Genomic DNA, 72,089 nt, shown 5'->3' on the forward strand with positions numbered 1-72,089 from the left:
GGGAAAAGTAGAGTTAGAGTGAGTTGTTTATGCACATGAGTTGTATGATGAAATGCTCAGAGAATCATAAGTAAGGGTAGAAAGCCTTAATTGTGTGTACATGTCATAGTTACTTTCAAATGCATTAATGAGTATGAGTCTTTATGTGCATTAACTATGCTTTCTTATGCACCAGAAAAGGAGTAGAGAAAGAGGAGAGACTTTTGAGTTTAGACTACTCTAAGAGTAAAGAGAAGGAGAGAATGAGTACTATAGAGTAAAAGCCGAGGTAGTGCTTATTAAGAGAATAGAGTAGGTTGTGCGATGGGGAACCAGTGAGGGTAGAGTATTCCCGCATGTACGCCGCATAGAGAGAGTGGCAAGAGTATCAGAAAGAGAAGTGGTGTAGCCCGTAGAGTACATGTGGATGAGGGCTATACCCGAGTTTACCAGAGAGATTCTATGCACTCACCTGGCCAAAGGTTCCAAATCCATGCATAACCAAGCGATCGGCTAGAATGAGTAGAAGTCACAGGGAGTGGGAGTGAGTCCCAGCGTGCCTCCGGTCAGATGGGGCCGTGACTTACTAGAAAGAGAGTTAGTATAAAAGAGTTATGAGAAAGAGGAAATAGAGAGTTGCATAAGAAAAGAGTCAATAAATGGTGGGAAAGAATTAGAGGGAGAGTTACGGGGATAATTGAGTAGATGGGTTTACTTACTGAGCATTGTTTTGTGCTCATCCAGTTGTTCCTATGTTTTTTAGGTTCTAGATGAGGACACAGTCGGATGGACATCGGCACACGAAGAGAAATGGCTACACTGTCACACCTATTTTGATAGTTTTCAAGTGCAAATCCTGTATATATTTGTATAAAGAATACATATTTTTAATAAAAGAAAATTCTGGGCCCAACTTTTTATGTTATTTTTACATGTACTTTTACTATGCATGTTTTTAAAAGAATGGAGTCGTTACACAAAACCTAAGGGCCTAAAGCTAGTGGGGTTCAAATGGCTATCTAAACTGAAGAAGGGCATCAACCGATCTGATCTTCCAAGATGCAAATGGCTGGTGGAGTCAAGTAGCCATTCTGAACAGGCAGCCACAACTGAGGAACTGAAACCTGCTGTTGAACATCTACCAATATACTACAACATTATAGACATATAGCTATGAAAATTAGTTACAGAAAGGAAAACTGTAGCAAATACATATTTACAGCTACAAAAGTCAATATTTATAGCTAATTGAAATAATATTAGTGATAAATTTCCTCCCTTGAAGCTAATATTAATCTATTATTTTAACTTAATAAAATCGTGACAATAACTAATCATTTAATTACAATGTATTAGCTATGGTAAAATATTATAGCTAATTAATGTATTTAGCCATAAATATTTTATTTACATGACATATAGTATCATTATTAGCTACGAGTTTAACTACATAGCTATTATTTGTGAATTAGCTATAAAATATTGAAATTTGTAGCTAATTAAAGTATTTAGCCATACAAAATTTATTTTCATGGTAGTAACAATATTATAGTATCATTATTAGTTACTAGTTTAAATATATAGCTAATATGTATGTATTAGCTATAAATTATTTGAATTTGTAGCAAAATAAAGAATGTGAAAATTAATTTGCTACAATCCTTATAGTATGCAGCTATAGATATTCTAATTCATCCCATGAGTAATTATATTTTTATTACTTATGAATTAAATAGTTATAGTTAAACTTAGTGTTAATCACACAGCTAAGGTCAATAGTAAATTGTAACCTTTAACTAATAGTTAACTTAAAAGAATTCTTCCCGACTTATCAAGCTTAGTTTCAATACAATTTAAATAGGTCAAGCAAAATGTTAGACTTTCTTCCACAATGTACCCTTCTGTAATAGAATCTTTGAGTCGATTTTTATTACGAACATAACGCTTCAATTTTCCTAAGAACCTATACAAATGTTTTATCAACTAATTAATAACTTATTATAACCACACATTCATTAAAAAAAAAAAAAAAAAAGTAGATCTATGAAATAATGAAAACAAAATATTGCTATCCGTTTGGCTATCTGTTTGAGTGTTTGATGCTCAGCCTGCTCCATGTGCTCATCTGCTACACATTCCACGTCAGTAATCAATAAGTTGGAGATCAATTTGCAAGTTCATTCTATGAACAAGAAATAAATAATTCATTACGAAGCTTAGCAATGGTAGGATTTAAGTTGCTCTCGGCTCCTTGTGATTTAATAAATTGTTTAATAAATCATTCTCAAGGTATCAATTGCAATTGATTCAATCCACTTGTGATTTAATTCACAATATCTTGTTGTATTGTTTATAATAAGAATATAAGTTTTCTTATAAAAATTGAACTTAGTGAATCACATAAGACTATGATTGGCTTGTGTAACAACTCCACTATGTAAAGATTATTTATCTTATTCATCATTTATAATTCAAATTATTTATCTTAAATATGCAGAATTTAATTTTCTTCCTCATAATTTATGTAATTTATCTTTTAAATGTGAATAATTTAATAAATAATTTATATACATTACTAATTATAAGATTAATTAATAAGATAATTTGTTTAATCATAGTTATGGTGGACCTTATTATTATTTAATTAGCTTAAGCCCACAGACCTTTTTATTATTTAATTAGGTTAAGTCTATTGTTGTAATTTCAATTAAAAATCATATTTATATTTCAAATAGGAAAAAAATTATATTTTTTTCCCCAAAAATATAAAATTGACGATACTTTTTTTATCCCTCCTTAATTTTCATGTTGCACCTTTTTTTATAGGTTTTTTTTTATTTCAAAGCTTTTAATTTACCATAAGCATAAGGGTGTAAAAAACAAGGAGCAATACTAAAACCTTTGGAATAATTCCCAGACAAGATTTAGTCTTCAAAGGCAAGTTTTTTTATTTCCTTTCAATTAGGTTTCAGTCCTTTGATCCAAATTACCATAAATTAGGTTTTATTCCATCGAGCTTCTTGACACCCAAATTTGTAATTAAATTACAAATGCACCACTTAAAATCTAATTAAATTTCTCTTTGTCATCATAAACCTCACAACCATCTTTCTGTTAAATCCCTACAAATGTAGCTACTTCCACACCTTATATTCACATTCGAATTCTCACCCATCTCCATTTAAAGACAAGAAACTCATAAAAGAACCCAATTTCGTCGATTGTATAGGTATGCATTTCTTTCCAAATCTAAAAATTTCTTTTTTTTTTTTTTTTCCTCTCTCTTTAGTTGCTTCTTAGTTATGAATTCTTCATGGGTTTATGTTGACTTTGCTAGATATTTAGAAATTGGAAGCTGGCTGATTAAATTGCTTTAATTTTTGGAAGTTTGCAGAGAACTTGTTATATGTTTGATGAAATGTCTCTAAGAGAAGAGTTTTGATGGTTATGATTTAGAAGTTATTAGTTTGAATCTTTAATACATATTTTGGGTGTTTATTTATCTTTTTAGTGTTAAAACGATGTCAAGAGAATGAAATTCCTTCTATAATTGAACCAACAGATTATGGGATTTCGATGACTTTTAACAAGTCAAAGTTAATAATGTACTTTTATTTTTTTGGCTGTGGAAATATATAGTTTTGGATAGAAAAGTAAGGAGCTGTAGAACTGGTTGATATATTGACTGAAGGAGTATTGAATTTCTTAGTGCTAGAACAAATTAGAAAGAGTTATTTTAAATTACTAAGATTATTTTGTTTTCGAGTAGTTTCTGATTCTTTGGTTATAATTCTTGCTCTCGGTGATTTGAGTAAATTTGTGATGAACAATTTGGTTCTTGAATTATGAGAGGAACCTCTGTCAATTTAAAACAAACCCAGCCACAAAACAGTCCAAAATGCAAAATATTGCAACCCCATTCTAGAATTAAAATTGTATTGTATTGATTTAATAGAAATGAGATTTTAACGGAACAAAATAGAAACAGCAACAAGCTAAAGAATAGATAATTCCCAACAGTTCGAGGAGCTGGGGACCTCCCTTAATGACCCTTTGAAAATATGCCTATCCTTCCCTAAACTCCCCACCCTTTATATACTAATCCCTTAACTAAAATATTCCTCCCACTAACAACTTGATTCCCTAACACATGAATATTTCCCAACCAACTCCCACAAGCACACATGCCTACTCACACATCTAGCACCCTACCGCCCTTATACCCTTTATGCCTTTTATATTGAAAGACTTTACTAATGGGAGGTCTCATCATTACCCTCCCCTTGAAGAACCACCTTGTCCTAAAGGTGGGAAGATGGGAAATTTTCACCTGACACCACATCGCTCCTCCACTCCTTTATCACCCTCTTCTTCCTTATTCAATTCTTCCTTATCTTCTGTCATTCGCCAGAAAGGGGTTGTTCGCAGTTGAGAGAGGTTGGAATCGATCTTTTGAAGCACTGCCGATCTTGTACTCCGGTGACCAGAAGTTGGCACCAGGCTCGACTGCCTCTCCTCCCATGGCCGGTGCTCCGACGAGGGGTTGACGGAGTGTCGCTGTTGATTGAGAAAGGGATACGTTCTGGGGCTGTCGAATAAGCAATTGTGTTGTATTTGAGCCCTAGATCCCATTTCTCCTAATCCAATTACCCTCCCCGACCCATTCCTAACTGATCCGAGTCCACTTCCAGGTCCATTTTCAAATTGCTCAAGCCCACACTCAATTGCATTTGTTATTACCTGTTTACCCTGCCCAACTAAATTAATTCCTCTATTAAACCCATCCAGCCCTACTAGTTTTACAACTCCATTAAGCCTACTCTTCATTTCTTCTAAAGCCCGATTCTTTTCTTCTATTTTCTGGGCTAACTCAATAAGCTATAGCAATGAATTGGGCTGACCCAATCTCACCTCAGCCTTAATATCTTGTCTGAGCCCATTGATAAAAGCAGCCCACTATATTTCTTCTCTTTCTTCACACAAAGGTGCTTCAAATCTCCAGCGATATTCCTCCGCTGTGTCAATCTACTGGATTTCCATCAAAGCTTCATAAGCCACTCCCTCTTGTGACCTACTAATCGATGAAGAAAAGCAAGCTTAAAAGTTGGCAACGTTGTTACTGGAGCTCTGATTTCCATCCACGGGAACAAATTTATTGCATCTCCCTCCATACACCACCACCGTGTTCATCCTTTTGTTCTCAGCCACCCGATACACCTTAAAATACCTTTCTATCTGAATAACCAAACGTACAAATCCTTCCCTATGAATATTGGCATTTCAATTCCCCGGCCACTGAACTCTGGTCGATTTTGTTTAGTAACTATGGGTTTGCCATTCTAGTTCACATTGGGTTCACTGTTCTCTTCCCCTTGGTTTCGATTTTGATTCATTGGTATTTCCATTGACCCATTCCTCTTAACTCTCCTGGTTTCCTCCTCATCTTTGCGCCTCATCCAGGCTAGCATTTCCCTTAAGCACTCTCTGATCATTCCCAAATCTTCCTTCATTGATCTATCTCTTTTTCTACATTTCCCATTCTGGTCTCCATTTCCATTTTTACCATTCCCCAACCTTGGTTTTGATACCACTGATGGGAACCTCTGTCAATTTAAAACAAACCTAGCCACAAAACAATCCAAAATGCAAAATATTGCAACCCCAGTCTAGAATTAAAACTGTATTTCATTGACTGAATAGAAATGAGATTTTAACGGAACAAAATATAAACAACAACAAGCCGAAGAATAGATAATTCCTAGCAGTTTGAGAAGCTGGGGACCTCTCTTAATGACCCTTTGAAAATATGCCTATCCTTCCCTAAACTCCCCTCCTTTTATATACTAATCCCTTAACTAAAATATTCCTCCCACTAACAACTTGATTCCCCAACATGTGAATATTTCCCAACCAACTCCCACAAGCACATATGCCCACTCACACATCTAGCACCCTACCGCCCTTATGCCCTTTATGCCCTTTATATTGATAGACTTTACTAATGGGAGATCTCATCATTACCCTCCCCTTGAAGAACTACCTTGTCCTCAAGGTGGGAAGATGGAAAATTTTCACCCGACATCACATCGCTCCTCCACTCCTTTATCACCCTCTTTTTCCTTACTCAATTATTCCTCATCTTCTGTCATTCGCCTGAAAGGGGTTGTTCGCAGTTGAGAGAGGTTGGAATCAATCTTTCGAAGCACTATCGAGCTTGTACTCCAGTGACCAAAAGTCAGCGCCGGGCTCGACTGCCTCTCCTCCCATGGCCGACGCTCCGACAAAGGGTTGATGAAGTGTCACTGTTGATTGAGAAAGGGATAAATTCTAGGGCTGTCGAATGAGCGATTGTGTTGTATTTGAGCCCTAGATCCAATTTCTCCTAATCCAATTACCCTCCCGGACCCATTCCTAGCTAACCCGAGTCTACTTCCAGGTCCATTTTCAAATTGCTCAAGCCCACACTCAATTGTATTTGTTATTCCCTGTTTACCCCGCCCAACTAAATTAATTCCTCTATTAAACCCATTCAGCCCTACTAGTTTTGCAACTCCATTAAGCCTACTCTTCATTTCTTCTAAAGCCCGATTCTTTTCTTCCATTTTCTGGGCTAACTCAATAAGCTATAGCAATGAATTGGGCTGACCCAATCTAACCTCAGCCTTAATATCTTGTTTGAGCCCATTGATAAAAGCAGCCCACAATATTTCTTCTCTTTCTTCACACGAAGGGGCTTCAAATCTCCAGCGATATTCCTCCGCTGTGTCAATCTACCGGATTTCCATCAAAGCTTCATAAGCCATTCCCTCTTGTGACCTACTAAATCGATGAAGAAAAGCAAGCTTAAAAGTTGGCCACGTTGTTACTGGAGCTCTGATTTCCATCCATGGGAACAAATTTATTGCATCTCCCTCCATACACACCACCACCATGTTCATCCTTTTGTTCTCAGCCACCCGATACACCTTAAAATACCTTTCTATCCTGAATAACCAAACGTACGAATCCTTCCCTATGAATATTGGCATTTCAATTCCCCGGCCACTGAACTCTAGTTGATTTTGTTTAGTAACTATGGGTTTGCCATTCTAGTTCACGTTAGGTTCACTATTCTCTTCCCCTTGGTTTCGATTTTGATTCATTGGTATTTCCGTTGACCTATCCCTCTTAACTCTTTTGGTTTCCTCCTCATCTTTACGCCTCATCTAGGCTAGCATTTCTCTTAAGCACTCTCTGATCATTCCCAAATCTTCCCTCATTGATCCATATCTTGTTCCACATTTCCCATTCTGGTCTCCATTTTCATTTTTACCATTCCCCAACCTTGGCTCTGATACCATTGATGGGAACTTCTGTCAATTTAAAACAAACCCAGCCACAAAACAATCCAAAATGCAAAATATTGCAACCCCATTCTAGAATTAAAATTGTATTGTATTGATTGAATAGAAATGAGATTTTAACGGAACAAAGTAGAAACAACAACAAGCCAAAGAATAGATAATTCCTAGTAGTTTGAGGAGCTGGGGACCTCCCTTAATGACCCTTTGAAAATATGCCTATCCTTCCCTAAACTCCCCTCCCTTTATATACTAATCCCTTAACTAAAATATTCCTCCCACTAACAACTTGATTCCCCAACACGTGAATATTTCCCAACCAACTCCCACAAGCACACATGCCCACTCACACACCCGGCACCCTACTGCCCTTATGCCCTTTATATTGATAGACTTTACAAGTGGGAGGTCTTATCAAATTATATTAAAAAAATACAGAATTTTGTGTGATTACTGTTTTTCAAGACCACTGTATCCTATTGATTATAGAAGAATCTTTGAATTTCATGTAGAAGTAGGTTTTGTATAGGAGGGTTGCCCATATTAATTAAATCTTTCTTTGGTTTATGGGAAAATTGAGAGAAAATAAAAATAAATGAATGGTGAAGTTTTATATCTTCTGCAATTGTCTTGTATAGAGAACAAGTTTTTATAGTGGATGAAACATGTTGCATGATTTACTGAGCTGAATATTTTCCAAATAAAAAGAGCTATGTGTTTTTTGGTAGAAATTTTAGCTGAAATCATTACTGATAGACTAAATGTTCAAGAGTATTCACTTCATAATTTTGTAAGATCAATTGCTTTAGAGTTCTTCAGCGAAAGACTTCTTGTGTTTATGTTGTTCTTTTATTCTCTTTCTTATTTGCAATTCTTTAAATGTAGTTGGTAGACAAAGATCCAAGCAGGGCAGTTTCAATGTTCTGGGCTGCTATAAATGCTGGGGATTGAGTTGATAGTGTTCTGAAAGACATGGCAGTTGTGATGAAACAGTTGAATTGATCAGATGAGGGAATTGAAGTGATCAAATCTTTTCATCATCTCTACCCTTATGATTCTCAGGAGTCTCTTGACAATGTTCTTATCGAACTTTGCAAAGTAAACTATCATTCTCTTCCCCTAATTTCTTTACATTTTACTAGCACTTTTCTTTCGTTTTCTGATTTAAGTAGTTGCTGCTGGAAGTATAATACTAGTATGGAGGTTGGGTAAATCTTAGTGCTTTTGAATTGAGGAATATGTGTGTCATGTTTGATAAGATTGTTTCCTTCCTTAATCTTCCATTTACATCAATTATTATTTGTAATTTATCGGAAAAGTATAATTCAGATTTAGGAAGAGGTTAAGGGATCTTCATAACACTTACCACTTTTTATCTGCTCCAAAGAGGATCTCGGTGAGACAGAAAAAAGTTAATTGATGTGTTTTGTATCCTTTTACATCTAACCAAGATGATTTGAATCCATAAGCAAGTGTTTATTATTCAATATGAGATTAGAATGAAAGTAGATGAAGAACTACTGAATGGTTTCTTAAAGCATATGTGAGTAATATTTTGATGTCTTCACTACACTTCAAAAGATCCATGCTTTATATGAAGAAACTGAACTATGCTTGAAGTAATCTAGTATCTCACTATAGGTTTGGATTTTAGGAAATTGTAAAGGCAAGGCATTAGTTTCTTTTTCCTAACTGTGAAAGAGCAGTGCGCCTATTTAATGAGTATTGAAAATTTAGTTGGAATAGTGGAAAGATTAAGTTTGCAGTTGCCCACGAAGCTTTATGGGGTATTATGGAACTAAGAAGCATGAATTTACTTCTTGTGACTTGTGGCTGAATCAAGCAATATCAATGAGGCCATGATAAATCTCACTATTCTTGATTAACCTCTTATGCAACTACTTCTAAAAAAAAAAAAAAAAAAAATCTTGTTAAGATTCAATATTTTATTTTTTTGTTTTTTTGTTTTGGAAAAGGTTTGGGAAAATTGCATAAGCGATAGAAATGCTACAATGCAAATTGAAAAAGATAGAAGAAGGTATAGCTTTTGGATATGACGAAGGGAGTTTGAAATGCACGTCAGCTAGACCAACAACAACTTCATAGTTTTCTCCACTTTCTGTGTTCACAATAATTGGAGGAAACATATGTTTCTTGAAAACGAAAGTGGAAGGTCTGGTTTTGCTGGTACAATGAAGGAACATTAGGCTAGTTCATGATGATATGAAACAAGTTCATGATGATATGTATCTTTGCTGGTATGAAACAAGTACAAACAACTAGGAAGGAAGCAATTGAAAGGGTGGAAGAGGCAAAGAGGGAAGCAAATGAGAAATTAGAAGTAAAAAGGCAAATGAAGGAGATGAATAGACAATGTGAAGAGAAGTTCATGATGATGCTTACAACTTAAGGTCAACAATCTTCAACAAATAACCAAACCCCTTTTGATGAAATTGTAAGTTATTTTGAAAATTGCATATATACATTTTTCTTTTACATTAATAATAAAGTGATATGCAATGATTACATTAGTCTATATGATTAATCTTATTATTATTATTATTATTCATATTTGATATTGCAGGTTGGTGGAAATTCTTAAATGGGCAGGAAAGGTTGCTATGACATTGAAGCATTCATATTTTGTAAAAAAAATTAGTTGATAACATTTTAAATTACTAGGATGAAGGATTGTATGAGTAGACAATTATTTGAATGACTTTATTAATGTTTTATTTTTTATGTTAGAATTTTTCTTAAGACGTCATATTATCTATTTAATATAAAAATATTGCTATAAATTTGTTACAACTAGTTTTAATTGAAGTAATAAATTATAAATTCTTGATATAAATCATTTGTTCCATTGCAAAAAATTAAAATATTTAGTTACAAATTAAAAGTATTCATAGCAAGTAATTTCAATACTTAGCTATTAACATATTATGTCCATATCAATATCTTTTCATATATAGATATGACTTTTGTATGTCCGTAACAAATAAATTAATATTTAGCTACCAATTTAGTATATATGTGGCAAATAATCTTTTTATTTAGTTACGAATTTAGTGATCACGTAGCTAAAATGTCAATATATTTGCCATGAATATTATTTTTGTAGCAGGAATTTTCAAGTTTTAGTTATAAATTTATATTTGTGTAGCTAAAATGCAAACATAGCTATACAACCTATTCGCTATGGCTATAAAGGCAAAGCTTTTGCTACAAACTTATTATTGTTATGGCAAAAACATTTAAGTTTTTAGTTACATATTAATCTCATCCATAGCAAAAAATATAAACTATTAGCTACATAAGCAAAAAGTTGCATGGCTAACTTTTAGCTGCGCCACTTATAGCTACGATAAACTACAAAACATTGTATTTGTAGCTAAACCATTTAGCTACGCAAATTCATAATTTTTGCTACAATGAACGTCATTGCTAGAAATGCATAATGTTGTAGTATAATTGACAGTGAACATGATGATGAAGGTGAGCCTATAGAGAATGGTGAGAAGGCCCAACAAGATGATTTTGCACAATACTTGTTAGCAAGAGACAGAGTCAGAAGGGAAATTAGACCTCTTACAAGGTTCAGCTATGCTGATCTAATCTACACAACATTGCTTGTTGGTGTATAGATTTAGAGGTCTGAACTTAAATCTTATGAAGAAGCCATTAACACCAAGGATAGCAAGAAGTGCCTTGCTGCCATGAAGAAGGAGATGGAGTCTCGAAGGCTGAACAAGACCTAGACCTTAGTCTCAAAACCCAAGGACCAGAAGTTGGTAGAGTGCAAATGGCTGTATAAATTGAAGAAGGGTATCAACCACTTTGATCCTTCAAGATGCAAATGGCTGGTGGATTCAACTAGCCATTCTGAACAGGCAACCACAACTGAGGAACCTAAACTTGTAGTTGAACATCCACCAATTGACAGTGAGCATGATGATGAAGATGAGCTTATAGAGAATGTTAAGGAAGCCCAACAAAATGATCTTGCACAATACCAGCTGGCAAGAGACAGTGTCAGGAGGGAAATCAGACCTCCTACAAGGTTTAGCTATGCTAACCTAATCTACACAACATTGCTTGCTGGTAGAGGTTTGAACTTGCCTCTTATGAAGAAGCCATTAACTCCAAGGATAATAAGAAGTGCCTTGCCACCATGAAGAAGGAGATGGAGTCCTTAAGGCTGAACAAGACCTAGACCTTAGTCCCAAAACCTAAGGACCATAAGCTGGTGGAGTGCAAATGGATGTATAAACTGAAGGAAGGCGTCAACCAATCTGATCCTCCATGATACAAAGCCAGGTTAGTGGCCTAGGGCTACACACAAAAGGTAGTTGATTTTAACAAAATTTTCTCACTTATAGTTAAATTCAAAACTATAATATTGACGTTGTCAATTGTTGCACATCATGATCAAGAATTAGAGCAGTTGGGTGTTAAGACTGCATTTTTGCATGGTGAATTAGAAGAACATATTTTTATGAGTCAACCCACTGGTTTTAAGGATAAAAATTTGCCTAATCATGTATGTTTATTGCATAAGTCATTGTATGGACTTAAACAGTCTCCTAGGTAGTGGTATAAAAGGTTTGACTCATTTATTGTAGGTATAGGCTTCACTAGGAGTGAGTATGACACTGTTTCTATTTTGCATGTATTAATAACATACCTATATATTTGCTTCTGTATGTAGATGATATGTTATTGATAAGTAAGTCTAAGTCTCAAATTGATGATTTAAAAGGAAAATTGAGTGTTGAATTTGACATGAAGGACTTAGGCTATGCAAAGAAAATATTAGGAATGCTAATTGATAGAAATAGAAGGGCTAATAGCTTAAAACTCCACCAACTTCCTTACTTACAAAAATTGACCTCTAAAATTTGAATGGCTGACTCTAAGTGTGTTACCATGCCCCTAACAAGCCATTTTGTCCTTAATAAAGTACAAAGTCCTAAAACAAAAACTGAAATGCTAAAAATGGAAAATATTCCATACTCTAATGCCATAGGTTTTGTGATGTACGCCATGATAAGTACAAGACCTGATTTGTTATATTCGATATCATTGTTACGTAGATTTATGTCAAATCTAGGATGTGGACATTGAAAATTATTAAAATGATTGCTTAGGTATATTAAAAGCACTGTGCATGTTGGATTACATTTTTGCAAGAGAAACACATCACTTGATTTAGTTGGGTATGTAGACTCTGATTTTGCAGGAGATAGATGTAATGTCTTCTCTCTCTAGCTAGTGTACTCGTAAAATAAGCGGTAACACTCATATAGATAGGGAAAAAAAATCTATATTTGTAAATGAGTATACAAAAATTGGGCCCATTTCTAGTTTTCTTTTTATATACAAAAACTATGCATTAGCAAATATAAGTGCTCAAAATAAACTTGACAGTGTTGCCAAACCCTTTCGTTCATAACGTTCTCTCCGACCACACCTTACCTCTTACCTGCAAAAACATTGAAAACAACGGGGTGAGCACTAATTGCTCAGCAAGTAAATCCGCTAAGCTACTCCTCTCTTTCCGTTGTTTAGATTCTAAATTTCTTTCCTTACAAACATTTCTCTCTTCTCCTCTATTCTTTTCTATTCTTTCTCTTTGTTCTTTCTCTATTCTAGTTTCTCACTTAATAACATGTAAGCACCACTAGAGAAACTAATTCTGAATAATATAAATGACATGATGCATGTGCATAAATGCATACAAGAATTCATTTTCTTTTCTGTCTTCTGTTTTTTGTTTCTCTTTTTTCTTTCTTTTATGTGTTCTATGCTTTCTTTCTGTAGTCTATTCTTTTTGTTTCTTTTCTTTTCTGTCTATTCTTTTTTTTCTATTCTTTCTTTTCTTTCTTTCTATTCTTTCTTTGCCGATCAGACTCGGTTGAGGCATGGATTCGGAACCCTAGCCATGTGAATGGGTACAATCCCCATGTACATGCACTTTTAAAGGATTATACAATTCTTCTTTCTGATTCTGAGGCCACTCACTGAAGGCAACGTGCATGTAGGTAAATTCTGTTGGGTACAGTTCTCATCCACATGCACTTCTAACATACTGTATACTTTCTTCTTTCTGATTCTGAAGCCACTCACTGAAGGCATTGTGCATGTGGGGCTATTCTCTTCTGTCACTCATAGGTTCCCCATCGGGACAACCTGTTCTTTTCTTATTTGAGAGCATTCTTTAATAGCTTTTCTTTCTTTCTCTTTATTCTTTAAGTTCTCTTACATATGTATATGTATGCATGTAGATGGCTCATGCTTGTTATTCTTTCTAAATGCAAATGTTTAAATGCAAGAATGCCATGTAGCATAAAAATAAGTCTTTCTCTATCATCTAAAAACTCATATCATAATCACAAGCGAATAAACTCATGCATACACTTCTCTTGGACATTTCATCAAACATATTGCATGCACACTCAACTCTAATTTGGCTACACTTTTACTTCTTTCTCAAGCCACCAATATTTGGAGTAAAACTCCCTTAAAGCAATACTAAACCTGGCCAGGAAAATACACTCCAAAAATTCCACTCCAAAAATTCCACTCAAACTCTTTCTAAATTCAACCAAACTTCCATCAATGACCATACAACCAATTCCACTTCTTATGGCTCAATCCTACTCATCAATAAACATCAATCTCATCAACAATTCTCAAAATCATAAGCACATACATACATGTAAAAAGTCTCTACTCAATTGATTTCTCAAATCATAACTTAAATTGGATTTTCTTACCTTCAAAGTGAGCAACTCAACACTCTAATCTTCCCTTGACACAACTTTCTTTCTCTTACACCCTATAATCAACAACCATAAGAATTCAACAATTAACAAAAATTAAAACTCATATCTTGGTGCAAGAGTCTTACCTTGAGGCTTAGGATTGAAAATCTACCCAACTTAGACAAAAATCTATGAAATTCCCTTGAAAATTGATTGAAAGAAATTGAGAGAATTTTGGGTAGAAGATGGCGTGAAAGGCAAAAAAGAATGGTTAGGGTTTTCTCTTAAACTCTTAGGGTGCGTTTAGTTTAGGGAATGTTATATTATTGAGGAATGTTGTATTACTGGAAAGATAGATTACTAGGGAATCTTTAGAGAAATGTGTTTGGTGGGTTGGAATAAATTGATGGGTATGTTATAATAATATGTTTGGTTGGGAGGATAAATGAGTGGGTATGTTATGTAGATTACTAAATTGCCCTTATTTTTAAATAATAATATAATAATAATAATATAATTATTTTATTCTATTATTTTTTAAATTATTTCTTTTAACCCCCCTATATTTGAAATTTTACTAAAACACCCCAACCATATACAACTTTAATTTGTAGCAAAATCACCCCCACTCACCCCAAGCCACCATCGGTAGCCACCACCACCATCAGAAGCCGTCGTAATGGCATACGACCAGCTGGATCTGGCCGGTCGTACGCCGATAAGGCCTAATCCTGCCAGATTTGGCTGTGAATATGGTCGTTTCATGGCTAGATCTGACCGTTAATATGGCCATTTCACGGCCAAAGATGTGGCCGTGAAAAGACCAGATCTTTGGCCATGAAACGACGACCATTTCACGGCCAAAGATCTAGCCTTTTCACGGCCAGATCTATGGCGTTTCACGGTCACATCTTTGGCCATGAAACAGCTAGATCTGGTCGTTTCCGGCCATGGATCACAAATCCATGGTCGGAAACGTCCTTATCGGCACACGACTAGCAAGATCTTTCCTGTCTTGTGCCGATATGATGACTTTTGCCAGCGGCTAGCGGTGGTGGCTAGCGGCCGGTGGTGGTCTTGGATGGTTGGGGGTATTTTGTTAACTTTTAAACTTTTTGTGGCGGGGTGTGTTAGCTAAATTCTCAAATGTAAGGGATCTGGGTAATTGTTATTTGGTAGACATATGAGGGAAAATATGTCTGAAATGATAAAATATTAAGGCCAAAATAGGGTCAAAATTAAGATTACCTCAGTAATCTTATATTAACACCCCTTGGGAGTGTAATCTGATTACCCCCAATATTACCAGCTGTAAACACTATTTACAATAAAAGATTACGTAATATTTTGTTACTTGACAACCAAATGAGGGAATCTTGAAAATTAAACAAAGATTACAGGATTAATCTTATATCACCCTGAACCAAACGCTACCTTAATATAACAAAATATTCTTATAGCTTCCCATTCTACCCTTGCACTTTCTATGAAATTCCATCTATATCCCTTATTCAATTACCAAAATGTCCTCATTCCATTACATTCTCCATGAAATTCTATCTCTTTTCACTACCCACACTTTCAACTAATTATGGGTGGAATGACCATTTTGCCCTTGAGCAAGATTTTCCCCAAAATCACTAAAATTTCCAGGGAGTTCTTCGCCGGGGCGAAGAACTTTCTTCACCCTAATGAAGCTGCTTATTTCTGCCATGAATTTGGGTAGAACGTACAATGCTGTGGTGGCAAAAGTTCTTTGCCACGGTGAAGTCTACAAAACTTTTCTCAACTAATTTTCATGCATTCAACTTGAAATAAAAGCATAAAGACTTTAAGACGTGAATAAAATTTCATATCTCACTATGGGTGTTACAATAGAGATTCAAGAAAGTCTACAACAGCCTATGTAATACCTAAGATGTCAAAGGTATGTTCCTAACTCAAAATAGTCCTTTAGATGTTAATTTTATGTTAAAAAAGCATAAAATCTAACTAAGGGCAAAATAGTCGATTCATTTGGAACGGTATGAATCAAGTATCCATAGAAAGGCTTAGGGGCAAAATGGTTATTTTACCTATGGAGAAGTATTGAAAAAGTCAAGGATGAGTAGGCTTAATTGCATTTAATGGCATTAATTAAGTAATAATTATGTCTAGTGTGAAATGACCAAAATGCCCTTCTATGAAGAATTAAGGACTTATGAGTTATACAATTAAAATAATTGGGCCAATTGCATAATTTTGGAAAATAAATGAAATATTTTCCTATAAATGAGATGAAATTCGTTCAAGCCAAAGGAGAGAGCCTTTCTTCAACATTTCTTCCATTTTCTCTCAAATCTTCCATGAAACAAGCTTTCTTTCTCTAGGTTTTCAAGGAGTTTTGCATAATTTTTCAAGGAGAACAAGATAGGAGCCTTGGATCTTCAATTTGAAGGGTTTAAGGTAAGGATTAAAAACTTTAGTTTTGATGTGATTTGAAGATTTGAGGTAGATGTTGAGGTATAATGTTATATATGTAGGATTAAGGTGTAAAAGAAGTCAAAGGCAAAGGATTTGTTGGAGGAAGTCTTTAAAAAGGTAAGGAAGAACCTCCCATGACTTTAGGGTTTATGCTAGGGTTTGTAGATTTTTATGAAACCTTAAATTAAAGCTTTAAGGCATAGAATTAGTTGATGGCAAGTGTAGTTGAACTCATTTATTCTACTTATTGCCTTGAATTCATTATACATGAAGTTATTGCTATTTATGTTTTATGAGTTGTTATGTTTGATTGAAAAAAATGAAGTGTGGATACCAATTGTGGCAAAAATTGTAGTATTGGTGGCCACATGGTGTTGAATGATTGCTATTAGAAGTGTTGATGTGTTGTTTGCATTAGCTTACAATGTTATAGCAATAATGGATGATTATGGGAATGAGATTTTATACTTCCTTTAAGATGTTAAAGACTATTAAGGAGAGGTTTATTTGATCCATAAGTTGACCTATTGGTTAATTGTCAATAGGAATTGATGTGGCATAGTTTAATATGAAAAAATTCGGATTTGGTAAGTTTAAGTGTTATGTTAAACATGCTTCAGTATTTTAACCATAACTTGAGTTATAAAAATTGAAATGAGATGATTCTTAAAGCGTTAGAAAGTTAAGACACAGCCCTATAACTTTTATGTTTATGCCAAGAGCCAATTCGAGAAATGGATGAAAAATGGCCTAAAGTATAAACTGGTTATTAAAGTTTAAGATTTAACATGACCAATTCTTAAGATTATGAATTGATTATTAATGTATTATTGTAATTATGCCATGTACTAATGTTTACCCATTAGTTAGATGATCTTTGAAAGATATACATGCTCATGATATCAATGCATGATTAATGTTATGAAATGGAATGAAGATGCAATGTAATACATGTTTTAAGATGATGTATGTAAGCAAGAGGTAATGTAAAGGGATTGATAATCCATAGATGAATTAAAAGTATTAAGCTCACCAAAATATATATTTACATGCCATAAGATATTAGAGATGCAAATAGACATGATAGAGATGCATATAGACATGATGGAAAACGCGTAAGCATATCCTCGTATACGGGTTAAGGAAAGATGAATATATGCTTTAGATGCTAAATAACGTGTAAGCACGCCTCCCGATGATATGAGCTCTAGATGAATTTGAGGCTAGATGATATGAAGTGCTTAAGATGCTAAGAAAAGTCCGATCGGCTACACGTTAAATGTTTCATATGCATTTAGTTGCACTCCATGAGTTATGATGTTATTTACATTATGAGATGATTTATACTCATGTTAGATGATATGTAGATGTTATATCATGACATGTAATGTGCATGTACTATGTTTACATACTTATTTGTACATTTATGCATTGATCTTTATATAGCCATGGGATAAAATGATGAAAGACATATGAAATAGAAAGGAAAAAAAAAAGGGGGGGGGGGGGGGGGGGGGGGAATATCCCCATATGTAAAAGATAAGTGATATGTTAACAAATATGTTTAAATGAAGGTCAAATAGCACATTTAGAATGAAATGGATCATTCCTTATTGAGCGATTAACGCTCACCCTTTCATTGTTGATTGCTTTACAGGTAGACCAAAAGTGAAAGATGCTAGAGACAACGGGGCTACACGTGAGGGGAGATGATTTATTGTCATCTTGATGTTTTTATCTTGATGTAAATAATGTAAAAGATAAATGTTTGTGAAATACCTTTGGAAGCTTCCACCCTATAAATATGTTTTGATTGTGTAATTTTCGGATAAATTCTTAAAGTTTGTATATTATAAGTTTGGATCCTGCGTGACATTTTATATGTATGTTTTGGATATTATTATTATTATCCTTACACAGATTTTTCTAAATACAACTTGTTCTCCAGACATGTATTCTCGAGATTCTCATTGAGGGATATTCAGAGGATACTTGACTGGAGGGGGGTTTACAACCTATTATTTCACTTTGGGAGGCAATTGTGTCAGCTGGAAATCCCAATTACCACCACTAGTGGCACTGTCCAAAACTGAAGTAAAGTATGTGGTAGTGACTAATGCATTCAAGGAAGCCATATGGCTTCAAGGGATCTTAAGGGAAGCTAAGTTGTCGAATAGCCTTGTGACTGTCTATTCTAATAGTCAAAGTTCCATCCACTTGGGAAAAAATCCTGTATACCATAAGAGGGCTAAACATGTAAATGTGAGGTATCATTTTGTAAGGGATCTGATCTCAAGAGAGGATTTGAACCTGATGAAGATACATACTGAAGATAACCTAACAGACATGGGAACCAATGTGATGATACTTGCAAAGTTCAAGTACTGCTTGAACTTATTGCATGTAAGGTAATCCATTAGAGATAAGAAGGAATATGTTAGATACTTGCTACACTGAAGAGGATACTGCCAAGAGGGATGACTATAGGCTTCAAGGTGGAGATTATTAAATATGTGAAGCCTACGGTGCCTTTTGCCCTTCAAGTGACACATAGCCATTTTGTGATAGCTCTTGTAATCCTGGCCACTTGATGAATGAATGATGCAATGGCCATCTTCACCCCAGCTAGTCAATGCTATAAAAGAAGGCAAATCCCCAATTTTTGCTCTCTCTCAAACTTCTCTACAATAGCGATAGAATCTCTCTGCTAGGGTTTTCATTCTAGCTTAATCTCCTCTATAAATCTAGGCATAAATCTTGTTGAAGATTGGGTTTCCTTCAAGGGTAGAGTAGGTGTTCTCTAGGATTTTAGATTTATAGTGTAAAGGGGCTTTGAGTGAGTTAGCGAGTGAGATTGATACTGTGAGTGTAAATTAAGATTGTAATCTGTAATCTTGATGTGTTAATACTAGTGCAATGAGTCTCTATATTCTCGAGCTCAACGTGGGTGTAGCTTGTTCAATCTTGAATAAATGAATCACGGTAAAATTATGTTATTCTTTGTTCTTTGTTTTCAGTTTGTGTTTACTTGATTAGTTGTAAGATTTTTTAATTAGGCTCAAATTTATAACAATTACAATAGTAAAATTGCCAGTTGAGTTGAAAAGTTACTTCACATGGGTGGCACATAAATTAAGATCTCAACTTTGTATGTGTAGGTTAGATTATTGTAACTTAGAATTTTTACTTAATATGAGATCTTTTAACTTTGGGTGGCTTGATGGTAAAAGAGCAAAGGGGTCCAATATGGGTTCCTAAGTTTGAGTCCCCACATGTCCTAATAGAGGTGGCCACTGAGGGGATTTATTCGGTCGTCAACTGTGGGGCCCTAAATGATTAGTTGAGGTGCACTTAAACTAGTCTAGACACCTTCGGTTAATCAAAACAAAAAACAAAAAATATTCCCTTCACGACCATTGGGTTTAACAAAGCAAAAGTTATAAAATTATTGTACAAAATGAAAGGATGGATGCAAATAAAAAACTAACTCAATAAACATGGGTAATTATACAAAGAGACTCTATATAATCAAATTTTATTAAAAAAAAAAAATTATTTATTTAGTTTGTATATATAACTTTATGTCATATATACATTCTTTTTCTTTTCAACATCTGAGATTTAGGCTGTGTTGATAGGTATGTGTAACAGATTTGTCTTGGTCTACTAAGAGATGTTAACGGCGACAGTGAAAGGTCTTGCTGAGAGCCCTTTTTTTTTTTTTTTTTTTTTTTTTTTTTTTTTTTTTTTTGGCGTGTCTATTAGGGAAAAAAAGTGCCCTTTATTTAAATTTTAGAAGACTTGATAAAGTCAAAGTCTTCCCAGTGGATAGACCTAATTGTCTGAAGACTTGAAATTTCGTAAGCATTAAAATTTAGATATTCAAATAAATTTTAATGCTTTACCTGATTCATATGTATGTCTAATAAATTAAGTCTTTGTCACATATAAATATACTTTTAAAACCATCAATCTGGTAATAGTCTGTGAACGAAATTAAATGAGGAGGAAAACAAAACAAATATAAAATAGATACCCAAGACAATAACAAAACATATATGGAGTTCGAGATCAATTTCAAGTTCGTTGACTCAAAAAGTAATTAGAATAAAAAACTTAAACATGATTATGCTTTGCTTACCTCAATTTCGGAAATAAAAAAACAAAATTAAATCCCGTTGATTTTAAAGAATAGGAAAAGATAATAAAAACATAGACTTAAGTCCTAGGATAATTAAATGCACATGGATCCGACTTGACTTGAGGACCATAAAATATTCTTTGATCTCTTTGGTTTCAGTCTAGTAAAGTCAAGGACATTCATTTCAAATATTATTATTTCGGTCCTTTAACTTAGTACATCATTAGTTAACTGCTAATTGACTGGAAAATTATACTAAAAATGACAAAAATCATTTAAAAAGAAATGAAAAAGACATTATATAAACAACACTGGTATATAACGTGTTTGTTTAATAACTTGAAGGAAAAATAATGGCTTTTGAGGGAGTTTCCTGTAATATCAGCCTAGTAAGGTAATAAAAATCGTATGGGGTGACATGAAATGTAAAACCAGTAAAAATGAATATTAAAGAAATAGCATATCATTGAACATTTATGGGATTTAGGCTTTACAGTTATAAGTCATTATCAAGATATTGTTAATTTATCCCTTACCTACCTTGAATGCTGGGGCTCAAAACTCGTCCCCCTGCACCTGAACCATAACTTCATCATTAGAGGTAATTCAACAGTACCAATGGTCCGGATATTACATATGTAGTAGCCATTTATTGAATTTTTAGAAGACTTGATAAATTATAGAAGTTTTCCCTGTAAATAGACCTACTTGTCTGAAGACCTAAATATAAGTGGTCCAAGTGGATTTATGAGCATTAAAATTTGGGACATACTACGATACGCTTAAAGTGAAAAACAGAAGCCGTTTGATTTTTAATAAAATTACCTAATGGTGAAATATTATTTCAATTAAAATTTTAATAAAAACTTGCAACCGACTGAACAAGTTTAAGAAAAGACAAATTCTTTCCAACATTTGCATCATATTGGGATACGGATCATAAAGATGTGGATTTGGGAGTAGAATTCAAATAGTGAAGTTGTTGAACTAACCTAATAAAGATTGTACATTTATTTATATTAATAATTATTTAATTAAATTAAGCATAATCAATAATTATTGTAATTTTATTATAAATATATTTTATGAATAAGATAATATGTCAATTTTGGTTATTATATTTGTATCAATGTAATCGAATTTGCCACACATACATAACATTTAAAAAGCACAAAAAGTTTAAAAGTTTGTAAAGTACAATAAATTTCTTTAAAATTAAAATTTTCCAATAAAGCCATAAATGATTAACTTGAGGGTGCGTTTGGTTCAGAGAATATTGTAGTATTAAGAATGTTATATTAATGGAAAAATAGATTATCTTGAATATTACTAAAAATATTTAAAGAAATGTGTTTGGTTGGTTGGGATAAACTGGTGGATACGTTATATTAATATGTTTGGTGAGAATATTATTTAAATTACTAAATTTCCTTTTTATTAAATATTATTATTTAGATTATTAATATAACCCCCTACATTTAAAAACTTAGCGAAAAAAAAAAAACACATAATAAAAGTTTGAAAAATCAACAAATGCACCCCAACCAACCCAGCCATTCCGCCAGTTGGCAGTCGACAACCCAATGGCACACGATTGGCCAAAAATGACCTTCATGTGTCGATCTGGCCAGTTTCAGTCAGATATAATCTGATCATTTTCGACTAGATCAATGGCCAAATCCATCAATCTGGCGCGACCATATGCCATTTTCGGCCATCAATATGGCTAGAGACGGCCATAACGATGACTTTCGGCGACTTCTGGAGACGGTCGGAGGTGGTGGCTGGGTGGTAGTGGTAGTCTACAATTTGTTTTAAATATAAGGGCATTATTGTCTAAAAACTTAATTAAACAGGGATAAAATTGTAATGATAGATTAGTGTAAACTTTCTTTAAAATAAAGGCATTATTGTCCTAAAATTTTATTAATAAGTGATAAAATTGTAACAAAAATAATATTACCAGGTAATCTTAAAATACTGAAGTAATCAGATTATCTTTTATATTACCAATGGTAATTACTATTGATTTAAAAGATTACTTGAATCTTATATTATTTGACAATCAAACATAGTAATCAAATAATATAAGATGACATTACCTCAGTAATCCAACATTACCTCCAACCAAACACACCCTGAAAGTTACAGTATCCAAATTGGATCAAGTTAATTGATTTTCAAAAACTATATATTTAACTTCAATCAATGGTCCAAATAACATATTGTATATATATACTAAATTTAGGAATCAATAATAAAACAAATAGAATTATTAATGTACTTATACTAAGCCTGTGACTCAATGTGCTAGAGTTGAAAGTTGTTAGTTTTAAAAACCCGTGAAAATGTGAAACCAAAAACATATAACTTGAAATCTAAATTATTTGATGCCAAAAAAAAAAAAAAAAAAAAAAAAAAAAATCTTTTTAAAGTTATAACATCACAATTGAAATCTTTTACATTTATTTATACATATATTATTGTAGAAAGCTAGACCAATATACATGAAACTCATAATGTATAACTTAAAACTAGAGAACTTGAAAATTAGAACATTGTGTTTGATGCTTACAATAATACACATAAAACCTATAAATAGTATAAATAATATTTAAGACTTAAAACAATATATGTGAAAACCATAACATTAGAACTGAAATTTATAAGATTTTAACGTCAATATCATTATATTTGAAACTTTTAATATTAAAATTTTATACTTTCAATATTTTGAGATGTCCTAATTAAATTTAAAATTATATATTTTTTATTTTTTAAAATTTTTATTAATTAAAAATATTAAAAATATTTTTTATTTAAATTCTTGGGACAACCGGTTACAATAACTGGCTGTCCCAAGTCATAATTTACTCATAACCTTACACAAAAACAACTTTTAATATTAGTAATATTTATAATGTATTCTTTTTATAGTGTTTTAGATGGAAATTTTTGTTATTTTAATATAAATTTTAAGCCGATTAACAGTCAGCTGACTATATTCTAAGCCAAAGGACCAAAATGCTACTATTTAAAATAAATGTCCTGGATGGTTCCGAGAACCAAAGTAATTTCTCTCAACGGTTTTGCGTACCATAATTTTAATTAAATAATGCATTCCAGGTTGGTGTTTAGTTCACCTGCAGATTCTCACAATATAATATTACTAGTCAACACGGCCTTCAGCTTGCTCTCCAAGGAGAACGGCTTCAATTTTCTCGCGATTTACAATATATAAATGCTGTTCTCTCAAACATATGATCCAAATTCAATCCCTGTCAAACATTCACAAAATTTAGCCCTTCAGAAAAGCTCAAAAAGATGCAGCTCAGATTTAATTCAATCTTCTTTTTTATTCATTTTCTTGTGTTCTTCCACTTCTTATGTTCATCTTTTACTGTTTCTGCTAAAGAAAGAGAGTCTAAAATAAATCTGCCATCTTCTCTTAAACGCGTCAAAAAATGCTCGTGGCTGTCAGGTTCTGGTCTCCACGCCTTTGAGTTTTATGATCCGCAAGACGAAGGCGATGTTGTTGGGGTTTTAGTTGCTAGAATTCCAGAGAAAACTGTTGGAAAGAACGCCGCCTTGCTGTTGAATAATGAAGGCAGAGTTATTTTGAAATCATGCGAAGGCTTTGATAATGATGGAGAAAACAATTTCAAGTCAATTTTCAGTTTGTTTCCTTTTTCTATAAAGAAAAATGATCATGACTCGAAGTTTTGTGTTTTCTCAGTTTGTTTGTTCTTCTCTTGGACTGCTTATTTTCTTCTCTTCTTTATCTTGTTTAATAAATTAACTCTTTAGGATCGGAATTTCTTCATTCTTTATCTCTCTCCTTTTTTTATTTTTTTATTTTGGGTTTCGAATATTTAATCATACAATTTCTTTCATTTATAAAAAGCTGGCATTTTGGATAATACCCCATAATATCATGCTGGTAAGATGACGAAAATCGTATATGGTAACATGGAATTTAAAGCTGGTCACATTGAATATTTTTTTTTTATATGTAATACAATTAATACACTATCGGATATAAATCATTAACTAAGACCTGTATTAGTTTGTGCTCTCACAATATGTAAGGTTTGAAGGTTTGAATACCCTCACAGACATTGTTTTAAAACTCGACCTATTGTGTGTCTCGGCAAGATGATCAGGTCACGGGTCGGTTGGTCCAACCAGTTAGACCGGTGACGTCAGCAATAAAAACATTTTTAAAAAATTATAATTAGTTCATGAAATTTTAATTTAATTTAAAAATGCACAAAAATATCACAATAAGCCCCTAAAGTTTTGAAATAATGCTAAAACACATCTAAAATAAAAAATTAGTCCCTAAAAATTTGAAATTTTGCAAAAACCCTTGGAACCTAAACCTGTTCAGAGAGGCTATCGGGTCCTGGTCTAATTTGTCAGTCTGGTCCAGGTTTAAAACAATGCTCACAAGTACCTACAAAATCAAAGACCGTTGTTTGTCGCATTTCAAATATTGAAACTTTTAGTACAATATTTTAATTAAAATCAGTAGTATATTCTAATTAAATAAAACTATTAGCATATAAAGTCAATTTTCTTTTTTGGGAAGAAAGCCTACAATTTAAATTAACAATTTTTTTCCTTAAAATCATAACCAAAAAAAAAAAAAAAAAAAAAAAGATAAATTAAATATCATATAATTCTATATTCTATACTATTATATTATTTAACTATTTAGTCTTAATTTTTTAAAGTTCTTTAACTTTATATGTAATTGTATATTATAAAATGAAATATTTTACATGTAATATAAGGGTTGATGACATTAATTCCTCTAAGGTATGATAAAATAAAAAAATCTTTATGACGTTTCAAGAATAACAAATATTCCTTTATCGTTAAGTTTTCGGTGTTCATTATTATTTATGCAATATTGTAAAATTTAGGTACTGTTGTTCAATTTTGTTTACTCAGAGCAGCAATAATATATGTACTATTCAATCAATTGTTTGGTGTCTCATTGCATATTGTTGAATGATCATAATATTATGAAGCATTTCATTCAACTATTCCATAGTTTAATACGTATAATAATAAAGAAATTTCACTAATTAAAAAAAAAAATTAATAAACGAAATCTTGACAATGTGAAAACTGTCAACAATTTAGTTAAAATTCTAAAAAAAAATTTGACAATTCGGCTAAATCATTGACAGTTGTTGAACTGTCAAGAATTTGGTTCAAATTCTGCTAAATCCTTGATGGTTATCGAACTATCAAGGATATGTCAAAAGATCCTTGATAGTTCAAAAACTGTCATGACCCTCTCTTGACAGGGGTTTTGAACTGTCATTGTACCCCTTTCTTGACAGAGAATACCCGTCAAGAAAGGCATTTTTCCTCGTAGTGATCTTATTTTCCATTATAGTGACGTTTATGGGCTAAAAACATAAATATAAAAACAAACAGGACTTAGTACTACGATGCGAAATAGGATTAGGAGGCAGTGGGATATCTATAGTCCCTTCCAGCATTAATAAAACTTTCTTCATTGAAGGACGAAGGGATGGCTCATCAATGATACACCAAAGTGCAATTTTCATCATCCTCTCTAATTGTTTTAGATCAACATTTTCATCACCTATTATTTGAATCAACTCCCCAGCATCAAAACACTTGTAAGCCCAATCTTCAAGAATAGCTTGATCCTTCGGAAGATTTTGGTCCATACTTCTTCGACGATGTATGATTTGCAAGAACACAATTCCAAAACTGCAAACATCTGCTTTCACTGTCATAGGAATATTTTGATGCCATTCTAGTTCAACATATCCCCTCATTCCCCTTATTGTTGTATAAGTTTTAGTTTGGTCTAGTTTCATTAGCTTGGCTAATCCAAAATCAAAAGTTTTTGCATGCATTTTCTTACCCATGAGTATATTATGAGGTTTTATGTCACAATGGATGATCTAAGTTTCGCACTTATCATGTAGACAAAGAATGCTTCTTGCTATATCGTGAGCAATGCCCATTCTTTCAACCCAGTTAGGTTGTTTTTCTAGAGTGAAGAGAAGATCAACAAGAGAACCATTGCTCATATACTCATATACCAACACATTTTTGGGTCCATAAGAGGAATATCCAAGTAGACGAACTAGATTCCTATGATGGGTTCTCCCAATTGCCTTAATCTCAATCAGGAATTCCCTTTCTTCTTCAGCGAACCCCTTCTTTAATTTCTTGACAACTACTAGTTTTTGGTAATTCGTCATTGTCCCTTTATAAACTATACACGAAGATCCTCTATCAATCTCTTCCTTGAAACCTTCAGTCATTTTTTCAATCTTTGCAAAACTAAATGATGTGGGGCAATATCCTCGCAAAAGCAATAGTCAAAATTCTCCTATATGACTAGCAATGATATATGTAGATAACAAAACCGAATATTGAGAAAATAACAAATATAAAAACAACAAATAAAAAACAGACAATTATTATCATATCCACCAGGAGTTGTTTCTTGCTTTCTTTGAGCTCAACAGTTCCGCTATCAGTGAAGGATGCAGTAACTTCTACCTTGACAAGAACGATATTTGATGAATCACCATTGGGATCTTTTCTTGCAAATCTCAAAGGAAGCCTTTGCATTATGCAGTCTCCATTTGTAGTACTAAATTGTGCTACATAACAATTACTATCCTCCAAACATGCTTATTTACAGTCTTCTTTGGATACTAGTAGAACTTTATATGAAACATCTTCAAAGATATAATTATCCAATTCCTAAATGGTGTAGTTCACAGCTCTATACAGGTTTGAGAAATTTCTTTGACAGCCTATATATTGATTTTCTTGGTCAACATATGCAAATCCTTCAAGACATATACAGCCAAATTTCTAGTTTTGATTTATAATACAATAGCTATTAAGGCCACACAGACCCTTAGGCACACATTATCTTCCGAAGATTCCCACACAACTAACCTTGAACCATTTTGTCTTAAATTGTAATTCGAATATCCCATCCCAATCAATTTTCACCAAATAGATTGTTTCTTTATTAGTTGGATATCCACTCTTTATTATATTTTTTACGTGGAGGCCTCTGGAACTAGCCATGTAAAGATGGTCATTGACATCAAGTTTTTCTTCATAATCCAATTAGTTTATATCTAACACCCAACTATTTGACGCCCAATATGTTGGGTAAGGAACGTTTAGCGGAAGTGCCCAATTGCCTGAATTTTAAAACTTCCTCCCAGTTGTGCCATTATGATCGAGGTAATAACGATTTAATGCAAATAACACATGCATGTATATATGTATCAAAGACATGAAATACAAAACAAGAGTAAGAAAAGGTTACCGACTCCTTTGCTATTTTCTTTCTCCTTGTTGAACCCTCACTGAGTACCCCAAGTGTGGTACCTCTAGATCGATACAAACAGGATCTCTTGTCGATGAGAATTAACCCACTATAATGAAATCAAGAACAACTTCTTCCTCGGGAAGGCAGAGAATATCGGTGGCCAGGGTTTTCTTATAATTTTTCTCTTCTTATCAATAATGAACCCTAAGGCTCCTTTAAATAGCCACCAAAATTGGATTAGTAGACAATCCCTAGAATATCCTATTCTAGTTTAAGTTATTCTCTGATGGATTAACTAATAACTAAACCAAGGCCCATTTGAGTGCTAGCCCAATTTAAGTCAAAGTTTAATTATTAAATCCATTTATAAAGCCTCCTTATTTGGACTTAATTTTTAATTAATTAATTTAACTAATTAATCAACATTTAATTAATTTATCCAATTACAAAAATACACTTTTAACCAATTCTATAATTAGTCAATTAGGACTTTTGGGAACTTTAATATCCTCATTAACTCTTTAATAAGAAAATCCTTGATTCCCATCAAGCTTAGAAATCCATAATGTGTGTAACCTTTCTAGGTTCATCTATCTATTGGTAGTAAGGTAGATATCAACTCTTGATATCTATCTTCCTTACAAATCATGAGTGACACCTAGCAGTATATCATGGTTCCTAATCAATGAATGAAGTGGGATCATATGAACCTATAATATTGAGTGTTTTAGTCATGTCACCTCATTCCCTCCGATTTCGTCTTCTAATCAAGTGCAGACCATGGTATAGTCAAATCCTTAACTTGATCACATAATTCAGATTATCTTAAAATGTAGAATTGTGTTTTTATGAAACCATTCATAAAACACAAATGTTTTATCCAAAGACTTCCTTCACATTAGTTGATCCCTTGGAACACTTAAACTCGTAATATCCGAGCCATCATATTCCTTATTGAAAGCGCATATGACTCCGTACATGGTTAACTCATGACCAACAAGCACTACACACTATATATAAACAATCTAGTGATAACATACTGAAGAACCACGAGCTCCCATGCATAAGACATGATCGCATCTCAGGTCTAGGGATAAAGTGACATTAACGCACATAACGATGATTATTGACTAAAGATATTATATGCATGTGATCAATCGTCTAGCAGTCACATTCAATGCTTCATTCTCTAATTAAACACCTAATTACTCGTGCCCTTATGATATGAGTCTCATCACCCACCCATCAACATCTCAGTTAATCAATGGCGGCACACAGTAATGCCGATCTTGTGATAATATTGCCTCGATTATTATCACATCTGATCAGGAACATACTTAAAAGCGAGTCACATGAAAGAATCCTGATACTCATATTCTCAAACTCTTTGAAAATAGAATTCTTTCCAAAACAAGCTCGAAGACATACGCAACTTAATTAAATATAGATGACACAAAGCAACGTAGAATAATCGTCATTTTATTAATGATAAAACATTACAAAATTTATATATAAATGTTTCCTTAAACCTTACACCCATCATTGGTTTTAGGGCACATACACTAACAAACTCCTACTTGCACTAAAACCAATTGCTATGGTATCCAATACCCATCTTCTCAAGATGGCGATCTAATTGTAACTGTGTCATAGGCTTTGTGAGTGGGTCAGCTACATTGTCTGCTAATGGTGTCTTTTGCATGATGATTTAACCATCTCAAACGTACTCTTTGATTATATGATATTTTCACTGAATATGCTTAGCTCTCTGGTGAGACCTTGGTTCCTTGGCTTGTGTTATAGCCCCATTGTTGTACAAAGGTGATGTGCTCTTAATTGATGGAACCACACCAAGTTCTATTATGAACTTCTCTATCCATATCCCTTCCTTTGCGGCCTTTGAAGTACAAATATACTTAGCTTCTGTAGTGGAATCTATAGTTGTAGCTTGTTTGGAGCTTTTCCAACTAGCTGCTCCTCTATTACAAAGAAAAATAAATCCCGATGTAGATTTTCTATCATTAACGTTTGATTTGAAATTTGAGTATATATACCCATCAATTTTCAATTCAAAACTAAGGTATGTCAAAATTAAATCCTTAGTTCTTCTCAAGTACTTAAGGATATTTTTGACTGCTACCCAATGTTCTTCTCCAAGGTCAAACTGATATCCGCTTGTAATGCTTATAGCATAAGCTATATCAGGCCTTGTACATGGCATGGAATACATAAGACTACCAATTACTGATACATATGGTATTCTGCTCATGCATTCTCTATTCTCAAGTTTCTTGGGGCTCATTGATCTAGATAAATGAATCTTATGAAAAAGGGTAGACAACCTCTCTTAGAATCTTCCAAATCTTTCATGGAGAATTTATTTGATAACCAAACTTTGACTGATGCCATTAAACCAATGTCATTTCCAAGTGGTAGTATGTCATCAACATATAATACTAGGAATATGATTGCGCTCCGACAAACCTTTTAATAAACACATGGTTCATCCATGTTTTTGATAAAATCAAACTCTTTGATTGCCTCATCAAAATGAATGTTCCAACTTCTGGAGGCTTGATTGAGTCCATAGATGGACCTTTGTAGCTTACATACCTTGTCACTTTCGTCACTAGATATAAAACCTTGTGGTTGTCCATATAGCTATCTTCAATAAGATATCCATTAAGAAACGCGATTTTAACATCCATTTGCTAAATCTCATAACTGCCAAATGTAGCTATTGCCAATAAAATCCTAATTGATTTTAACATGGCTACTAGAGAAAAAATTTTCCTTATAGTCAATTCCTTGCTTCAGAATATAACCTTTTGCCAATGGTCTAGCCTTGTAGGTTTCTACTTGGCTATCCTTACCAATCTTTCTCTTGTAAACCCATTTACACCAATAGGAACAATTCCTTCAGGTGGGTCGACTAGAGACCAGACTTTGTTGGAATGTATTGAATCAATCTTTGATTTCATGGCTTCAAGCCATTTTCTAGAATCGATCTCTAACATCACTTCCTCATAAGTTCTAGGATCATCACCATGATCAACCTCCCCAATCAATAAACATTCCCAATCCTTTTGATTAAGCAAGTTGTATCTCTCTGGAGGACGAGACACTCTAGTAGACTTATGAAGAGTTTGTGTTTCGAAAGGTTGAGTTGGTTCTTCTTGAGGTTGGCCGTTTTCTTGCTCAGAAGATTCTTTTTCTAGCTCTATTTTCCTTCATACACCTCCTTCTTGAATGAACTCTTCTACAAGAAAAATTGCATGTCTATTGATCAAAACTCTATGATCAAAGGGAAAATAAAAGAAATATCCCATGGAATCTTTTGGATACCCTATAAAACGACCTTTCTCAGATCTTGTTTCCAATTTTTCTGTTAAGATTTTCTTAACGAATACAGGACAACCCCAAATCCTTAGATAGTTAAGGTTAGGTCATTTGCCATGCCATATCTCGTATGGTATTTTGGAAACATATTTGGTTGGAATCCTATTTAGGACATATAAATTGGTTTGGACTACATACCCTCACATTGACAATGGTAAGTCTGTATAACTTATCATTGATCGTACCATGTCTAACAAGGTACAATTTCTTCTCTCAAATACACATTATATTGTGGCGTATATAGAGGTGTCAATTGTGATATAATACCATAACTTTTGAGATAGTCTTGGAAGTCAGTACTTAGGTATTCTTCTCTATGATCTGATCGTAGAACTTTAATACCTTTTCCTGTTTTTTTTTTCTACTTTAGCTTTGAATTCTTTGAACTTTTCAAAAGATTCAGACTGTACTTCATCAGGTACAAATAACCATATCTCGAATAATCATCAATAAAAGTTATGGAGTATTGAAAACCTCCCCTTGCCATTATACTAAATGGCCCACATACATCAGAGTGGATTACTTCTAACAAATCTTTGGCCCTTTGACATTGTCCAACAAAGGGTGATTTGGTAATTTTGCCTAAAAGACAAGATTCACAAGTTGCGTAGGGCTGTGAGCCCAATGATGCTATTAAGCCATCATTTCCCAATTTTGTAATTCTTTTGTCCCCTTATAACCTAATATTAGGTGCCAAAGATGCTTAGAACTAATGTTACCTCTTAACCATACCAGTTTTCCCCTTAACTGGTTTTGAACTGGTTTTAATTTAATATTTTTATAATAAACCTGATTTTTTTATTTTTTATTTTAATTTAATATTTTTATAATAAGCCAGTTTCTATATTCTCCTAAACCGTAACCGAACTGAAAATTAGGTTTTTTATTTTATTTGAACCGAAATCGAACAAGTTTTTCGAATAACTGAACATTTGGTTTCGTTATTGGTTCGATTCGGTTTCTGCATTTTTCTTAGTAGCCCTAAGCATATGTAGACTAATATGGATTACAATTTCACTTATGTAATATTAGGTGTCTTATAAATTTGTGTTAATAATAATAATAATAATGATGATGATGATAAAATAAAATAAAATAATAATAATAATAATAATAATAATAATAATAATAATAATAATAATAATAATAAAAAAATTGAATGTATTTAATGTCATTTTTATATTTCTTTTCCTATAACTAATTTGTGCAAAATTGACTATCATTGAGTATTACACCTACTTTCTTCGTATGAATAAAAAATTATTTTTAATAATTATTGGATTTAAATATAGTATTCACCCTTCTATTCATTTCTTGCCACATCACTTTGTATAGATATCTTTTTAAAATTTCTTTGTACCACTATCATTATTGATTAAAAAAAAAAAGGTAAAATTACAAGTCAAAGTAACGCCCACTTCGAATGATAGCACTATTAATCCAGCCACAAGGCCGAAACAACACTACAAGCCGAATAAGCAGGTAATGACCACATAGCCCCAAACTTCAATAGACCACAGAAAAGCCCAACAACTAAACTACAAAGGCCAGATAACTAAACACAAACGCCACCCCATACAAACTTTAGTTTGCTCAAATGAAGAAACATCCATATGCAATGTAGTTAACTAATTAATGAATTGATTAATTTTTAAGACAACAATGTTGAACAACAAGCTACTTATTAGTGGCCAAGTGGTTCGATAGGGGATGTTGAGTATATTACTCAAGAGTCTTGAGTTTGAGTCCCTCCTCCATTGCTAATAGGAGTAGCCACTAGAGCTCTTATCTGGTCAATAGTTTCAGGGTCCTAGGGGATTAGTTTGAGGTGTGCGTAGGCTAGATCGGACATCCCAACATTAAAAAAAAAAAAAATATAATGTAATACCCAAGATGTCAAGGTATGTTCCCAACTCAAAATAGCCTTTAGATGTTTATTTTATGTTAAAAAGCATAAAATCTAAGGGCAAAATTCATTTAAAACAGTATGATCAATTATCCATAAAAGGGTATTAGGGCAAAATAGTCATTTGGCTATAGATAAACATTGAAAAAGTCAAGGATAAGTAGGCTTAATTGCATTTAATGTCTTAATTAAGTAATAATTATGTTTAGTGCCAATGACCAAAATGTCCTTATATGAAGAATTAAGGACTTAGAGTTAACATTAAAATAATTGGGCCAGTAGCATAATTGGAAAATTAATGAAATACTTTCCTATAATGAGAGGAAATTCTTTCAAGCCAAGAGAAGACATCATTTCTCCACCTTTCTTCCATTTTCTCTCAAATCCTACATGAAACAAGCTTTCTCTCTCTAAGTTTCAAAGGAGTTTTGCATAATTTTTCAAGGAGAACAAGATAGAGCCTTGGATCTTCAAATTGAAGGGTTTAGGTAAGGATTAAAACCCAGTTGTAATGTGATTTGAGATTTGAGGTAGATGTTAGGTATAATGTTATATATGTAGGATTAAAGTGTAAAAGAGATAAAGGCAAAGGTTGGTGGAGATTTTTTAAAAAGGTAAGAAGAACCTCCCATGACTTTAGGGATTATGCTACGGTTTGTAGATTTTAATGAAACCTTAAATTAAGGCTTTAAGACATAGAATTAGTTTATGGTAAGTATATTTGACCCATAATTTATTTATTGCCTTGAATTCATTATGCATGAAGTTTTGTCATTTATGTTTATGAGTTGTTATGTTTAATTAAGAAAATGAAGTATTAATGTTGATTGCGGCAAAACTTTAGTAGTGGAGGCCGCATGGTGTTGAATGATTGCTATTAGAAGTGTTGATGTTGAAAGAGAGTTGAAAGAAGGAAGAAATCCCTACAAGAAAAATGACGTTCTGCAACCATTTTTTTAGCAACTAACCAGAATTAGTTACAAAAAGGCTGCATTTACCAACTGAATTGCCATTAGTCGGACAAGAGCAACTCAATTTTGGGGTCCACATGTTCCAACTTTTGGCGCTAAAGTTAATGTTCTGCAACTATTTTTGTTAGTTGCAGAACAAGTTGCTTTAGTGACTATAATTTAGTTACAATTTTTGGTTGACCATTTTTCCCTCCATAATTTGACAATTTGCATCTAAAATATTTTATTTTGCATCTACATTATTGGTTACAAAAAACCTTTTTTGCAACTATTCTTTAGTTGCTAAATTAGTTGCAATTAATTGAAATGTATTTAACTATTATGATTAGTTCCAGAAAATTAAATTACCAAAATATCCCATATTTGGACAATAATACAAGGGCCCTGAGGCATTTTTAGCACAAATGTTTGGGTTAGTTGCAAAAAGTTATATACAGCAACTAAATTCGGTTTAGTTGCCAATTTAAGTTGAAAAATTCATCTTCCCCCCAAATTATTTGTTCCTGCCAGACTTGCAACTATAACTAATTTTTTGCTGACTAAAAATTTAGTTACAATGATTTGTTTGCAAAATATAATTATTTTAAAAATTAAACAACTAATTACTAGTCATTCTTTTCAAGTTATTTACAAAAAACCCTAACCTATATAAGCAACCTTTCCCCAAATTCCCAATCTCTCCACGCACGCAAATCCCTACCCTATCCCCAAATTCCCAATCTCTAACCTTACCTACCTTTCTCTTCTCCACGCAAATCCCTCCCTGTTTCCCCAAATTCCGAATTTCTTCTCCACGCAAATCCCTGGCGTTACCCCAATAGAAGAAGTTTCGTTGCTGCTCATTTGATGGATTGATGCACCACTCAGACTTGGTATATATTGTGTTGGAAACTGTTATCTGATTTCAGCTCTACTGGGTTCTAAATATTTGTACATTCTGTGTGCAAAATACAAACTCCCTTTGTAGCTTATTTAATTTCTTCTATGAATACCCCATTTATTTTACATCTAAAGTCATTGTGGCCATGCTTTTCTTTTTCTTGGATCATTCTGTTTTTGCTTATAATCTGGATGTAATGTTTGTTGATATCAATTAGAGAATTACTTCATTCTGGTTCAAGCCCACACGCAGGTTGTCTTATGAAATTGGTTATTGAAGCTGTTTTTTAAAGTGACTTTCTTTGATACCATGTCTTTTTGGACAATGTAATAATCTGGATAAAACCAAACGAAAGAGGACGTGTGGAACCTGCTTAGGTATGTATCAGTAATCAAGCACTCTGTATAGCTATCAAATTGGAGGTTCCGGACCAAATACTAACCACATGAACCAACGTATCATCCATTATATTTTGGTACATAGATAAACAGTAATGTAACAAAATATCACAGATAAAACAACTGATCCAGTGATTCTGAAACTACAGGGTGCTATGCCAATGCCATTCATTAAACTAATCCAACAAGCTCTACTTTTGTATAAGAACATCAAATAAATGCTACATAAATAGAAACAAACACCCAGTTGAGGAGTTTAAGGGTGAAAATACATACACTCTGGAAGTAAATAAATGCAGCAAACTTTATCAACCTAAGTAAATAACCTCAATAGCAAAGTCGTTTTGATTATAAGCAGACTTCAGAATATAGTAGCATGCCCGTAGAACATCTAGGTGCTTTCCAATATAGAGTAGGTTGCTATTTCGGATGTAATGTTCTGTTGATATCAATATAGAGAATACTTCATTCTGGTTCTGGATTTGATGTGGTTATTGGACAGATTCTTGCTGTTTTGAGTAATTTGCAGGTCAGGTTTATCATAATGTGAATGTGATGGAACCTGACCTCTGTCTTTGTTACTGTTAGTTTTTTTTATTGTTTTACCCTTAATCTAACTAGATAGGCCACGACAACATATTCAAAATATTCTAATTTAGTTCTCCCTTCAATGGTGATTATTTTAAATTAACATAATTTGCAGGTCAGGTTCCTTTGACTTTAATTTTAGCCATTGCTTTCTGATTCATTTAATTTAGAGTGTGGTATTTATTTTCATATAAGGAAAATGACATATCTTTGATAATTATAAAATTATAACCCAATTATTTTGTTGTAAAGGTATTTAAGAATCTTAAAGTTCTTGAAGACCGAGGCTAAGAAGAGTGTGGGCACCACTGCTACTAAAACCATAAAACAAAGGTATAGTAAGTAATGTAATTAATTAATTTATTGATCGTTTATACCCATTTATATTATCACTAGTACATATTCTTTGTGTGGATGATGTGGTTTATTTGGGTTGAGTATTGTCTTTGTGATAGAACAATTTATGAACTGAATTTAGTTTTTGTTTGCGAACCTAGAAGGTCACAATGGATAGAAGATGGATTTGGTTGTCTATAGGTGTGGCGATGAATATATTCAGAATTGACTCTTTCATAGACATTGCAAAACAACATTTGGTACTGAGGGTAAGACCCGTTGCCCATTAGATCTTGTTTGAATACAAGATCACATGATATATACCCCATTCAGCTACATTTGTATAGAACTGGGTTTTCAAGAGTTATGATGTATGGACTTTTCACGGGGAACACTTGAATGTTGGAACCATATTGATGTCGTGTCTGGCGACGAAGTCGACAATGAATATGAAGATGATGATGACATCATGGACATGCTTAATGATGCTCGTGGTCCGATAAACTGCATTGGATGGGATTCATCAAATGTAGGTGGTAGTACAACCCATAATTTTTGGACTGTAACTACGAGAAATTTGATGACATGTTTGCATATGCTCAACAAGAATGTATCCAGGGTGCACCAACATGTCAATCCTAGAGTTCATAGTTAAATTATTGCATATAAAACCATTACTCACAATGGAATCATGTGACTTGATAATCAGTTGATAAAAAGTGTTTTGCCTAAAGGATCCAATCTCCCCGAATCCTACTACGAGCTAGAAAAATTATGCAACAATTAGGCTTAGGCTATGAATCAATACATGCATGTAGGTTTGATTGTGCATTATTTGAAAGGAGCATGCAAATGCTGATAAATGTCTTGTATGTGATGAACCTAGATATAAGATTAATGATGGAAAGGGCAAAAAATTGCACATAAGGTTTGCGTTACTTCCCACTGAAACCTAGACTCCAACGACTCTTCATGTTAAGGCACACAGCTGAAGATATGGTGTGGCATAAGGAAAAACGATTAATACAGACGATGTGTTGAGGCATCCTGCTGTTCTGAATCTTGAAAGAATTGACAAATATACCCTCATTTGCACAAGATGCCCGAAATGTCCGGATGGGTATTGCAATTGATGGTTTTAATCCTTTTGGGAGTCATCTTATCATTGGCCAGTGGTACTGTCCCGTACAATTGCCTCTACGAGAGTGTATGAAAGACCCTTACTGTATGATGTCATTGCTCATTCCAAGGCCTAAAGCCCCTGGAAGAGATATTGATGATTTTGCGTCCATTGATTGAAGAATTAAAAGAGTTATGGGTTGATGTGTAGAGACTTATGATACAGCTCGGGGAGAACATTTTCGTTTACACGCCGCTGTGATGTGGTCAATTAATGATTTTCCCGCCTTAGGCAATTTGTCTGGATGGAGAACCAAGCTATAAGGCTTGTCCTGTATGTAATGAGAATACTTCATCCCATTGTTGCGAAGTAAAATATGCTACATGGGACATCGGTGATTCTTGTCTCCAGATCATCGTGAGGCGAAGCAAGCAATTTGATGGAAAAGAGAACTTAGATCTCCGCCAAACTATATTCAGGGGATGAATTCATACACAATCTCATGTGATGATGTGCTTTTCGGGAAAAATTTATTATCATTGATAGAGGTAAAAAAGAAACAGAGTCCTGGTGCATCAAATTGGACAAAGAAAAGTATATTCTTTGAGTTGGAATCTGGTGTAATAAAATCAGACATACCTTGATGTGATTGCACATTGAAAAAACATATGTGACAACATCATTGGTACATTATTGAACATGGAAGGGAAATCAAAAGATACTGATAAAGCTAGACTGGATTTGGCTGATATGAACATACGCGCAGAGTTACATTTGCAACCTCAGGGTGATAGATATTTGAAACCACAAGCTGTTATACTCTTACATTAGATAGAGAAGCCAATTTTGCCAGTTCCTGAAATCAGTGAAGTTTCCAGACGGTTATGCAAGTATATCTCCCAATGTGTCAATGTGAAAGATGGCAAGGTTCATGGGTTAAAAATTCATGATTGTCATGTCCTGCTACAACAACTGCTGCCGTTGGAATACGTCCATTTTGCGTCAAGACGTTTGTACTGCACTTGTTGATTTGTCCTACTTTTTCCAACATAGTGTCTAGGACTTGTCTGTAAATGTCTAAATAATGGAACAATATAGTCCTAATTCTTTGTAGCTTGAAATGGTTTTCCCTCCTGCATTTTTTGATATTAGGTTCATTTGGCTGTACACCTTCCATTGGAAGCTAAATTGGTGGTCCAGTTGATATCGGTGGATGTATCCAATTGAAAGGTTTTTGGGAAAATTGAAAAAATATGTTAGAAACAAAGTAGACCGGAGGCTCTATTGCGGAGGTTATTTGGCGAATAAGCACTAACTTTTTGTTCAATGTCTGGGGGAATTGAAACTATTTATCGAGTAGAGAAATGATGACAGTTTGCATGGACAACCAGAAGGAGTATTATCAGTTTTCTACAAGGCTCGTCCATGGGGTTTCAGAAGTTAATCGACTTCCACAGATGTTGCAAAAGGCTCATTGGTACGTCTTGAACAATTGAAGAACTGCAACCTTTTCTAGAGTGAGTCCCTTTTAGTTTAGTTGAAACCTTTGACAAACAAATGTTTTAAACTGTATATAACTTGAGCATTATAACCATAATGTCTCTTTTCTTTATGTAACAAATAGAAACACTTAAAAGAGTTGGAGGCCCTAAATTGTGATAACATATTCAAAACCCACAGACAGTTATTCCTAATGGTGGCAGATCGGGTAAGTATGCCTTAATCGTTTATAAAACATACAAACAAGGTTTAATATTTTAGGTTATGCAAATGATTTGGATTGATTGTTTTGTGTAGATGAACACCTTGCTGTTGACAGGTGCAATGATACAACTAAGGAACTGTACTTATCTTGTGGTCTTGATTTCGTGTTAAATGTTATAACAATTGTATTGTCAATGGAGTGTGTTTCCATAACAATGATCATCAATTGTCGAGTTACACAAAATTGTGAGTGATGGGCCAGGGGAGCATGATGGTGATCCAATTGATTTTGTGTGAATTAGTGTTGTGTTGAGCTAAATAGTGATGGGTTGCGGGTTATGTTATTCAAGTGAATTGGTTTGACACTGATGCAAAAAAAAAAGGATACAAAAAGATTATCATCTCACTTGTATTAATGTTGGGAAATTGTGGTATGAAAATGAGCCTTTATATGCCATTCAAGCTCAACAAGTATTCTATTTTGATGATTACAAACTCGGGACTAATTGGAAAGTGGTTCGAAAAGCTCAACATAGAAACCTATGGGATACCGAGAGTGGATAACACAAATGAAGAAGAGGAGGATATTGTTCTTGTTCAGGAAGATGAGTTTGACAGGGAACATTTCATTAGACATGATATGATCCTGACTTGGTTGATGCAACAATTACACATGTTGGAGCTAAAGTGGTGGGAGATGATCCAATGCTGATGTTGAAGAGAAGATGATACATTATTGATTATTGTACTGATAATGATATATTTATGAGTGATTCTGATAACAACTTCTGATGTAGTCATGTATGATTATATGTACTCTTACTATTTTCTGAATGTGTAAATATAGTTAATGATCTAATGTCGTGAGATTAATTGTATAAATTGACATATATCTACTGGTACAGTTTCTCTTATGTTGATTTTGCAGATTCTAAGATGGCTCCTGGTAGAAGAAGGACCATAGCTAGACGTGCAAATGTTGTTCAAGAGAATCATAGTCTTGACCCCCGAAATGCTACACTCACTGGTAAGTTATTATTGGTCCATATAAGCATACTGAAATATATACTTGGATTTTAGATATCGAGTACAATGTTGTTTAAAATTAAGAATACATTTTCCTTTACCACAGTAAACCGTCCTTGTGTAACATAGTTATGTTGATGCATATTTGATTTTGTAGAGAATATAGTGGCGAAGAACGTGAGAGGGAAGACTAGAGGAGTTGGATGTGAAAGACCCTACAAACAGCGCAGTCAAAGTTCAGTGTAGACTTTCAGAAAGAAGATGGAGTACCTAATGGAGTAAATGCATCAAGGTGAGTACTGAGGTAGGAATAGTTGCAAGGAACATGCCCCGTAAGAGTGCTTACTTGGAAGAAAGTTCCGTACGATGTCGAAAACAAATGATGCTCGGATCACGGTAATGTAGTTTATATCATTATCCATATTGTCATACTTCCTTACGAATAATATATATACCCATATGTTTAATGCATGTACATTATTGAGAATTTAGACACAGTTTGACATTGATGTCACAGAGCCCCATGTACGAATGGCTGAGCACATTGTGTAAGAGATTCAACATCTTCCGGAGTGCCCTACACAAGAAATTCAAAGCATATGCTACTAGGAGAAGCATTCAGAATAGACCAGAAGAATTAAAGATCCGATGATTGGATAATCTTTGTGACCTTTTTTCGAGTGAAAGTTTCAGGTAAGGTCAACATGGCTTTTAATGCTGTTATATATGTATTGTATTTTAATTTCCTGATTTTGTGGTGTTAGGCACGGTCAAAAACTTACTCTGAGAACCGGTCGAAGATGAGGTGTACCCACGAGTTCAAAACTTTATCCAGCACAAAAGGAGAAGGTATTTAATTGATTCACCTATACAAATATACAACATTATTGTCCTGTTTACTAAATTTTATTTCAATTTATGGTCAATGACGATAGAATTGTTAAGGCGCAACAAGTTGGGGAATCTGTTGGTCCTATACAATTTTTCATGACACTCGTTGGAGCGCGGAGAAAGGTGGATTAATGAACAAGCAAAGCTATATGTAAGTTGATCATTTTTTGTAACTGTTCATATTGCCATCTGATTTGTTTTTATTTGAGTCTCATTGCATTTCTCTGTCACTTTTGATCACCGTATTTGTTGCTTTGCTTATGCATTTGTTTGATATTGCATTTAGTTTTCCTGAGTGTTACCAACTTTTAACTTTGTGGCTGTGTGGCTAGTGGAAAACTTGTATCATGGTTTATAACTTTGCTGTGGTTGCTAGTAGGAAACTTGTATCATGGCTAGTAGGAAAAACTTGATCCACTTTTAGTATGATTTTCTGTGTTCTACTCCCCGAGAAACATAGATACATGGGGAGTTTTATGAAGTAGCTGCAAAAAATTAAAAAGTAAAAATTATGAAGTAATTTTCAGATCTTCTGCACAATAAAAATGAGATGCCTCCAAAGAATCTAATATCCTTTATAGAGCATAATTTGATTAAGTTGTCTCTCAATTTACATGCTACAGCTAAAACCAGATCCATACAATATAACATCTCTTTGTTTCTCATCTCAATTGCATGTAGGCAGTTGACATACATAGAATTTACATATTAATATTATAATGTGTGTTAGGCTAGCATTTTGAATCAGAACTTTGAAATGAAGAATCCATCACTTATTTTGTAATAGAGAACGGAGAATAGTGGAAGCATAGATAAATAAAACTGTTGACACCATCAGTTTCCATCAATTTGATATATTTTTGCTGGATGATGGTAACATAATTGACACATACATTACAAAACACCTTTTGACACCTAAACTTTTTACCACAGGTACTCTTTTATTATAACAATATAATTTCATTTGTAGGACTCCAATTATGCCTGATAGAACTGAATAGACTTGACCTCAATTAGTAAAAAAAGAATCCTATAACATTCCATAGAACTGTTAATTCTTTCCCAACCACAAACAAATTTTCAGATAGCCATTCCAACTTTCAACACAATTACCAGGTTGCATGTCATAGAAGTGCACGGCTGAAACAATCATAACTGTTGCTTAATGTGTATAAGAAAACTTTATGTCAGAAATCTTTTAGTATTAGATTGAAATGTTTGAGATACTGCTCTCACTCCATTGACTTATTTTTCTTGCTGTAGTATTCTTTTATGTGCTATTTAGTTTGTTGGTTGACTTATTGATTATGCATTCAATTGAGGTAGGAAAAAATGATAGAGCTGCAAGAGGAAACACAAGCAGGGGAAAGTGAAAAACAGAAGCTGAGATATGTGAGGAAGTTCTGGGTAAAGCTTTCGGATTTAACAAGAATTTTGCATTTTCATAGATTGAGCATCAATCCACTGCAGAGAAGCTGAGTTAAGGTGCATTGTGCAACAACAAGAAAATAAGATTAAACAGTTGGAGGACCAGCTAATCTTATTTGATCAACAAAAAGAGAAAATAAAAAGCCTGAACACCACAATTCATCCTGTTAGAGATGATGAAGCAGCTAACTATAGCCCTTGACTAGAGAAATCTGATAAAGCTCCAACCGACAACACTTGCCTTCTTGAAGTGATGATGACTCGTCCTCATCAGCTACAGCTATTTCAAATACCGGAATGGTGACACTTGACATGCTAACGGTATTGAAGGTTTTTTTTGTTTTGTATGGACAAAAGATATTTTGACATGGGGGTAGAACCATCTTTTTAGGATTGTTTGCATATATGTTAGATGGTGTACATGGGTGGGCATTTTTTGTTAGTTATGCACAGATAGATAGGTAGAGAAAGGAAAATATGGGTGCATGCTGTTCTTTTGGGTATGCACATGTGATAGTGCATTTTGGATTTTTATTGCTCATCATGCATAAAAATCCATGTATGGACTATATATATATGTATGAAAATTGATTTTTGAGTTAGTGATCAGATTTTTATATTGTTCTATTATTTTGTTCATGTTGAATATATAATGTGGTCAATACGAAATGCTGAAAAAAACACATTCTGCAACTAATTTTTAGTAGCAAAAAATATTAGTATAAATTGATTCCATATTCAGCGTCTAAAAATAGTCCGATAACATTTTGGATTTCACATTCAGCGTCTAAAATGATAACAATTACCACTAATTTTGTCACTAAAAGATACATTCAGCCACTAATAAAATAGTCACAAAAACTTATTGGATTTCACATTCAGCGCCTAAAATGATAACATTAACCACTAAATTTTTGTCACTAAGATACATTGACACTAATAAAATAGTCACAAAAACTTATTGGATTATAGTCATTCAGCGTCTAAAATGACTATAATTAACTCCTAATTTTAGTCACCAAAAGATATTTCGGCCACTAATAAAATAGTCGCGAAAACCTATTGGATTCCACATTCGCATCTAAAATTACTATATTACCAACTAAATTTTAGTCACCAAAGATACATTCGGCCACTAATATAATAGTTGCAAAAACCGTTTGAATTCTCATTCATCGCTAAAGAGTTACAATTAGCCACTAAAGTTTGGTCACAAAAAGATACATTCGTCGACTAATAAAATAGTTGCGAAAGCCTTTGACGAAATTACCCTTACACCTTTGGCGTCTAATTTGTGTGGGATTCGTGACAAATTATTAGACACTAAAACTAACATTTTGCAACTAATTGATTAGTCACTATACAATTTTACCAAATTACCCTTCAACTTTTAGCGTCTAAGTGGGGGGACTATTTTGAACAACATTTGCCGACTATTTTGATAGTCGCAAAAAAAAAACTTTTTGCGTCTAAACCACAATATAGACGCGCTATGAATCTACGACCAGCCTACTGCAATAAGGGGGCGACAACCGAATTTAGACGCTAAAAATGGCTTAGCGTCTAAATGTGACTTTCTGCGTCTAATTTTGCTAGACGCAGAATGCCAATTTTCTTGTAGTGAATTCTAGAATATTTTGGAGAAAATTCTGTTATTGAACTATCTGAACATGGTTTACATGATTAGCATGGTTTTATACTTAGTGCTTAGTGAGCTGAGTGAGCTTAAGAGCTGAGATCACAATTACAGAGTATAGAGAAAACGACATCGTTCTTTGTGAGAGAAATAGGAGAAATTATTATTGGTCCCTCAACCTTTGGTTATTGCTCTTTTCAACCTTTTCCAACACTCCCCCTTAAACTACACTGGAGCTGTTTAGCAAAATTCCTCCTTGTATCTATGGCCAATATGCCCTTGTAAACTAGACTGCTCTTGGCCAACTTCAACTTCAAGGTGACCAATATGCCCCTGTAAGCTAGACCACTCTTAACTAATTTCAATGTTGTATATCTGACTTAATACTTTAACTTCCTTGGTAAAGTGCTTCTTACATTGCTTTAAAGAGTCTGTAGTAAAAACTTTCTTCATTAGACTGAAGTAGTAGAATTGAAATTCAGTACTAAGGAACTGAAAAACTTAGCTGAACTAAGAACTGAAAACTTTGTCGGAATTGGAAGACAATTATTAAAAAAAAAAAAAAAAAAAAAAAAAAAAAATTCAATATTGCTGAAAAACTAGCTGAACCAACAAAAAAACAACTTATCTAAATTGAAATTTAGTACCAGCTGAAAAGCAACTGAATTTGATCTAAGATTCTGTACCCAAACTGAAAGCTTGGCTGAATTGGAAAACAATTGAACAAGCCGAAAATGAAAAAACTTAGTAGCTGAACTGAAAAGCGACTGAATGCATCACATTCAAGCAAAACACATTTCACATTTTAGCACCATAATTCAGTATTAGCTGAACCAGCTGAAAAAGCAACTAAATCTGATATGAGATTCTGTACCCAAACTGGAAGCTTGGCTGAACGGAAAAACAATTTAACAAGTTGAAACTGAAAAAACTTAGTAGCTGAACTGAAAAACAACTTAATGCATCACAAGTTCAAGCAAAACACATTTCACATTTCAACACCATCATTTAGCACAACTTCCAAACACTGCATCTACAACTTTACATTTCACATTTCAACATAGCTTCATCAAACACAATGCAGCCTAGCTTCTTAACATTGCATCTGCATCTTTACATTGGCTTGCATAACACTTTGAGAGATATCAACTCTACATAGTACCTTGAAAAGGACAATACAAGTTCAACTACTACATCAACACAAATTCTGGAAGCAGTAGCGATTGCATCAATCACAATTCCGCACTACTAATATTTGCACGACATGTCAAGGCTCCATTAACAGAACATGCAAGGTAACTAAAGAGACTTAAGAGATCTTGACTTTTGTAACTGTTAGTTTTTGTTTGAATTCTTGAAACTGAGAAATAGAGAGACCTTTGGCCAGTATATCAGCTATTTGCAACTTGGAGGGGACATATTACATAGTAACCTTCTTGGCCAACACCTGATCCCTTAGGTAATGTGTGTCAATCTCAATATGCTTAGTGCATGCATGAAAAATAGGATTAGCTATTGGAGCTCTAACACTAATATTATCACACTAAATGATAGGAGAAAATCTTTTATTCTATACCCAATTCAGAGAACAAACTTTCCAGCCAGACCAATTCAGTGGCTGTTTGACCTAATGCTTTATATTCAGCCTCTATAGATGAAAGAGCAACCGCGTTTTATTTTCTAGAACTCCATTGAATCAAGTTGGGACCTAAATAGACACAATAGCCACTTGTGGATCTCCTATAATCTAGATTACTACCCCAATTCGCATCAGCATAACTTTCAACACACAAAGAGGCTACTGGCTTGAATTGAAGACCATGAAATTAAGTGCCTTTGATGTACCATAACACCTACTTACATGCTTGCCATTGAAGCTCAATTGGAGCTTGAAGAAATTGGCTCAATTTATTGACAGTAAAACTTATATTTGGCCTGGTCAATGTCAAATATTGAAGGGCTCTTATGGTGCTTTGATAAAGGTTGTGGTCTTTAAACAACTCACTATCAGAAGTAAAGAGTTTAGTTCAAACAGTCATAGGGGTAAGGCAAGAATGTGCATCCTGCATTTTAGTTTTAACAAGGAGGTTTGATATGTATTTGGTTTGCTTTAGATGAATGCCTTCATCAGTTCTGGTGGCTTCTAAGCCAAGGAAATATGTGACAGCCCCAAAGTTTTTAAAACAAATTGGCTGTTCAAGTCTTGAACTAACTAAAGTATTGCAGAGTTACTTGAACTAGTAAGTAATATTTCATCTACATAGATGAGTATATAGAGCACTTGACAAGAATCTTTGAGAATAAAGAGACTTGAATCTGAAACTGAATTGTAGAATCTTTGGTCAAGTAATGCTTGCTTGAGTTTATCAAACCAAGCTCTTGGTGCTTACTTGAGCCCATAGAGTGCCTTATTGAGTTTACAAACATGAGAAGGGTATGCAGCACTTTCAAAGCCTTTAGGCTGCCTCATATAAACTGTTTCACTCAAGGTTCCATTCAAAAAGGCATTGTTAACATCTATTTGTTGTATATCCCATCCATAGGTGACAACTAGAGTGAAAATAGTCCTAAATGTACATGGCTTGATTACAAGGCTAAATGTCTCAAAGTAATCTAACCCAGGAGTTTTTTTGAAAACCTTTTGCAACTAATAGGGCCTTATACTTTTGGAGAGATCCATCAGCATGAAATTTGGTCCTATAAACCCACTTGTTACCAACCACATTCACATCAGCCACTTTTGGAACAACAGTCCAATGATTGTTCTTCATTAAAGCATCGAATTCTTCCTGCATTGCACCCTTCCGTTTAGCAGTTGCAAGGGCTTTAGAGATTGAATTAGGTTTAGGACGAATAAGAGGTGGTTTGGAAACAATTGGAGCTGTTGTGGCTATACAAGTAGCAGCTTTAGATCTGGTTGTTATTGGATGAATGTTTGTGGTTATGGTTGAGGTTAGTTGATTATTTATGTTGGTGATTGATGTGGAAGGTAAACTGAAATTAGATAGATTAGAGAGTTGTGAAGATGTTAAATCAACTACAAGTGGACAAGTAGGCAATTGCTCTTTTGTTTGGTGGTGAGATGGTACTTCAGATGGCCTAAGGGAATTTGTGACTTCACTGGAGAGATATGATCTTCAGAGGTGAAATTGTTAGGAGATATTGATGACTGATTTGAATTATCTAGATTAAGACAAGACTCTTTGGTAAAAGGGAACTCTAATTCATTGAATTGAATAGTAGGAATGACAATATTTTTCCTTCAAAATTGAGACATTAATAGCCTTCATGAATTAGGCTATGTCCAACAAGTGAAAACTAAGCTTGTGTTTATTGTAGTCCCTTAAATAAGGAAAACATGTGCATCCAAAGACTTTAAGAGAAGAATAGACTAGTGTTCTATCAAATAAGACTTGGTAAGGTGAAACAAAGTTCAAGACAGAGGTAGGCATTTTATAAGAAAAACAGTTGTGTCAAATGCAAGCCACCAAAAATGAAAGGGCATGGATGCATGTGCTAATAGTGTGAGACTAGTTTCTACAATGTGTCTATGTTTTCTTTCACTCCTCCCATTTTATTAGTGAACATATGCACAAGAGTGTCTAAATTGTATCCCTGCAGTTGTAAGATAGGAAATTAGTCCCTTATATTCTCCCCATTGATCACATTGCAAGCATTGGAGCTTGCAATTGAATTGTATTTCAACAAGATGATGATACTTAATGAACACATATTGAAATTCTGCTTTGGTTTGTAAGGGAAAAATCCAAGTATATCGGCTACAGTCATCTATAAAGTGAATATAATATCTATAACCTTCTAGGGAGATAATTGGGGCTGGTCCCCAAACATCACTATGAACATTTTCTAAAGGTTTTGTTGCTCTAGATCATGATATAGGAAAATGGTTCTTGTATAGTTTACCTAATTTGCAGGCATCACAGGAAGATAAAGAGAACAGAGACTCTATTGGAACTAATTCAGGAGTGTTTTATGTAGATGAATTAGGATTTTTTTAAGAGCATCAGTGTGTGGATGGCCTAATCTATTGTGCCAAAGAGACATCTTGTTCTTGTTGTTATTGCTAATATGAAATGCATATGATGGATTGTTTTCAAAATGATAGTTTGTGCAATCATTGGTTGATTGACCATGATGCAGACATGTTTTGTCGGTGGTGGCATTCGATTCACAGTAAAAAATATTAGAAGATAGACAAGCATCTTGAGCATGTTTATGAGATAGTAATGTAGTAGTTTTATTAGGTTGAAAAGAAGTACATAAGTTCAGGTCAGATGAGCCTAAAGTACAATTATTTTGATCAGGTTAAATATTCTGCTTGTTAGAATAGCTAAGCTGACTAGAAGAATTATTCTGTTTAGGTTGAATAACCTGCTTATTAGAACAACTGAACTGACTAGAATCTGCTTCTTCAAAAGACTCTAAAGATTTATGATCTAAAGTGGCAACAAAAGATTGAAATGAACTGGATTGATTGTGCACATCAATTGGATAGGATGGCAAATTAGAAGGGATGCAAAACTAATATAAGCCAACTTTAAGTCATCCCTTGAGCAACACTGTTCTAGTAGCTTTTTCCTTAACAGTGCAATAATTAGAGTCAAACTCAACAACAACCTTATTGTCCCTGGTTAGTTTGGAAATGCTAAGTAAGTTCTTTGTAATCCTAGGCCCACAAAGTACATTTTTCAAATAAACACATTTTTATTTTAAAGAGCTAGGTAAAAAGTAAGGCCAATATGAGAGATATAAAGAAACTCACCATTGCCCACTTGTAATTGTTCATTACCTTCATAGGTCCTGCTGGTTGTTAATTGGTGTGGATCATGTGTAACATGATTGGTGGCACCTGAACCATGTACCATGCTGGATCAAGAGGTGTAGTTGGAGTGATGTTTGGTGATTGCATATGAGATAGAGGTGCAATTGTTGAATCAGAGGCAATGTAAACTTTATTAGGAGAGTGCAACTGTTGACTAGGGACTCTAAACCCTTGATGTTGAGTAGAAAAGGTTGAATGTTGTTGTTATTGCTATTGATCAGAAAATTGTTGAGTTGGTTGTTGTATGACAATGTTCCCATCTTGATGAGGATATGGGCCAAAATAGTAGTTAAATGAAAAAAAGTGTTATTGGCTGCCACTGGATACTCCAATGTTCTGGTGACCACCAGGGGGGAAGCTATGATTCCATCCATTAGATTTGGTATTGGCATGACCCCCACCAAACATGCTCTGTTGACCAATACCAATCATACTTTGGTGGCTGGTGTTAATAAACTAGAATGAAATATACCAAGACTAATTCCAACTGTAGAAAGGAACCCAAAAAACTAAGGTGGTGCTCCATTATAGCTAGAATTATACCAATGGTAGCATTGAGGTGATGTATGGCCAACCTTCCTGCATACTTGGCAAATTAGTTTGCATTTACCAGTATTTCTACCTCGGCCTCTACCATTTCCTATAAAACCAGCCTCTACATTCCTGTAAAACCAAAAGGTCGATAAGAAAGGAAAAGTAGGGTTGTATGAGCCAGGTTGATTTCCAGAATCAGAGGAATAATGCAAAACATTTTGAGAAGCTGATGAGTGATAAATTTGTGGTAGTACAGGTAGTGAATTCTATAATGAAGTCAGTTGATTAAGGGGACCAAGGGCTTCATTTGATGCACTAGTGGGAACAAATGGTAATAGTGTAGAATTAGGGAACACAGGCCTATTATTAGAATTGCTAAGAGAAGCAACATTGATTGAGCTATGAGGAAAGTCAATAGAGTTAAATTTCTCAAGTCTCAGTTCATATTTTTGAAATAAAAACTGTGCTTCCTGGAGTGAAATGGAATCAAACTTAGATTCAATCATGAAAGTAAGGCTAACAACTAATACATCAAATTCTAGTCCCGGTTCATCTAAAACATTCTGGAGCAAATCTTCATCTGAAATAACTTTACCACTTGCCGACAAGCTCTCAGCAATTCCCTTCATCTTTTTAACATCTCATTCACACTCATATTGCCTTTTTTAGTATTTTGCAGAAGGTTTTTCAAATATAAGGCTCTACCTTAGAATCACTTAAAAATTCATTTTCAAGTGTAAACCAAATATCGGTGGCAAATCTACACTTGGAGACATTACTGAACATACACTCAGAAATTGATGCTAAGAGCCATGTGACAAGAAATTTATCTGTCCTTTTGTAGACTATATAAGCCGAATTAATTCTTCCTTTACCTAGGGTTTCTTTAACTCCATCTTCACCTAATTTATTCACAACATCAATATCTAAAGAAATAAGAGGTTCAGGACATCGAATTTGACATGTTATGTGTTCTTCAAGGTCATGAGCTTCTACGGTAGACAATACTTGTGTGAGAGCCCCCTCATCTTGGACCATGGGCTATCCCAGTCTTGGCCTACTGCGGCCTCATGGGCTTTCCACATGTATCCCTTCATCTTAGGCCTCACTCACTTGGATATCCCCACCCCTGCAAGTGGGTTTCTTTCACCTTCCCCACCTCTCGAACACAAGACCTGCAGGCTAAGTACTTGTGACAAGAGAGGTGAGTACCATAGGCCTCACTCACTTGGATATCCCCACCCCTGCAAGTGGGTTTCTTTCACCTTCCCCACCTCTCGAACACAAGACCTGCAGGCTAAGTACTTGTGACAAGAGAGGTGAGTACAATGTTTGTGTTGATCACTTGCAGGGGTGGGGATTTCTCATAGCCTCACAGATCGCGGTAACCTATCTCTAGCGTTCGCTCAATCTATGGTTTTATTACCTAAAGCAAATTAGGTTTCATCTCTCGATTTCAACCCAATCCATTCTATCATTCAACTCTCGGGCCCTTGAGAATTGAAAGCATTATACACGATAATAAAACTTAGAATTCATGCTCAATACAGAATCAACATCAACATCAATACATGTTCATAAATTGGGCTACATCTATAGCCCTAGAAAAGAGAATTAGTTCATAATGAAAATAACACAATCCATCATTCTATTCAATAACATCAGTCTAAGAAAGAAAAAGATAAACTTCTCTANATTTCTTGCCACATCACTTTGTATAGATATCTTTTTAAGATTTCTTTGTACCTCTAGCATTATTGATTAAAAAAAAAAAAAAGGTAAAATTACAAGTCAAAGTAACAGCCCACTTCGAATGATAGCAGCTATTAATCCAAGCCACACAGGCCGAAACAACACTAACAAGCCGAATAAGCAGGTAATGACCACATAGACCCAAACTTCAATAGACCACAGAAAAGCCCAACAAACTAAACTACAAAGGCCAAGATAACTTTAAAACACTAAAACAGCCACCCCATACAAACTTTAGTTTGCTCAAATGAAGAAACATCCATATGCAATGTAGTTAACTAATTAATGAATTGATTAATTTTTAAGAAACAACAATGGTGAACAACAAGCTACTTATTAGTGGCCAAGTGGTTCGATAGGGGATGTTGAGTATATTACTCAAGAGGTCTTGAGTTTGAGTCCCTCCTCCATTGCTAATAGGAGTAGCCACTAGAGCTCTTATCTGGTCAATAGTTTCAGGGTCCTAGGGGATTAGTTGAGGTGTGCGTAGGCTAGATCGGACATCCCCAACATTTAAAAAAAAAAAAAATATAATGTAATACCCAAGATGTCAAAGGTATGTTCCCAACTCAAAATAGTCCTTTAGATGTTTATTTTATGTTAAAAAGCATAAAATCTAAGGGCAAAATTCATTTAAAACAGTATGAATCAATTATCCATAAAAGGGTATTAGGGCAAAATAGTCATTTTGGCTATAGATAAACATTGAAAAAGTCAAGGATAAGTAGGCTTAATTGCATTTAATGTCATTAATTAAGTAATAATTATGTTTAGTGCCAAATGACCAAAATGTCCTTATATGAAGAATTAAGGACTTATGAGTTATACAATTAAAATAATTGGGCCAGTAGCATAATTTTGGAAAATTAATGAAATACTTTCCTATAAATGAGAGGAAAATTCGTTCAAGCCAAGAGAAGACATCATTTCTTCCACCTTTCTTCCATTTTCTCTCAAATCCTACATGAAACAAGCTTTCTCTCTCTAAGTTTCAAAGGAGTTTTGCATAATTTTTCAAGGAGAACAAGATAGGAGCCTTGGATCTTCAAATTGAAGGGTTTAAGGTAAGGATTAAAAACCCTAGTTGTAATGTGATTTGAAGATTTGAGGTAGATGTTGAGGTATAATGTTATATATGTAGGATTAAAGTGTAAAAGAAGATAAAGGCAAAGGATTTGGTGGGAGATTTTTTAAAAAAGGTAAGGAAGAACCTCCCATGACTTTAGGGATTATGCTACGGTTTGTAGATTTTAATGAAACCTTAAATTAAGGCTTTAAGACATAGAATTAGTTTATGGTAAGTATAGTTGAACCCATTAATTTTATTTATTGCCTTGAATTCATTATGCATGAAGTTATTGTCATTTATGTTTTATGAGTTGTTATGTTTAATTAAAGAAAATGAAGTATTAATGTTGATTGCGGCAAAACTTGTAGTAGTGGAGGCCGCATGGTGTTGAATGATTGCTATTAGAAGTGTTGATGTTGAAAGAGAGTTGAAAGAAAGGAAGAAATCACTACAAGAAAAATGACGTTCTGCAACCATTTTTTTAGCAACTAACCAGAATTAGTTACAAAAAGGCTGCATTTACCAACTGAATTGCCATTAGTCGGACAAAGAGCAACTCAATTTTGGGGTCCACATGTTCCAACTTTTGGCGTCTAAAGTTAATGTTCTGCAACTATTTTGTTAGTTGCAGAACAAGTTGCTTTAGTGACTAATAAATTTAGTTACAATTTTTGGTAGACCATTTTTCCCTCCATAATTTGACAATTTGCATCTAAAATATTTTATTTTGCATCTACATTATTGGTTACAAAAAAACCTTTTTTTGCAACTATTCTTTAGTTGCTAAATTAGTTGCAATTAATTGAGAATGTATTAGTAACTATTATGATTAGTTACAGAAAAATTAAATTACCAAAATATCCCATATTTGGAGCAATAATTACAAGGGCCCCTGAGGCATTTTAGCGACAAATGTTTGTGTAGTTGCAAAAAGTTATATACAGCAACTAAATTCGGTTTAGTGCCAATTTAAGTTGAAAAATTCTCATCTCCCCCCAAATTATTGTTCGGCCAGACTGCAACATATAACTAATTTTTGCTGACTAAAATTAGTTACAATTGATTTGTTTGCAAAATTAATTATATTAAATTAAACAATAATTACTAGTCATTCTTTCAAGTTATTACAAAAAACCCTAACCTATATAAAGCAAACCTTTCCCAAATTCCCAATCTTCTCCACGCCCGCAAATCCTACCCTATTTCCCCAATTCCCAATCTCATAACCTTACCTAACTTTTCTCTTTCCACGCAAATCCCTCCTGTTTCCCCAAATTCGAATTCTTCTCCACGCAAATCCTGGCGATTACCCCAATAGAAGAAGTTTCGTTGCTGCTCATTGATGGATGATGCACCACGTCAGACTTGGTATATATTGTGTTAGGAAACTGTTATCTGATTCAGCTCACTGGGTTCTAAATATTTGTAATTCTGTGTGCAAAATACAAACTCCTTGTAGCTTATTTAATTTCTTTATGAATATCCCCAATTTATTTTACATCTAAAGTCATTTGTGCCATGCTTTTCTTTTCTGGATCATTCTAGTGTTTGTTATAATATTTGGATGTAATTTTTGTTGATATCAATATAGAGAATTACTTATTCTGGTTCAAGGCCCACACGCAGGTTGCTTATGAAATTGGTTATATGAAGCTGTTTTTAAAGTGACTTTCTTGATACCAGTCTTTTGGACAATGTAATATAATGGATAAAACCAAAAGAAAGAGGAGGTGTGGAACCTGCTTAGGTATGTATCAGTAATCAAAGCACTGGTTAGCTATCAAATTGGAGGTTCGGACCAAATACTAACACATGAACCAAACGTATTATCATATATATATTTGGTACAGATAAACAGTAATGTAACAACAAATATCACAGATAAAACAAATGATCCAGTGATTCTGAAACTACAAGGGTGTATTGCCATGCCATTCATTAAACTAATCTCAACAGAGCCTCTTCTTTTGTAATGAGAACATCAATAAATGCTACATAAATATGAAACAAACACCCAAGTTGAGGAGTTTAAGGGTGAAAATACATACACTCTGGAAGTAAATAAATGCAGCAAACTTTATCAACCTAAGTAAAAACCTCAATAGCAAAGTCGTTTTGATTTAAGCAGACTTCAGAATATAGTAGCATGCCCGTAGAAAATCTAGGTGCTTTCTCAATAGAGTAGGTTGCTATTTTGGATGTAATGTTGTTGATATCATATAGAGAATTACTTCATTCTGGTTCTGGTTGATTGTGGATTATTGGACGATTCTGCTGTGTTGAGTAATTTGCAGGTCAGGTTTTATCATAGTGAATGTGATGGAACCTGACCTCTGTTTTGTTACTGTTAGTTTTTTATTGTTTTTCCCTTAATCAACTAGATAGGGCCACGACAACATATTCAAATATTCTAATTTACCCCTTCATGGTGATTATTTTAAATTAAGCATTTTGCAGGTCAGGTTCCTTTGACTCTAATTTAGCCATTGCTTTCTGATTCATTAATTTAGAGTGTGGTATTTATTTTCATATAAGGAAAATGACATATTCTTGATAAATTATAAATTAAACCCAATTATTGTGTGTAAAAGGTATTAAAATTTAAAGTGACTTGAGACGAGGCTAAGAAGAGTGTGGGCACCATGCTACTAAAACCATAAAACAAAGGTATAAGTTCGTAAATTGATAATTAATTAATTTATTGATCGTTATAACATTTATATTATCACTAGTACTATATTCTTTGTGTGGAGAATGTGGTTATTGGGTTGAGTATTGTCTTTGTGATAGACATATTTATGATAATGAATTTATGGTTTTGTTTGCGAACCTAGAAGGTCACATGGATAGAAGTGGATTTGGTTGTCTAATAGGTTGTGCGATGAATATATTCAAGGAATTGACTCTTTCATAGACATTGCAAAACAACATTTGGATATGGGGGTAAGACCGTTGCCCATGTAGATCTTGTTTGAATACAAGATCACATGATATTACACCATTCAGCTACATTGTATAGACATGGGTTTTCAAGAGTTATGATGTATGGACTTTTCGGGGAACACTTGAATGTTGGAACCATATTGATGTCGTGTCTGGCGACGAAGTCGACATGAATATGAAGATGATGATGACATCATGGACATGCTTAATGATGCTCGTGGTCCAGTAAACATGCATTGGATGGGGATCATCAAATGTAGGTGGTAGTACAACCATAATTTTTGGACTGTAGACTACGAGAAATTTGATGACATGTTGCATATGCTCACAAGAATTGTATCCAGGGTGCACCAACATGTCAATCCTAGAGTTCATAGTTAAATTATTGCATTAAAAGCCATTACTCACATGACTGAAATCATGTGACTTGATAATAAGTTGATAAAAAGTGTGTTGCCTAAAGGTCCAATCTCCCCGAATCCTACTACGAAGCTAGAAAAATTATGCAACAATTAGGCTTAGGCTATGAATCAATACATGCATGTAGGTTTGATTGTGCATTATTTTGAAAGGAGCTGCAAATGCTGATAAATGGTATTGTGATGAACTAGATATAAGATTAATGATGGAAGGGCAAAAAAATTGCACATAAGGTTTTGCGTTACTTCCCACTGAAACCTAGACTCCAACGACTCTTCAGTTAAGGCACACAGCTGAAGATATGGTGTGGCATAAGGAAAAACGATTAAATACAGACGATGTGTTGAGGCCCTGCTGATTCTGAATCTTGGAAAGAATTGACAAGATATACCTCATTTGCACAAGATGCCGAAATGTCCGGATGGGTATTGCAATGATGGTTTTATCCTTTTGGGAACATGAGTCTATCTTATAGCATGTGGCCAGTGGTACTTGTCCCGTACAATTTGCCTCTCTGGAAGTGTATGAAAGACCCTTACGTATGATGTCATTGCTCATTCAAGGCTAAAGCACCTGGAGAGATATTGATGTGGATTTGCGTCCATTGATTGAAGAATTAAAGAGTTATGGGTTGATGGTGTAGAGACTATGATAAAGCTCGGGGAGAACATTTTCGTTACACAGCCGCTGTGATGTGGTCAATTAATGATTTTCGCCTTAGGCCATTTGTCGGAGGAGAGAACCAAAGGCTATAAGGCTTGTCGTATGTAATGAGATACTTCATTCAATTGTTGCGAAGTAAAATATGCTACATGGGACCTCGGTGATTCTTGTCTCCAGATCATCGGTGGAGGCGAAGCAAGCAATTTGGGGAAAAGAGAACTTAGATCTCCGCCAAAACTATATTCAGGGGATGAAATTCATGAACAACAATCTCATGTGAATGATGTGCGTTTCGGGAAAAATTTATTATCAGTTGATAGAGGTAGAAAAAGGAAAAAGAGTCCTGGTGCATCAAATTGGACAAAGAAAGTATATTCTTTGAGGTGGATACTGGTGTAAACTTAAAATCAGACATAACCTTGATGTGATGCACATTGAAAAAAACATTGTGACAACACATTGGTACATTATTGCATGGAAGGGAAACAAAAGATACTGATAAAGCTAGACGGATTGGCTGATATGAACATACGCGCAGAGTTACATTTGCAACCTCATGGTGTGATATTTGAAACCCACAGCATGTTATACTCTACATTAGAGAGAGAAGACAATTGCCAGTTCCTGAAATCAGTGAAGTTTCCAGACGGTTATGCAAGTAATACTCCCAATGTGCAATGTGAAAGATGGCAAGGTTCATGGGTTAAAAAAGTCATGATTGTCATGTCCTGCTACAACAACTGCTGCCGTGGAATACGTCCATTTTTGCGTCAAGACGTTTGTACTGCACTTGTGAGTTGTCCACTTTTTCCAACAAATATGTGCTAGGACGTTGTCTGTAAATGATCTAAATAGATTGGAACAAGATTGTCCTAATTCTTGTAAGCTTGAAATGGTTTTCCCTCCTGCATTTTTTGATATTATGGTTCATTTGGCTGTACACCTTCCATTGGAAGCTAAATTGGGTGGTCCAGTTGGATATCGGTGGATGTATCCAATTGAAAGGTTTTTGGGAAAATTGAAAAAATATGTTAGAAAAAAAGCTAGACGGAGGGCTCTATTGCGGAGGGTTATTTGGCGAAGAAGCACTAACATTTGTGTCAATGTATCTGGGGGGAATTGAAACTAGATTTAATCGAGTAGAGAGAAATGATGACAGTTTGCATGGACAACCCGAAGGAGTATTATCGTTTTCTATCAAAAGGCTCGTCCATGGGGTTCAAGGAAGTTAATCGAACTTCCACCCAGAATTGCAAAAGGCTCATTGGTACGTCTTGAACAATTGTGAAGAACTGCAACCTTTTAGAGTGAGTCCCTTTTTAGTTTGTTGAAACCTGTTGACAAACAAATGTTTTAACTGTATATAACTGTGAGCATTAATACCATAATGTCTTTTCTTTATTGTAACAAAAGAGAACACTTAAAAGAGTTGGAGGCCCTAAATTGTGATAACATATTCAAAACACAAGAACGTTATTTCCTAAAGGTTTGCAGATCGTGTAGTAGCCTTATCGTTTATAAACATACAAAACAGGTTAATAGTTTTAGGTTATGCTTATGATTTGGAATTGATGTTTTGTGTAGATGAACACCTTGCATGTTGACAGGTGCAATGATACAACTAAGGAACTGTACTTCTTATCTTGTGGTCTTGATTTCGTTGTTAAATGTTTATAACAATTGTATTGTCAATGGAGTGTGTTTCCATAACAATGTAATCACATTGTCGAGTACACAAAATGTGGAGTGGATGGTGCCAGGGAGCATGATGGTGGATCCAATTGATTTTTATGGTGAATTAAGTGGTGTGTTAGAGCTAAATTATGTTAATGGGTTTCGGGGTATGTTATTCAAGTGTAATGGTTTGACACTGATGAAAAAAAAAGAGGATACAAAAGATTATCATCTCAATTGTATTAATGTTGGGAAATTGTGGTATGAAAATGAGCCTTTTATTATTGCATTCAAGCTCAACAAGTATCTATGTTGATGATTACAAACTGGGACTAATTGGAAAGTGGTTCGAAAAGCTCAACATAGAAACCTAGGGATGTACCAGAGATGGATAACACAATGAAGAAGAGGAGGATATTGTTCTGTTCAGGAAGATGAGTTTGACGGGGACATTTCATTAGACATGATATTGATCCGACTTGGTTGATGCAACAATTACAATGTTGGAGCTAAAGTGGTGGGAGATGATGCCAATGCTGATGTGTGAAGAAGAAGATGATACATTGATTGATTATTGTACTGATAATGAATATGATTTAATGAGTGATTCTGATAACAACTTCTGATGGTATGCATGTAGATTATATGTACTCTTTACTATTTTCTGAATGTGTAAATATAGTTAATGATCTAATGTCGTGAGATTAATTGTATAAATGACATATCTTACGGTACAGTTCTCTTATGTTGATGTTTGCAGATTCTGAAGATGGCTCCTGGTAGAAGAAGGACCATAGCTAGACGTGCAAATGTGTCAGAGAATCATGTCTTGTACGACACCTGAAATTGCTACACTCACTGGTAAGTTATGTATTGGTCCATCTAACATCTGAAAATATACTTGGATTTTAGATAACGAGTACAATGTTTGTTTAAAATTTAAGAATACATTTTACTTTACCACATGTAAACCGTCCTTGTGATAACATAGTATTAACTGTTGATGCATTATTTTGATTTTGTAGAGATATAGTGGCGAAGAACGTGAGAGGGAAGACTAGAGGGTTGGATGTGAAAGACTCCTCAAAACAGCGAGCAGTCAAGTTGCATGTAGATTTCAGAAAGAAGATGGTACCTAATGGAGTAAATGCATCAAAGTTGAGTACGAGGTAGGAATAGTTGCAAGGAACTATGCCCCCGTAAGAGTGCTTACTGGAAGAAAGTTCCGTACATGTCGAAAAACAAATGTTGCTCGGATCCAGGTAAGTAGTTTAAATCATTATCCCTATTGTCATACTTCCTACGAAATAATATATATACCCATATAAGTTAATGCAGTACATATTGATGAATTTAGACCAAGTTGACATTGATGTCACAGAGCCCCCTGTACGAAATGGCTGAAGCACAAATTGTGTAAGAGATTCAACGTTCGCTTCCGGAGTGCCCTACACAAGAAATTCAAAGCATATGCTACTAAGGAGAAGCATTACAGAATAGACCAGAGAAATTAAAGATCCTGATGATTGGATATATCTTTGTGACCTTTTTTCGAGTGAAAAGTTCAGGTAAGGTCAACATGGCTTTAATGCTGTTATATATGTATTGTATTTTAATTTCCTGATTTTGTGGTGTTAGGCACGGTCAAAAACTTACTCTGAGAAACGGTCGAAGAGAGGTGTAACCACCGCGATAGTTCCAAGAACTTTATCCAGCACAAAAGGAGAAGGTATTTAATATGATTCACCTATACAAATTACACAAATATTGTCCTGTTTACTAAATTATTTCAATTTATGGTCATGACGATATGAATTGTTAAGGGCAACAAGTTGGGGATCTTGTGTTCCTATACAATTATTTATGACACACGTTGGAGCGCGGAGAAAGGGTGGATTATGAACAAGCAAGAGAGCTATATGTAGTGTGATCATTTTTTGTAACTGTTCCATATTGCCATTCTGGATTTGTTTTTATTTGAGTCTCATGCATTCTCTGTCATCTTTTGATCACCGTAATTATGTTGCTGCTTATGCATTTGTTTGATATTGCATTTAGTTTTCTGAGTGTTACCAAACTTTTATAACTTGTGTGGTTGGCTAGTAGGAAAAACCTGTATCATGGTTTATAACTTGCTGTGGTGGCTAGTAGGAAAAAACTTGTACATGGCTAGTAGGAAAAACTTGTATCACTTTTAGTATGATTTTTCTGTGTTCACTACAGTCCCGAGAAACATAGATACATGGGGAGTTTTATGAAGTAGCTGCAAAAAATAAAAAGATAAAATATGAAGTAATTTTCAGATCATTCTGCAACAATAAAAATGAGATGCCTCCAAAGAATCTAATATCCTTTATAGAGCATTAATTGATTAAGTTGTCTCTAATTTACATGCTACAGCTAAAACCTAGATCCATACAGAGATATCAATCTCTTTGTTTCTCATCTCAATGATGCATGTAGGCGTTGTACATACATAGATTACATATTATAATATAAGTGTTGTTAGGCTATGCATTTGAATCAGAACTTTGATATGAAGAATCCATCAACTATTTTGTATAGAGAACTGAATGAGAATTGGAAAGCAATTAGATTAAATAAATACTGTTGACACCATCAGTTATCCATCAATTTGATAATTTTTTGCTGGTATGATGGTAACCTAATTGACAATACATTAAACAAAAACCTTTGACACCTAAACAATTTTTACCACAGGTACTCTTTATTTATAAACAATATAATTTCATTTGTAGGACTCCAATATGCCTAGTAGAACTGATATATAGACTTGACTCCCAATTAGTAAAAAAGAATCCATCTAACATTCCATAGAATTGTTAAGGTTTTCCTCAAGATCCATCAAATCAATTTTCAGGATAGCCATCCAAACTTTTGTTCAAACACATTACCATGTTTGCATGTCATAGAAGTGCACGGCTGAAACATACAAGTAAATTGTGTGCTTATATGTTGATAAGAAAAACTTTATGTCAGAAATTCTTTTAGTATTAGATTGATAATGTTTGAGTACTTGCTTCTCTACTCCATAGACTTATTTTCTTGCTGCTTAGTATTCTTTTATGTTGCTATTTGTTTGTTGGTTGATTATTGATTATGCATTCAATTGATGGTAGGAAAAAAGATAGAGCGAGGAAACACTGTGCAATGGAGAAAGAAGAAAAAACAGAAGCTGAGATATGTGAGGAAGTTCTGGGTAAAGCTTTCGGATTAACAAGAATTTTGCATTTCTTAGATTGAGCATCATCCATGCAGCAGAAGCTGAGTTAAGGTGCATTGTGCAACAACAGAAAATAAGATATAAACAGTTGGAGGACCAGCTAATCTTATTTGATCAACAAAAAGAGAAAATAAAAAGCCTTGACACAACAATCATCCTGTAGAGATGATGAAGCAGCTAACTATAGCCCTTGAGCTAGAGAAATCTGATAAAGCTCAACCGACAACACTTGCCTCTTGAAGTGATGATGACTCGTCCTCATCAGCACTAGCTATTTCAAATACCGGAAGTGGTGACACTTGACATGCTAACGGTTTGAAGGTTTTTTTTGTTTTTGGACAAAAGTATTTTGACGGGGGTAGAACCATCTTTTTAGGATTGTTGCATTATGTGTGATGGTGTACATGGGTGGGCATTTTTTGTTAGTTATGCACAGATAGATAGTAGAGAAAGGAAAATGGGTGCATGCTGTTCTTTTGGTTATGCACATGTGATAGTGCATTTGGATTTTATGCTCATCATGCATAAAAATCCATGTATGGACTATATATTATGTATGAAAATATGATTTTTGAGTTAGTGATCAGATTTTATATTGGTCTATTATTTTGTTCATGTGAATATATAATGTAGGTCAATACGAAATGCTGAAAAAACACATTCTGCAACTAATTTTTAGTAGCAAAAATAATTTAGTATAATTGATTCCATATTCAGCGTCTAAAAATAGTCGCGATAACATTTGGATTTCACTTCAGGTCTAAAATGATAACAATTAACCACTAAATTTTGTCACTAAAGATACATTCAGCCACTAATAAAATAGTCACAAAAACTTATTGGATTTCACATTCAGCGCCTAAAATGAAACATAACCACTAAATTTTTGTCACTAAAAGATACATTCGACCACTAATAAAATAGTCACAAAAACTTATTGGAGATAGTCATTCAGCGTCTAAAATGACTATAATTAACTCCTAATTAGTCACCAAAAGATATATTCGGCCACTAATAAAATAGTCGCGAAAACCTATTGGATTCCACATTCAGCATCTAAAATTACTATAATTACAACAAATTTTAGACCAAAGATACTGGCCACTAATATATAGTTGCAAAAAACCGTTTGGATTCTACATTCAGCATCTAAAGAGTTACAATTACCACTAAAGTTTGGTCACAAAAAGATACATTCGTCGACTAATAAAATAGTTGCGAAAGCCTTTGACGAAATTACCTTCACCTTTGGGTCTATTGGTGGGATTCGTGACAAATTATTAGACACTACTAACATTTTGCAACTAATGTTAGTCACTATCAATTTTACCAAATTACCCTTCAACTTTTAGCGTCTAAGTGGGGGGACTATTTTGAACAACATTTGCCGACATTGATAGTCGCAAAAAAAAATTTTTGCGTCTAAAACAAATATAGACGCGTATGAATCTACGACCAGCTACTGCAATAAGGGGCGACAACCGAATTTAGACGCTAAAAATGGCTTAGGTATAATGTGACTTTCTGCGTTAATTGCTAGACGAATGCCAATTTTCTTGTAGTGAATTTAGAATATTTGGAGAAAATTCTGTATTGAACTATCGAACATGGTTTACATGATTAGCATGTTTTATATTAGTGCTTAGTGAGCTGAGTGAGCTAAGAGCTGAGATCACAATTACAGAGTATAGAGAAAACGAATCGTTCTGTGAGAGAAATAGGAGAAATTATTATTGGTCCCTCAACCTTTGGTTATTGCCTTTCAACCTTTTCCAACAATCCCTTAAACTACACTGGAGCTGTTTAGCAAAATTCCTCCTTGTATCTATGGCCAATATGCCCTTGTAAACTAGACTGCTTTGGCCAACTTCAACTTCAAGGTGACCAATATGCCCCTGTAAGCTAGACCACCCTTAACTAATTTCATGTGTATATCTGACTTAATACTTTAACTTCCTTGGAAGTCTCTTACATTGCTTTAAAGAGTCTGTAGTAAAAACTTTTTCATTAGACGAAGTAGTAGAATGAAATTCAGTACTAAGGAATGAAAAACTTAGCTGAACTAAGAACTGAAAACTTTGTCGGATGGACAATTATTAAAAAAAAAAAAAAAAAAAAAAAAAAAAAAAAAAATTCAATATTGCTGAAAAAATAGCTGAACCAACAAAAAAACAACTTATCTAAATTGAAATTAGTACCAGCTGAAAAGCAACTGAATTTGATCTAAGATTCTGTACCCAAACTGAAAGCTTGGCTGAATTGGAAAACAATTGAACAAGCCGAAAATGAAAAAATAGTAGCTGAACTGAAAAGGACGAATGCATACATTCAAGCAAAACACATTTCACATTTAGCACCATAATTCAGTATTAGCTGAAACAGCTGAAAAGCAACTAAATCGATATGAGATTGTACCCAAAATGGAAGTTGGTGAACGGAAAAAACAATTTAACAAGTTGAAACTGAAAAAACTAGTAGTGAACTGAAAAAAACTTAATGCATCACAAGTTCAAGCAAAACACATTTCACATTCAACACCATCATTTAGCACAACTTCCAAACACTGCATCTACAACTTTACATTTCACATTTCAACATAGCTTCATCAAACACAATGCAGCCTAGCTTCTTAACATTGCATCTGCATCTTTACATTGGCTTGCATAACACTTTGAGAGATAACTCTACATAGTACCTTGAAAAGGACAATACAAGTTCAACTACTACATCAACACAAATTCTGGAAGCAGTAGCGATTGCATCAATCACAATTCCGCACTACTAATATTTGCCGACATGTCAAGCTCCATTAACAGAACAGCAAGGTAACTAAAGAGACTAAGAGATCTTGACTTTTGTAACTGTTAGTTTTTGTTTGAATTCTTGAAACTGAGAAATAGAGAGACCTTTGGCCAGTATATCAGCTATTTGCAACTTTGGAGGGGACATATAGTAACCTCTGGCCAACACCTGATTCTTAGGTAATGTGTGTCAACTCAATATGCTTAGTGCATGATGAAAAATAGGATTAGCTATTGGGCTCTAACACTAATATTATCACACTAAATGATAGGAGAAAATCTTTTATTCTATACCCAATTCAGAGACAAACTTTCCAGCCCGACCAATTCAGTGGCTGTTTGACCTAATGCTTTATATTCAGCCTCTATAGATGAAAGAGCAACCGCGTTTTATTTTCTAGACTCCATTGAATCAAGTTGGGACCTAAATAGACAACAATAGCCACTTGTGGATCTCCTATAATTAGTTACTACCCCAATTCGCATCAGCATAACTTTCAACACACAAAGAGGCTATGGCTTGAATTGAAGACCATGAAATTAAGTGCTTTGATGTACCATAACCACTACTCATGCTTGCCATTGAAGCTCAATTGGAGCTTGAAGAAATTGGCTCAATTTATTGACAGTAAACTTATATTTGGCCTGGTCAATGTCAAATATTGAAGGGCTTTATGGTGCTTGATAAAGGTTGTGGTCTTTAAACAACTCATATCAGAAGTAAAGAGTTTGTTCAAACAGTCATAGGGGTAAGGCAAGAATGTGCACCTGCATTTTAGTTTTACAAGGAGGTTGTATGTATTTGGTTTGTTTAGATGAATGCCTTCATCAGTTCTGGTGGCTTCTAAGCCAAGGAATATGTGACAGCCCCAAAGTTTTAAAACAAATTGGCTGTTCAAGTCTTGAACTAACTAAAGTATTGCCGAGTTACTTGAACTAGTAAGTAATATTTCATACATAGATGAGTATTAGAACACTTGACAAGAATCTTTGAGAATAAGGACTTGAATCTGAAACTGAATTGTAGAATCTTTGGTACGTAATGCTTGCTTGAGTTTATCAAACAAGCTTTGGTGCTTACTTGACCATAGAGTGCCTTATTGAGTTTACAAACATGAGAAGGGTATGCAGCACTTTCAAAGCCTTTGGCGGCCTTATATAAACTGTTTCACTCAAGGTTCCATTCAAAAGGCATTGTTAACATTATTTGTTGTTATCCATCATAGGTGACAACTAGAGTGAAAATAGTCTAAATGTACATGGCTTGATTACAAGGCTAAATGTCTCAAAGTAATCTAACCAGGAGTTTTTTTGAAAACCTTTTGCAAATAATAGGGCCTTACTTTTGGAGAGATCACTCAGCATGAAATTTGGTCCTATAAACCCACTTGTTACAACCACATTCACATCAGCCACTTTTGGAACAACAGTCCAATGATGTCTTCATTAAAGCATCGAATTTTCCTGCATTGCACCTTCCGTTTAGCAGTTGCAAGGGCTTTAGAGTTGAATTAGGTTTAGGACGAATAAGAGGTGGTTTGGAAAAAATTGGAGCTGTTGTGGCTATACAAGTAGCAGCTTTAGATCTGTGTGTATTGGATGAAGTGTTTGTGGTTATGGTTGAGGTTGTTGATTTATGTGGTGATGTGTGGAAGGTAAACTGAAATTAGATAGATTAGAGAGTGTTGAAGATGTTAAATCAACTACAAGTGGACAAGTAGGCAATTGCCTTTTGTTGGTGGTGAGATGGTACTTCAGATGGCCTAAGGGAATTTGTGACTTCACTGGAGAGATATGATCAGAGGTGAAATGTTAGGAGATATTGATGACTGATTTGAATTATCTAGATTAAGACAAGACTCTTTGGTAAAAGGGAACTCTAATTCATGAATTGAATAGTAGGAATGACATATTTTTCTTCAAAATTGAGACATAATAGCCTTCATGAATTAGGCTATGTCCAACAAGTGAAAACTAAGCTGTGTTTATTGTAGTCCCTTAAATAAGGAAAACATGTGCATCCAAAGACTTGAGAAGAATAGACTAGTGTTCTATCAAATAAGACTTGGTAAGGTGAAACAAAGTTCAAGACAGAGGTAGGCATTTATAAGAAAAACAGTTGTGTCAAAGCAAGCCACCAAAAATGAAAGGGCATGGATGCAGTGCTAATAGTGTGAGACTAGTTTCTACAATGTGTCTATGTTTCTTTCACTCCTCCCATTTTATTAGTGAACATATGCACACAGAGTGTCTAAATTGTATCCCTGCAGTTGTAAGATAGGAAATTAGTCCCTTATATTCTCCCCATTGATCACATTGCAAGCATTGGAGCTTGCAATTGAAGTATTTCAACAAGAATGATGAACTTAATGAACACATATTGAAATTCTGCTTTGTGGTTGAAGGGAAAAATCCAAGTATATCGGCTACAGTCATCTAAAAGTGAATATAATATCTATAACCTTCTAGGGGATAATTGGGGCTGGTCCCCAAAACATCACTATGAACATTTTCTAAAGGTTTTGTTGCTCTAGATCATGATATAGGAAAATGTTTCTTGTATAGTTTACTAATTTGCAGGCATCACAGGAAGATAAGGAACAGAGAATATTGGAACTAATTCAGGAGTGTTTTATGTAGATGAATTAGGTTTTTTAAGAGATCAGTGTGTGGATGGCAATCTTTGTGCCAAAGAGACATCTTGTTTGTTGTTATTGCTAATATGAAATGCATTGATGGATTGTTTTCAAATGATAGTTTGTGCATCATTGGTGATTGACCATGATGCAGACATGTTTTGTCGGTGGTGGCATTCGATTCACAGTAAAAAATATTAGAAGATAGACAAGCATCTGAGCAGTTATTGAGATAGTAATGTAGTAGTTTTATTAGGTTGAAAAGAAGTACATAAGTTCAGGTCAGATGAGCCTAAAGTACAAATTTGATCAGGTTAAATATTCTGCTTGTTAGAATAGCTAAGCTGACTAGAGATTATTCGTTTAGGTGAATAAATCTATTAGAACAACTGAACTGACTAGAATCTTCTTCAAAAGACTCTAAAGTTTATGCATAAAGTGGCAACAAAAGATTGAAATGAACTGGATGATGTGGCACATCAATGGATGGATGGCAAATAGAAGGGATGCAAAACTAATATAAGCCAAATTTAAGTCATCCTTGAGCCACATGTTCTAGTAGCTTTTTCCTTAACAGTGCAATAATTAGAGTCAAACTCAACAACAACCTTATTGTCCCTGGTTAGTTTGGAAATGCTAAGTAAGTTCTTTGTACTAGGCCCACCGTACATTTTTCAAATAAACACATTTATTTTAAAGAGCTAGGTAAAAAGTAAGGCCAATATGAGAGTATAAAGAAAATCACCATTGCCCACTTGTAATTGTTCATTACCTTCATAGGTCCTGCTGGTTGTTAATGGTGTGGAATGTGTAAACGATTGGTGGCACTGAACCATGTACCATGCTGGATCAGAGGTGTAGTTGGAGTGATGTTTGGTGATTGCATGAGATAGAGGTGCAATTGTTGAATCAGAGGCAATGTAAACTTTATTAGGAGAGTGCAACTGTGACTAGGGACTCTAAACCTTGATGTTGAGTAGAAAAGGTTGAATGTGTTAGCTATTGATCAGAAAATTGTTGAGTTGTTGTATGACAATGTTCCCATCTTGATGAGGATATGGCCAAAATAGTAGTTAAATGAAAAAAAGTGTTATGGCTGCCACTGGATACTCCAATGTTCTGGTGACCACCAGGGGGGAAGCTATGATTCCATCCCTTAGATTTGGTATTGGCATGACCCCACAAAAAATGCTCTGTTGACCAATACCAATCATACTTTGGTGGCTGGTGTTTAAAACTAGAATGAAATATACCAAGACTCCAACTGTAGAAGGAACCCAAAAAACTGAGAGTGGTGCTCCATTATAGCTAGAATTATACCAATGGTGCAATGAGGGTGTAGGCCAACCTTGTGCATACTTGGCAAATTAGTTTGCATTTACCATTATTTCTACCTCGGCCTCTACCATTTCCTATAAAACCAGCCTCATTCCTATAAAACCAAAGGTCGATAGGAAAGGGTAGGGTTGTATAAGCCAGGTTGATTTCCAGAATCAGAGGGTAATGCAAAACATTTTGAGAAGGTGAGAGTGAGTGATAATTTGTGGTAGTATAGGTAGTGAATTCTAATGAAGTCAGTTGATTAAGGGGACACAGGGGCTTCATTGGATGCACCAGTGGAACAAATGGTAACAATGAGAATTGGGGAGCACAAGTTATTATAGATTTGCTAAGAGAAGCAACATTGATTGAGCTATGAGGAAAGTCAATAGAGTTAAATTTCTCAAGTCCAGTTCATATTTTTGTAATAAGTACTGTTTCCTGGAGTGAAATGGAATCAACTTGGATTCAATCCTGAAAGCAGGCTTACAACTACTACATCAAATTCTAGTCCCGGTTCATACAAAACATTTGGAGCAAATCTCATGAAATAACTTTACCACTTGCCGACAAGCTCTCAGCAATTCCCTTCATCTTTTAACTATCATTCACACTCATATTGCCTTTTAGTATTTTGCAGAAGGTTTTCAATATTAAGGCTTACCTTAGAATCACTTAAATTCATTTTCAAGTGTAAACCAAAATATCGGTGGCAAATCTACACTTGGAGACATTACTGAACATACAACAGAATTGATGCTAAGAGCCAGTGACAAGAAATTTATCTGTCCTTGTAGACTATATAAGCCGAATAATTCTTCCTTTACCTAGGGTTTCTTTAACTCCATCTTCACTAATTTATTCACAACATCAATATCTAAAGAAATAAGAGGTTAGGACATCGAATTTGACATGTTATGTGTTCTTCAAGGTCATGAGCTTCTACGGTAGACAATACTTGTGTGAGAGCCCCTCATCTTGGACATGGGCTATCCCAGTCTTGGCTGCGGCTCATGGGCTTTCCACAGTATCCCTCATCTAGGCCTCACTCACTGGATATCCCCACCCCTGCAAGTGGGTTTCTTTCACCATCGAACACAAGACCTGCAGGCTAAGTATTGTGACAAGAGAGGTGAGCACATAGGCCTATCACTTGGATATCCCACCCCTGCAAGTGGGGTCTTCACTTCCCCACTCTCGAACACAAGACCTGCAGGCTAAGTACTTGTGACAAGAGAGGTGAGTACAGTTTGTGTGATCACTTGCAGGGGTGGGGATTCTCATAGCCTCACAGATCGCGGGAACCTATCTCTAGCGTTCGCAGCTCGCTCACTGGTTTTATTACCTAAAGCAAATTAGGTTTCATCTCCGTTCAACCCAATCCATTCTATCATTAAACTCGGGCCTTGAGAATTGAAAGATTATACACGTAATAAAACTTAGAATTCACCTCAATCATAATCAACATCAACATCACATACATGTTCTAAATTGGGCTACATCTCTAGCCCTAGAGAAAAAGAGAATTAGTTCATAATGAAAATAACACAATCCATCATTCTATTCAATAACATCAGTCTAAGAAAGAAAAAGATAAACTTCTCTAATCGATGAATGAGTGCTCTTCGGATCCCGATCTCCAAGTTGGTAGCCGTCTTCTTCCTCTCAAAAGTCCCCCTTTTAATTTCTTAAAGACTCTCTTTTATATCCCTGGGATTCTTTTGTCGTGCTTAGGAAAAAGATTAGAAACTTAACCCATTCAGATTCGGATTAGGGTAGTGAATTAACACAAACCCGTGACCCATCGCCGCGGCGGTAAGAATGGTCGCTATGGCGATCGTTCTTTACGTCCAAGGCATCCGTAATCTTCAGAATTTGCACAAGTGATCAACACAAACATTGTAGCTCTCTGAATAAGCTTTCCAACGCCACCAGAATTGTCAAATTCTGATTTCTACAGCTCACGTTATGATAGAAACATCGAAGCATACTCATGATGAAGGATTTCCAGATTTTCTGTAATATCTTCGACGTGCCACAACTTCCTCATTTTGACCCTGATTCTTGTGCCGTTTGTTCCTTTGTGTTGTAAATCCTATCAACATCGTTCTTTTCCCTTCAACAACCTGTTTGAGCCTGAAAACACTCAAAATGCACTCTGGGAGTTCATTCCAGGGGGCATAACCTTTCACGCCAAGTAGTTAGCAATGTTCGCGAACCATGGTCCTTCTTGAATAGCAAACAATTGCTCATCCGGGAAGTATTCGTTGATTGGCTCTTCTTCCTCTCGAACTTCTTCATTGGACTCCAACCGGGATAAATGGTCAGCCACTTGATTTTTTGTTCCTTTCTTGTCCTTGATCTCCAAGTCGAATTCCTATAGGAGCAATACCCATCGTAATAATCTTGGCTTGGAGTCCCGTTTTGCTAGGAGGTACTTCAATGCAGCATGGTCTGTGTACATGATGACCTTGGTACCTAGCAAATAAGAACGAAACTTATCAATAGAAAATACTACTGCTAAAAATTCTTTCTCAGTAATGGCATAATTCAGCTGTGGTCCTGTTAAAGTCTTACTGGCATAGTAAATCACATGCAAGACCTTACCTTTTCGCTGCCCTAAAATAGCCCCTAAAGCATAATCGCTCGCATCACACATGAGTTCAAAAGGTAGTTCCCAATCGGGCGCAACAATAATAGGAGCAGAAATTAATTTTTCTTTTAAGCAGTTAAATGCATCTAAACACTCTTGACTGAATTTAAAAGGAACATCCTTAGCTAATAAGTCACAAAGAGGTTTAGAGATTTTAGAAAAATACTGTATGAATCTCCTATAAAAGCCCACATGCCCAAGGAAGCTTCTGACAGCCTTCACTGAATTTGGGGGTGGTAGTTTCTCAATAACTTCAATCTTCGCCCGATCCACCTCAATGCCGTTTGCTGATATCCGATGACCCAACACGATCCTATCTTGTACCATGAAATGACATTTTTCCCAATTGAGCACCAAGTTAGTGTCAACACATCTCTGCAAGACATTAGACAAGTTAGTTAAACAATCATCAAAAGAATTCCCAAAAACAGAAAAATCGTCCATGAAAACTTCAATGGACTTTTCAACCATATCAGAAAAAATCGAGATCATGCAACGTTGAAAAGTTGAGGAGCGTTGCACAAGCCAAAAGGCATTCTTCGATAGGAGAATGTTCCGTATGGGCACATGAAAGTCGTCTTCTCTTGATCTTCCGGCGCTATGGCAATTTGGTTGTAGCCTGAATATCCATCTAGGAAGCAATAGAACTCATGACCCACTAACCTCTCCAACATTTGATCGATGAATGGGAATGGAAAATGGTCCTTACGAGTCACGAAATTCAGCTTGCGATAGTCGATACATACTCTCCATCCCGTGACTGTTCGTGTTGGAATCAGCTCATTGTTGTCATTCCGGACCACTGTCATTCCTCCCTTCTTTGGTACCACTTGGACTGGACTCACCCATGCATTATCTGAGATTGGGTATATTATTCCTACATCTAAAAGCTTCAACACCTCCCTCTTGACCACTTCTTGCATTGATGGATTCAATCTTCTCTGTGGTTGGACAGTGGGCTTGAAACTTTCCTCCATTAAGATCTTTTGCATGCAGATTGAAGGACTAATACCTTTGGTATCTGCAATTGTCCATCCAATGGCCTTCTTGTACCTTCTCAAAATGTGCAACAACTTTTCTTCCTCTACAACAATCAAAGAAGCATTAATAATAACTGGAAAGAATTTACCCTCTTCTAAAAATGCATATCTTAAATGAGGTGGTAGTTGCTTGAGCTCAAGTGTAGGTGCCTTTGTGACTGGTAAAGTTGACT

General features: G+C 34.6%; 2 protein-coding genes across 2 annotated transcripts; both read right to left on the bottom strand.

The window, feature by feature from the left end:
• Nucleotides 1-26,641: 26,641 nt before the first annotated feature.
• On the bottom strand, nucleotides 26,642-27,007 carry LOC116130675 (G-type lectin S-receptor-like serine/threonine-protein kinase LECRK3). The gene has a single exon (XM_031416398.1). It carries the CDS (start codon nucleotides 27,005-27,007, stop codon nucleotides 26,642-26,644), a length of 366 nt encoding a protein of 121 aa, XP_031272258.1.
• A 2,781-nt stretch (nucleotides 27,008-29,788) lies between these two features.
• Nucleotides 29,789-30,343, bottom strand: LOC116130676 (secreted RxLR effector protein 161-like). The gene has a single exon (XM_031416399.1). The coding sequence runs from the start codon at nucleotides 30,341-30,343 to the stop codon at nucleotides 29,789-29,791; it is 555 nt and encodes a 184-aa protein (XP_031272259.1).
• Between the last annotated feature and the right edge of the window lie 41,746 nt (nucleotides 30,344-72,089).

This window comes from Pistacia vera, unplaced genomic scaffold (assembly GCF_008641045.1).
Source record: "Pistacia vera cultivar Batoury unplaced genomic scaffold, PisVer_v2 Contig223, whole genome shotgun sequence".
In the NCBI taxonomy this organism is placed as follows: Eukaryota; Viridiplantae; Streptophyta; class Magnoliopsida; order Sapindales; family Anacardiaceae; genus Pistacia; species Pistacia vera.

Bases quoted from the DNA above. Each gene is read 5' to 3' on its own strand.
- LOC116130676 (XM_031416399.1), bottom strand. From the start codon at position 30,343: ATGAGCCCCAAGAAACTTGAGAATAGAGAATGCATGAGCAGAATACCA.
- LOC116130675 (XM_031416398.1), bottom strand. From the start codon at position 27,007: ATGACTGAAGGTTTCAAGGAAGAGATTGATAGAGGATCTTCGTGTATA.